This window comes from Ictidomys tridecemlineatus, chromosome 1, assembly GCF_052094955.1.
Source record: "Ictidomys tridecemlineatus isolate mIctTri1 chromosome 1, mIctTri1.hap1, whole genome shotgun sequence".
Classification (NCBI taxonomy): Eukaryota; Metazoa; Chordata; class Mammalia; order Rodentia; family Sciuridae; genus Ictidomys; species Ictidomys tridecemlineatus.
Window position 1 is genome coordinate 184,839,137 of NC_135477.1, and position 72,089 is coordinate 184,911,225.

The window sequence follows — 72,089 nt, forward strand, 5'->3', positions numbered from 1 at the left end:
ACAGACCCTTGGTGAAGAGGGACTCATCTGTAATTTCAGCTTAGTTAGAGACTGAGGCAGGCTGATGTCAGGTTCCCAGTAAGCCAGGAGATATTCAGACACTCTGTCTTCAAAAATAAATACATAAATAAATAAAAATAATGGCCTTCTATTTGAAGTAAGTACTTGCGTTCTTGCCAAGGATACACTTGGTGGCTCTGGGTACAGCCACCAAGCTCACACAAGAATCCAAAAATTTCCAACAGCATAAGCATTCAACTAAAATTAAACGTAACTAAAACGTATCATTGTGAAAAGCAAATTGTATGATTATTACAATTATGTTTTTAGTTGGCTAGATTTTCACTCAGTCTAACTCTATTAAGTAGTTTAAGTACATCTATGCATTTATCTCCAGATTCACAATGCCATATGTCATCAGAGGAATCGAAGAAGAGTGTTGATGGCATGGAAAAAAGCCATGGACAGGTAAGTAAATGTGTCAATTTAAATTCATGGTCTATTTCTCTTCTTTGATGGCAAGGAAAATTATGCCAAACAAAATGACATCACACAATACATACTTAGAAATCAAGATCATAATTGAATATTTAAGTCTAAAAATGTAACACAACATGAACATGAAAATAGTTTTAGAAATCATGTAAGCAGAAGCTTAAAAGTAAACTTCATCTTACTAATGTGGGGAGATTTTTTGAGTATTGTTTCAATTTTCTTCTGTGTGACCTCCTCACATAATGAGGATTAAGTCTAAGACTCAGAGAGATCCAGTTGAAAGTTGGAGAGTACATAAATGAAATGGCCAGTGAACACATTCTTGTTAAAGATCATCATTCCCTAAGGCTCAAAATTTTAGTTTCCCATTACCAGTAATCCATGCTGGTATTAAAGACTCCAATCTCCCTACACACTCCAGTATGTAGGCTGAGACAGGAAATAGACTTAAAGGAGAAACCAAACAGCCTATTGTAGAATCAGGACCTTTCAGGATGTATCCATCAATCTTGTTATAGAGTACAAACAAAAAGTTTTAGTTCCTTTACTTTTCATGGAAGGAATCAAGAAAATTACTTAACATTTTTATTCCACCTCTCAAGTGGACATTAGTAAAACGAACTTGGATGCAGTTACTGGGAACTTGCAAAATTTTTGTGGTGTCTCAATGCCCTATAATTTAGGAGGAGAATTTGCAAGGATTTTCTTTCAACTGTTATGTATGTGTCCTTTTAGTGTACAGGTTTTTCCTTGCGATGTGTTTGGGTCAGGCCATCGTGTTCCCAATCAAATTCCCAAAAGACCATATTTAACATACAATATCTACTCACCAGTATCTCATCGAGGAGAAAGATGACCCTCTAGGAACAATCATAGCTTAAAGCAAAACTTACATATAAATGAACTGTATATTTTATGTGGTTTCTATAATACTTAATAATTAATTGAAGTTCATAGGAAATAATAATACTCATAAGACTAGAAAAAAGTCATTAGTGACAATAAAATTTTCATGATAAATTTTAAAAAGAGCAGAAAATGAAAGTGGTTATAGTAAGCAGAGATTCAAGAGGAAATGAGGGTGAAATTCAATATTAATGAGAATAGGACAGAATATAAAATAAAAATAAAAATGTAATAAAGGAAATAAAATGAAAACTGAAAAAAATATCTTAGAAAATCATATATGTTTTGGAAAAAAAGGCACAAACAAAATCATGAAAATCTTCACAATTCCCTTAAACTAATATAACTGAAATGGAGACACTTCTGTCCAGGATTTCTAATTTTGGAAAGCTAAAGCTCTTTATGGTTTGGAGGAAGCAAATATTGTCCATCAGTTTCTTTATCTGCTCTAGTTCAAAAAGGCCTTCCCTGACACTGGTGTGCTCAAGTGGATCTCCTCTGCTCCTTGCTCCCCAACACCTCCCAGATGATGCTGAGGAAATTTTGAAAGTTACAAAAGAAATTACTCTCAGTATTGGATTTTGTACTCAGACACATGGGTCTATGGATGTAGAAATTGCCTGATGAACACAGTGGTCCATGAAGGCTGGGGACTAATCTGTAATGCAGACACCAATTATGGAATTCCTTACTCAGTGGTCTTTTTTTAAAAGAGATGAGAGAGAGAGAGAGAGAGAGAGAGAGAGAGAGAGAGAGAGAGAGAGAGAGAGAAAGAATGAGAATTTTTTAATATTTACTTGTTAGTTTTCGGTAGACACAACATCTTTGTTTGTATGCGGTGCTGAGGATGGAACAGGTGTCACACTCATTCTAGGCGAGCGCACACCTCTTGAACCACATCCCCAGCCCAACTCAGTGGTCTTGTACTGTGCATGATTCCAAGTCACTGAAGCCTTTTCCTATAATCTCTTGGAGCATGGAAGACCAGGTCTGGTTTCAGAATCTGTGACTTCTTCTGAGACCCCAGTGAAAATACCATTCTACCTTATCGGGCCCCAGCACTGTCCCTTGAATTCTCAACGAGCAGTTGAGAATTCTGTCCCTTGAGTTCACAACTAGCAGTTCTTGCTCACGTTCATTATTCCCAAAGCACCAGTTTGAAAGAGACAGTACCTCTGTGAACATCTACTCTACAGAACGTTCACAGCAGCAACACACCTCTTCCTGATGAGAGCTTTCAGCACATGCCTGTTACTCACTATCCTGAGCCCATATGATGAGTAACCATCTAAAATTGTGGGAGGATACCTGGCTACTGAATCATGGAGTTGTAAGGGATGCAGTGTTTCCTGCTGAGACACCACTGAGAGCCCATGTACTCAGGACAATATTGAAATTCTTAAGAGGGTGCCTTTGACTGCCTGTGTAATGTTAATAGGGGTATAGGTATTCTAAATTATTCTCAGTAGACTGGGTTGACCATGCCTAGTATTCATTTCATGTTTATGGTACTGCAGGCTGCCCTTTGTCTATCAGATTTAGCCTTGGCCCGTGCTGTCACAGAGCTGCGAGCACCATGATGCATGACGGTGCCATGAACTACTATTTTAACATAGACTACAGGCCCATGCTCTAAGTGCCCAGCTCTCTCAGCAGCTCAATGTCTGGGTTTCTCTCCTGCTCCCACCTTGATTCTGGTTATAGGTACCTCCAAACCACATTTTTATAAAGTTCACTCTCTCAAATGTTAGGAAGAAACTGGGTAATATTTTCTGGATATCCCAGGAAGAAAGCCACGATAATGTAACAGGAGTGGAGAGGCTCCTAAACACAAGCTCTGATTCTGCCTGGAAGGTTTGGATTACATCAAATATTCCTTGACATTGCAGGGAAAATGAAGTCTTTCCTTTGCTGAAAAGGTTCTATTTGGCCTTAGAATAATAAGTTTCCTACTTGTTTGTTTTAAAATATCATCCTTGTATAAAATTAAGGCATTTTGATATTCCAGGTTTTATATTTTAGAAATTTTTAGGGCAGTGTTTTTATATGCTATATGAGGACTCATTTTGACATGATGGTGTATCATGAAAAACTAGTTTGCTCAAATTCAGGGCCAAGTTTCTAGGTGTTGATTGATCCTTTTTTGTGTTAAGGTGCATCTGGGCTCATTTCATATCTTTCTAATTATGATAGAAACCACTGTAAACATTGAAGATTCAGTGTCTCATGTGTACACAGAATCATTGTAAATTGGGTATAAGAACAAGGATTGGGAACCCTGGGCACAGGATGTTCATATTCCTTTTCTTCTGGTGACTCTCCATACTGCTTTTCAGATGGGAAGTCCTGATTTTCAGTCCCACAGTATACAGTTGTACATTTTTACCCACATCCTCTCCAGCACTTACTATTTAAAGTCTTGATGAATGCCTCTCTGGATGGCATGAGCTGAAATATCAATGGAGTTTGGGATGGTATTTTCCTGAATGCTAGATGTATTTTATGTATTTATAAAGAAGTTGTGTTTGTGGTTTTGAGAACATCTATCTCTTGCTTTTCCCCATTTCCTAATTGGATGGGTGAGATTCTCCTCAGCTCACCAGTCAGCATATTCCTCTCTCATAGCCAGCTCCGGCTTTACTCTATTTCTTCCACGAATGCATTTCCTCTTTGAGTATCTCATATTTCTGGTATCATCTGGTCACTGGCTCTCCATTGTGCCACTCCTGTGATTTCCCACAGCCTGTCTTTTTCTTCAAACAACAATGCACCAGTTCAAATAACTCCCACCTCTGCAAATAGTCACCTTTTAAGAGATGGGAGTCACCTTTCTATTTGAAATACCTCTTAGTTTCTTCTCCAATTAAAGTGTTGCATACCTTACCCAAGTGTGTGTGCTGTTATGTTCATGTTACATAGAGACACACTTCCTCAGTATATTTCACTTTTTTAAAATAAGATTTGACTTAGGAAATATTTTGCTGAAATGCATTAAGTTTTCAAAGTCTCTGATGAATAAATGAAGCAAGTACAACAGTTTATCATTCCTACACAAGGTGACAGATTTGAAACTCTCATCTTACCAAGTATCATTCTTTCAGAATAAAAAATTGGCCATTCCAATTTAAAATGCTATGGAACACCAAGTGCCATTCTTAAAAGTGTTTCAAAGCATTGTTAGAACTGCTGGGCAGTGCAAAGTTGACTGATTATATACTGATGCTAGTTGTTTGGGGGCTATATGCTTGTCAGTGTGTATATTCTGATTGAACGCAGTTCCTATGTCCCGCATTTTGGCTTTATCCAATCATTAGCCAGAATGATATATGAGCTCAGTTAATCTGAACTGCCTAGGCCAGTGAAACTTGTACAATATATTCTTGTTCAAAATGCACTCATCTAATTTCTACTGCTGATGATTTCACAAATATATATATGGTGATAAGTGATATGTGATGATGAAAACTTTACGCAACTTATTATTAGTATTACTTTCCCCAGAGTGTCTCTAAGAAATCTACAGAAGTTTGTGCTTCCAGTGTATCTAGTGGATCCTATACACAAGCAAACAATGGAACAAAGGAACATGGAGAAGGTAAGAATGACAAAAAATGCAAAAGACATTGGTGAGCATATTGCTTTAAAGCAAGAACACTAAAATATTGTAATTGTTCCAAGAGTGTATATATTATCTAGTAAGAATAAAAAAATATAATGAGTCATAATGTATTAGGTTTCTGTCACAGGTAAAACTGGGGATATTGTTAAAACCATCTGAACTATGAATTGCATTTTGAGACATGCTTCAATCAAAGTAAAGTAGAAATGAAAGAGAAGAAGAGGATATGAACACTGAGACAGGCATTAATTGCAGGGAGTCAATGAAGGAAGAAATAGCAGTAGTACTCAGTGGAAGGAAGGACCCTCAGTTACATAAGAGGTGGGAAAAGAGCAGCATTTTCAAAATATGGGAAGTATTTTTGAGTTTCCAGGTCCAAAGCGGAATGAAGTGTACAGTAAAAATTTTCCAACATTCCTGACTTAGTCACAGTTGGAATGGAAAAAATTGAGGAGTGAAGAAGGAATTCCCACGTTGTCATGTTTGTTTATCACAAAAGATTCTTCATGTATAAACTCTAAGGACATCAAATGTGTTGCTACTCTGTATAAAAAAAAATGTATAGGGTAGAAACACCAATTAGGAAAGTGGAAAGAAATAGAAATGGTTACAGAGTGGTCCCCAAATTCACAGATATCTAAAACTAAATTTGGAAAGATAATAGCTTGACTGAACTTTCATTTGAGGGTAACATCCTAGGGAGAAACCCAGAGGTCCATTCAAGTTAAGATACAAGCTATGGATTGCAACAAAATTCCTACTAGATCTCTCAAACTGTAATGAATCATCTGTTGGGGCCATGATCAGAAGCTCATTGTGACTCAGAAGTTCTTTCCTTCTACATATCTTTTCATTCTAAGGTGATTCCGATGATCCTCGTATGCGCACAGCATTTTTTGTAGCCAGGCAAAGAATGTCCCTGTTGGACAAAAAACAAACAAACAAACAAAAAAAACAAATCAAAACAAAACAAAACAAAACAAAAACAAAAACAAAACGACACGAGTAGACCCTACAATCCAAGATAGGAGAGGATCAAGTGCCAGAATAAATATTGCAAAAATTATGTGCATATCTCTTAGGTAGTGGGGATAACACAAAAGACAAAAATTTAAAAATTACATTTCTAAGATAAATTTGCTACATTGCCAGGCAGGAAAAAGTTCAAACAACCCATACAAAAAAGATAGAAAATAGAAAGAAAAAAGTCTCCTGCTCTAGAGGGTTTTATGAAAAACTAGGTGAGAGGCAAAATGAGGAAGAAAATAAAGAAGTTAGGAAGGAAATTTTGGAGGGGAAAATGAGAAAATGCAATTCATCATTTTTCACAGTTTGCCTGCGTTCAAACCAAAAGTGGAATGATTCCTGGTCCCCAGATGATTGAAACAAGGAGGGACTGGAAGAATCAGGGCAACCTGTACAAATCTGTCCTGTATACCCACCAGGCCCCACCATGTGCATGGCATCCTAAGAGTGATTTAGATCTGTGACCACGTGTTTTTGAAAATTAGTTTTTTTCAAAGTTTGTTTTATTGTTGATGATTATTGTACTATTATTACTATTATTATCATTATCATTATTATTGTTATTTTCGTTCTTTGGATTGAAACCATGTCCCTTTGTGCTACAAAAAATGCGTTCCACTCCTGTGCTAAATTCTGATAACTAATTTTCTGATCAGCCAGCACATTCAAAAAAATATGTGAAATCATGACTGTATGTGTTATGGCAGACTCGTTTTTAAACTAGAATTTCTTATGGAATTTATTCCTCAAATATTAAGACTGTTACTAGTGTGTTTATATGACAGTCTTTTGAGTCCTGTCAATTCTTCCTGCTCTCGGATCACAGATTGCTGTGGATGACCATATCTAAATTCTTTATGCTTTCTCATATTTTTTTAGATGCAGAACCTGTATCTTTGTACAATGGTGAAAAGGGAAAGGTAATATCCACTAAAACAGAGGAAGCAGGATTAGAAGATGTGCCACAGTCCCAGATGGGTATGAAAAAACAATCATGTTCATATTACCTGTTATTCTAAATGCATACATCTGATCCAATTAGTTCAGAAGAAAAAAATACTGATAAGGAATAAAGTACACCTTGTCCTGGATCTTGAGGTACAGGATACTTAGTTATAATAAAATGGATTAAACAATTCATAGGTCACTTGACATATGTGCTGCCATCTGACTACTTCAGCTTTGACATTGAAATTCTCCGGATACCTCCTTCCTTCTCTGAATACAGATCTCTGTGGTCTCCAGCATTCTGCGTCTTCACATTTGTATATGTACCCTTGCCGAATTATTTATAATGATCACAAAGGTGTTCTTACCATTTGAAACTTAACTGCAAGACTTATTTACTAAAGAGATATTGTCAATATTCATTTTGGACCTTTCAGTCTTGTTATCTACAAAAATCCCAAAACTTAAAACTGCAAAGATAATGTAATCTTTATCAATGCTAACAAAAATAGTTATCACTTGGACTGAGCTGTATACTCACTTAGTAGGAATATGAGTGTGTTTTTTTATATATTCAGGTTTTATTGATTATGTATTTCATTTGCTTTTCAGTATCTAAAGATGTACATGCTTCATACAAGGTAAATCATCTTCTATGTTTATGTTATATTATTAAATGCATGCTGTATGCACTGTAAAATATTTACGTGTTATCTTGTCTCCAAGCACATCAAGCCTACCGTTAAAAGCAAAGATACAGCTCTCAAAAAACAAAAATGGTGGAAGCCAGAAATGAAACGGAAATCAGGTAACTTTTGCAGTACAACTTCTATAAAACTACCTTTGATTAAACCTTGGAAATGATAGCAAATTTTCACTCCTGATATATTCATTTGTGCCATGTGTTGGGAGGATTTGCCCCATCGGGTCTGTGTTGATGATGCATCCACATTTCAAAATATTTCTGTTAATCTATGAGGAAAAGATGTTTTAAAATTACCTATATCCTAGATGTTTCTACAATTAAACATCCCAAATCGGAGTCATGACACCTGTCAGTTGGATTGTGAGGCTGATTTTTCTTCCCACCCCGATTTTAAAAATAGGTCCAGGGGAGCAGGACTGAAATCCAGAATCCTGAGATTATAAGGACTTGTATTTTTCTTGAAGCCAAGATGTCAAGGCCGGCCTGTGAAATACAGGAAAATCTAATTTAAAAGACAATGTGCACTCTACCCTGACATCTAGTGTATCAACCAAATGCATCCAACTTGTTTTTATGCTACTTAGGTACTGACTTTGACAACTCTTGGGGTCAGTTTGAGGCAAGAAATAATAAAATGTATGATCATATATACTTTAGTTTATCCCTTGCTTCTAAAGTGAACATTTGCTGGTGAACACTCTTTCCTGAAATTTTATCTCAGAGTAATCAATCCATAAATTCTTCCACATACCAAAGGAGTCTTTGCTCATTATTCTTTGACTTGTTGTTTGTCTGTCACCTCTGTATGGTAAAAACACAACCCAGATCCTTTGGAAGACATTCCTTCATTCAGGCCTGCATCAACCTCATAGTACACTTTTGCATTCTCTTTATTCATCTCCATTCATGATCATGCCCCTCAAGCTCATGTGCCCACAGATTTGAGATAGTTCCAGCTATATATGGATCCATGGCCTAGATGAAAGTATTTGCTATGTGTATGTTCAACCATCTCAACATTTTGAGGCATCTTTCACAATGCAAATTCTTCCTAACTGTATGTTTAGCCCGTTTCTACCGGCATGCTCTTCTGGCAGTTTTCACCAATCCCTGTATCATCAGACATATACCGTCCCCCTTAACCCTTGTCTCTATGTCATGGTATAACCTTCCACATTTTCACCATTCTCTGCCTCTGGCTGGTGGCCTCATTCCTCAAGTCTCCGTTCATCCCTACCTCTACAAAAGACACCATCCACGCCAAGTGTTATTGCCTCCGACACTTACCGGACACTCAATTATGGGGTGTTCAAACCAGTGTGTTGTCAAGGCATCTCCTGAAGTCCAGGACCTAGTGAACTAGACAGAGAATGAATAACTTACAGGCCAACTGACTATTACTCAGTACAATAGCGGGACAGGGTCTGAGGTAGCTAAAGCCAGAGAAGCAAAAACAGTTTATTTCAGGAATCATAGGCACCATGAGTAATGCTTCCAGAAACAGAGTGAATCCTAACAGAAGAAATGCAGGAAAAGGAAAGGAAAGGAATATGTGGTTCACTGTCAAAGGTATCACAGTGATCATATATACACATACGTTTTTGTTGACACCAAAGTTACATGCAGTGGTTCATTAAAAATTACTATTAGGAAAAAGACATAGTAAACAGTTTGAAGTTTCTTCTTTCCATTGTAATTTTAGCAATTTTTTTCTGCAAAATATCATTTTTCTTTGAGTGGTTGAATCTTTTGAGATATCATGTGTGCATCGAATATGGTAAACTCTTGTTTTGTTCAAGCATTAGATTAGTAAAAATCCCTGCTAAATCACTCAACAGACCCTTGGTGAAGAGGGACTCATCTGTAATTTCAGCTTAGTTAGAGACTGAGGCAGGCTGATGTCAGGTTCCCAGTAAGCCAGGAGATATTCAGACACTCTGTCTTCAAAAATAAATACATAAATAAATAAAAATAATGGCCTTCTATTTGAAGTAAGTACTTGCGTTCTTGCCAAGGATACACTTGGTGGCTCTGGGTACAGCCACCAAGCTCACACAAGAATCCAAAAATTTCCAACAGCATAAGCATTCAACTAAAATTAAACTTAACTAAAACGTATCATTGTGAAAAGCAAATTGTATGATTATAACAATTATATTTTTAGTTGGCTAGATTTTCACTCAGTCTAACTCTATTAAGTAGTTTAAGTACATCTATGCATTTATCTCCAGATTCACAATGCCATATGTCATCAGAGGAATCGAAGAAGAGTGTTGATGGCATGGAAAAAAGCCATGGACAGGTAAGTAAATGTGTCAATTTAAATTCATGGTCTATTTCTCTTCTTTGATGGCAAGGAAAATTATGCCAAACAAAATGACATCACACAATACATACTTAGAAATCAAGATCATAATTGAATATTTAAGTCTAAAAATGTAACACAACATGAACATGAAAATAGTTTTAGAAATCATGTAAGCAGAAGCTTAAAAGTAAACTTCATCTTACTAATGTGGGGAGATTTTTTGAGTATTGTTTCAATTTTCTTCTGTGTGACCTCCTCACATAATGAGGATTAAGTCTAAGACTCAGAGAGATCCAGTTGAAAGTTGGAGAGTACATAAATGAAATGGCCAGTGAACACATTCTTGTTAAAGATCATCATTCCCTAAGGCTCAAAATTTTAGTTTCCCATTACCAGTAATCCATGCTGGTATTAAAGACTCCAATCTCCCTACACACTCCAGTATGTAGGCTGAGACAGGAAATAGACTTAAAGGAGAAACCAAACAGCCTATTGTAGAATCAGGACCTTTCAGGATGTATCCATCAATCTTGTTATAGAGTACAAACAAAAAGTTTTAGTTCCTTTACTTTTCATGGAAGGAATCAAGAAAATTACTTAACATTTTTATTCCACCTCTCAAGTGGACATTAGTAAAACGAACTTGGATGCAGTTACTGGGAACTTGCAAAATTTTCGTGGTGTCTCAATGCCCTATAATTTAGGAGGAGAATTTGCAAGGATTTTCTTTCAACTGTTATGTATGTGTCCTTTTAGTGTACAGGTTTTTCCTTGCGATGTGTTTGGGTCAGGCCATCGTGTTCCCAATCAAATTCCCAAAAGACCATATTTAACATACAATATCTACTCACCAGTATCTCATCGAGGAGAAAGATGACCCTCTAGGAACAATCATAGCTTAAAGCAAAACATACATATAAATGAACTGTATATTTTATGTGGTTTCTATAATACTTAATAATTAATTGAAGTTCATAGGAAATAATAATACTCATAAGACTAGAAAAAAGTCATTAGTGACAATAAAATTTTCATGATAAATTTTAAAAAGAGCAGAAAATGAAAGTGGTTATAGTAAGCAGAGATTCAAGAGGAAATGAGGGTGAAATTCAATATTAATGAGAATAGGACAGAATATAAAATAAAAATAAAAATGTAATAAAGGAAATAAAATGAAAACTGAAAAAAATATCTTAGAAAATCATATATGTTTTGGAAAAAAAGGCACAAACAAAATCATGAAAATCTTCACAATTCCCTTAAACTAATATAACTGAAATGGAGACACTTCTGTCCAGGATTTCTAATTTTGGAAAGCTAAAGCTCTTTATGGTTTGGAGGAAGCAAATATTGTCCATCAGTTTCTTTATCTGCTCTAGTTCAAAAAGGCCTTCCCTGACACTGGTGTGCTCAAGTGGATCTCCTCTGCTCCTTGCTCCCCAACACCTCCCAGATGATGCTGAGGAAATTTTGAAAGTTACAAAAGAAATTACTCTCAGTATTGGATTTTGTACTCAGACACATGGGTCTATGGATGTAGAAATTGCCTGATGAACACAGTGGTCCATGAAGGCTGGGGACTAATCTGTAATGCAGACACCAATTATGGAATTCCTTACTCAGTGGTCTTTTTTTAAAAGAGATGAGAGAGAGAGAGAGAGAGAGAGAGAGAGAGAGAGAGAGAGAGAGAGAGAGAGAATGAGAATTTTTTAATATTTACTTGTTAGTTTTCGGTAGACACAACATCTTTGTTTGTATGTGGTGCTGAGGATGGAACAGGTGTCACACTCATTCTAGGCGAGCGCACACCTCTTGAACCACATCCCCAGCCCAACTCAGTGGTCTTGTACTGTGCATGATTCCAAGTCACTGAAGCCTTTTCCTATAATCTCTTGGAGCATGGAAGACCAGGTCTGGTTTCAGAATCTGTGACTTCTTCTGAGACCCCAGTGAAAATACCATTCTACCTTATCGGGCCCCAGCACTGTCCCTTGAATTCTCAACGAGCAGTTGAGAATTCTGTCCCTTGAGTTCACAACTAGCAGTTCTTGCTCACGTTCATTATTCCCAAAGCACCAGTTTGAAAGAGACAGTACCTCTGTGAACATCTACTCTACAGAACGTTCACAGCAGCAACACACCTCTTCCTGATGAGAGCTTTCAGCACATGCCTGTTACTCACTATCCTGAGCCCATATGATGAGTAACCATCTAAAATTGTGGGAGGATACCTGGCTACTGAATCATGGAGTTGTAAGGGATGCAGTGTTTCCTGCTGAGACACCACTGAGAGCCCATGTACTCAGGACAATATTGAAATTCTTAAGAGGGTGCCTTTGACTGCCTGTGTAATGTTAATAGGGGTATAGGTATTCTAAATTATTCTCAGTAGACTGGGTTGACCATGCCTAGTATTCATTTCATGTTTATGGTACTGCAGGCTGCCCTTTGTCTATCAGATTTAGCCTTGGCCCGTGCTGTCACAGAGCTGCGAGCACCATGATGCATGACGGTGCCATGAACTACTATTTTAACATAGACTACAGGCCCATGCTCTAAGTGCCCAGCTCTCTCAGCAGCTCAATGTCTGGGTTTCTCTCCTGCTCCCACCTTGATTCTGGTTATAGGTACCTCCAAACCACATTTTTATAAAGTTCACTCTCTCAAATGTTAGGAAGAAACTGGGTAATATTTTCTGGATATCCCAGGAAGAAAGCCACGATAATGTAACAGGAGTGGAGAGGCTCCTAAACACAAGCTCTGATTCTGCCTGGAAGGTTTGGATTACATCAAATATTCCTTGACATTGCAGGGAAAATGAAGTCTTTCCTTTGCTGAAAAGGTTCTATTTGGCCTTAGAATAATAAGTTTCCTACTTGTTTGTTTTAAAATATCATCCTTGTATAAAATTAAGGCATTTTGATATTCCAGGTTTTATATTTTAGAAATTTTTAGGGCAGTGTTTTTATATGTTATATGAGGACTCATTTTGACATGATGGTGTATCATGAAAAACTAGTTTGCTCAAATTCAGTGCCAAGTTTCTAGGTGTTGATTGATCCTTTTTTGTGTTAAGGTGCATCTGGGCTCATTTCATATCTTTCTAATTATGATAGAAACCACTGTAAACATTGAAGATTCAGTGTCTCATGTGTACACAGAATCATTGTAAATTGGGTATAAGAACAAGGATTGGGAACCCTGGGCACAGGATGTTCATATTCCTTATCTTCTGGTGACTCTCCATACTGCTTTTCAGATGGGAAGTCCTGATTTTCAGTCCCACAGTATACAGTTGTACATTTTTACCCACATCCTCTCCAGCACTTACTATTTAAAGTCTTGATGAATGCCTCTCTGGATGGCATGAGCTGAAATATCAATGGAGTTTGGGATGGTATTTTCCTGAATGCTAGATGTATTTTATGTATTTATAAAGAAGTTGTGTTTGTGGTTTTGAGAACATCTATCTCTTGCTTTTCCCCATTTCCTAATTGGATGGGTGAGATTCTCCTCAGCTCACCAGTCAGCATATTCCTCTCTCATAGCCAGCTCCGGCTTTACTCTATTTCTTCCACGAATGCATTTCCTCTTTGAGTATCTCATATTTCTGGTATCATCTGGTCACTGGCTCTCCATTGTGCCACTCCTGTGATTTCCCACAGCCTGTCTTTTTCTTCAAACAACAATGCACCAGTTCAAATAACTCCCACCTCTGCAAATAGTCACCTTTTAAGAGATGGGAGTCACCTTTCTATTTGAAATACCTCTTAGTTTCTTCTCCAATTAAAGTGTTGCATACCTTACCCAAGTGTGTGTGCTGTTATGTTCATGTTACATAGAGACACACTTCCTCAGTATATTTCACTTTTTTAAAATAAGATTTGACTTGGGAAATATTTTGCTGAAATGCATTAAGTTTTCAAAGTCTCTGATGAATAAATGAAGCAAGTACAACAGTTTATCATTCCTACACAAGGTGACAGATTTGAAACTCTCATCTTACCAAGTATCATTCTTTCAGAATAAAAAATTGGCCATTCCAATTTAAAATGCTATGGAACACCAAGTGCCATTCTTAAAAGTGTTTCAAAGCATTGTTAGAACTGCTGGGCAGTGCAAAGTTGACTGATTATATACTGATGCTAGTTGTTTGGGGGCTATATGCTTGTCAGTGTGTATATTCTGATTGAATGCAGTTCCTATGTCCCGCATTTTGGCTTTATCCAATCATTAGCCAGAATGATATATGAGCTCAGTTAATCTGAACTGCCTAGGCCAGTGAAACTTGTACAATATATTCTTGTTCAAAATGCACTCATCTAATTTCTACTGCTGATGATTTCACAAATATATATATGGTGATAAGTGATATGTGATGATGAAAACTTTACGCAACTTATTATTAGTATTACTTTCCCCAGAGTGTCTCTAAGAAATCTACAGAAGTTTGTGCTTCCAGTGTATCTAGTGGATCCTATACACAAGCAAACAATGGAACAAAGGAACATGGAGAAGGTAAGAATGACAAAAAATGCAAAAGACATTGGTGAGCATATTGCTTTAAAGCAAGAACACTAAAATATTGTAATTGTTCCAAGAGTGTATATATTATCTAGTAAGAATAAAAAAATATAATGAGTCATAATGTATTAGGTTTCTGTCACAGGTAAAACTGGGGATATTGTTAAAACCATCTGAACTATGAATTGCATTTTGAGACATGCTTCAATCAAAGTAAAGTAGAAATGAAAGAGAAGAAGAGGATATGAACACTGAGACAGGCATTAATTGCAGGGAGTCAATGAAGGAAGAAATAGCAGTAGTACTCAGTGGAAGGAAGGACCCTCAGTTACATAAGAGGTGGGAAAAGAGCAGCATTTTCAAAATATGGGAAGTATTTTTGAGTTTCCAGGTCCAAAGCGGAATGAAGTGTACAGTAAAAATTTTCCAACATTCCTGACTTAGTCACAGTTGGAATGGAAAAAATTGAGGAGTGAAGAAGGAATTCCCACGTTGTCATGTTTGTTTATCACAAAAGATTCTTCATGTATAAACTCTAAGGACATCAAATGTGTTGCTACTCTGTATAAAAAAAAATGTATAGGGTAGAAACACCAATTAGGAAAGTGGAAAGAAATAGAAATGGTTACAGAGTGGTCCCCAAATTCACAGATATCTAAAACTAAATTTGGAAAGATAATAGCTTGACTGAACTTTCATTTGAGGGTAACATCCTAGGGAGAAACCCAGAGGTCCATTCAAGTTAAGATACAAGCTATGGATTGCAACAAAATTCCTACTAGATCTCTCAAACTGTAATGAATCATCTGTTGGGGCCATGATCAGAAGCTCATTGTGACTCAGAAGTTCTTTCCTTCTACATATCTTTTCATTCTAAGGTGATTCCGATGATCCTCGTATGCGCACAGCATTTTTTGTAGCCAGGCAAAGAATGTCCCTGTTGGACAAAAAACAAACAAACAAACAAAAAAAACAAATCAAAACAAAACAAAACAAAACAAAAACAAAAACAAAACGACACGAGTAGACCCTACAATCCAAGATAGGAGAGGATCAAGTGCCAGAATAAATATTGCAAAAATTATGTGCATATCTCTTAGGTAGTGGGGATAACACAAAAGACAAAAATTTAAAAATTACATTTCTAAGATAAATTTGCTACATTGCCAGGCAGGAAAAAGTTCAAACAACCCATACAAAAAAGATAGAAAATAGAAAGAAAAAAGTCTCCTGCTCTAGAGGGTTTTATGAAAAACTAGGTGAGAGGCAAAATGAGGAAGAAAATAAAGAAGTTAGGAAGGAAATTTTGGACGGGAAAATGAGAAAATGCAATTCATCATTTTTCACAGTTTGCCTGCGTTCAAACCAAAAGTGGAATGATTCCTGGTCCCCAGATGATTGAAACAAGGAGGGACTGGAAGAATCAGGGCAACCTGTACAAATCTGTCCTGTATACCCACCAGGCCCCACCATGTGCATGGCATCCTAAGAGTGATTTAGATCTGTGACCACGTGTTTTTGAAAATTAGTTTTTTTCAAAGTTTGTTTTATTTTTGATGATTATTGTACTATTATTACTATTATTATCATTATCATTATTATTGTTATTTTCGTTCTTTGGATTGAAACCATGTCCCTTTGTGCTACAAAAAATGCGTTCCACTCCTGTGCTAAATTCTGATAACTAATTTTCTGATCAGCCAGCACATTCAAAAAAATATGTGAAATCATGACTGTATGTGTTATGGCAGACTCGTTTTTAAACTAGAATTTCTTATGGAATTTATTCCTCAAATATTAAGACTGTTACTAGTGTGTTTATATGACAGTCTTTTGAGTCCTGTCAATTCTTCCTGCTCTCGGATCACAGATTGCTGTGGATGACCATATCTAAATTCTTTATGCTTTCTCATATTTTTTTAGATGCAGAACCTGTATCTTTGTACAATGGTGAAAAGGGAAAGGTAATATCCACTAAAACAGAGGAAGCAGGATTAGAAGATGTGCCACAGTCCCAGATGGGTATGAAAAAACAATCATGTTCATATTACCTGTTATTCTAAATGCATACATCTGATCCAATTAGTTCAGAAGAAAAAAATACTGATAAGGAATAAAGTACACCTTGTCCTGGATCTTGAGGTACAGGATACTTAGTTATAATAAAATGGATTAAACAATTCATAGGTCACTTGACATATGTGCTGCCATCTGACTACTTCAGCTTTGACATTGAAATTCTCCGGATACCTCCTTCCTTCTCTGAATACAGATCTCTGTGGTCTCCAGCATTCTGCGTCTTCACATTTGTATATGTACCCTTGCCGAATTATTTATAATGATCACAAAGGTGTTCTTACCATTTGAAACTTAACTGCAAGACTTATTTACTAAAGAGATATTGTCAATATTCATTTTGGACCTTTCAGTCTTGTTATCTACAAAAATCCCAAAACTTAAAACTGCAAAGATAATGTAATCTTTATCAATGCTAACAAAAATAGTTATCACTTGGACTGAGCTGTATACTCACTTAGTAGGAATATGAGTGTGTTTTTTTATATATTCAGGTTTTATTGATTATGTATTTCATTTGCTTTTCAGTATCTAAAGATGTACATGCTTCATACAAGGTAAATCATCTTCTATGTTTATGTTATATTATTAAATGCATGCTGTATGCACTGTAAAATATTTACGTGTTATCTTGTCTCCAAGCACATCAAGCCTACCGTTAAAAGCAAAGATACAGCTCTCAAAAAACAAAAATGGTGGAAGCCAGAAATGAAACGGAAATCAGGTAACTTTTGCAGTACAACTTCTATAAAACTACCTTTGATTAAACCTTGGAAATGATAGCAAATTTTCACTCCTGATATATTCATTTGTGCCATGTGTTGGGAGGATTTGCCCCATCGGGTCTGTGTTGATGATGCATCCACATTTCAAAATATTTCTGTTAATCTATGAGGAAAAGATGTTTTAAAATTACCTATATCCTAGATGTTTCTACAATTAAACATCCCAAATCAGAGTCATGACACCTGTCAGTTGGATTGTGAGGCTGATTTTTCTTCCCACCCCGATTTTAAAAATAGGTCCAGGGGAGCAGGACTGAAATCCAGAATCCTGAGATTATAAGGACTTGTATTTTTCTTGAAGCCAAGATGTCAAGGCCGGCCTGTGAAATACAGGAAAATCTAATTTAAAAGACAATGTGCACTCTACCCTGACATCTAGTGTATCAACCAAATGCATCCAACTTGTTTTTATGCTACTTAGGTACTGACTTTGACAACTCTTGGGGTCAGTTTGAGGCAAGAAATAATAAAATGTATGATCATATATACTTTAGTTTATCCCTTGCTTCTAAAGTGAACATTTGCTGGTGAACACTCTTTCCTGAAATTTTATCTCAGAGTAATCAATCCATAAATTCTTCCACATACCAAAGGAGTCTTTGCTCATTATTCTTTGACTTGTTGTTTGTCTGTCACCTCTGTATGGTAAAAACACAACCCAGATCCTTTGGAAGACATTCCTTCATTCAGGCCTGCATCAACCTCATAGTGCACTTTTGCATTCTCTTTATATTCATCTCCATTCATGATCATGCCCCTCAAGCTCATGTGCCCACAGATTTGAGATAGTTCCAGCTATATATGGATCCATGGCCTAGATGAAAGTATTTGCTATGTGTATGTTCAACCATCTCAACATTTTGAGGCATCTTTCACAATGCAAATTCTTCCTAACTGTATGTTTAGCCCGTTTCTACCGGCATGCTCTTCTGGCAGTTTTCACCAATCCCTGTATCATCAGACATATACCGTCCCCCTTAACCCTTGTCTCTATGTCATGGTATAACCTTCCACATTTTCACCATTCTCTGCCTCTGGCTGGTGGCCTCATTCCTCAAGTCTCCGTTCATCCCTACCTCTACAAAAGACACCATCCACGCCAAGTGTTATTGCCTCCGACACTTACCAGACACTCAATTATGGGGTGTTCAAACCAGTGTGTTGTCAAGGCATCTCCTGAAGTCCAGGACCTAGTGAACTAGACAGAGAACAAATAACTTACAGGCCAACTGACTATTACTCAGTACAATAGCGGGACAGGGTCTGAGGTAGCTAAAGCCAGAGAAGCAAAAACAGTTTATGTCAGGAATCATAGGCACCATGAGTGATGCTTCCAGAAACAGAGTGAATCCTAACAGAAGAAATGCAGGAAAAGGAAAGGAAAGGAATATGTGGTTCACTGTCAAAGGTATCACAGTGATCATATATACACATACGTTTTTGTTGACACCAAAGTTACATGCAGTGGTTCATTAAAAATTACTATTAGGAAAAAGACATAGTAAACAGTTTGAAGTTTCTTCTTTCCATTGTAATTTTAGCAATTTTTTTCTGCAAAATATCATTTTTCTTTGAGTGGTTGAATCTTTTGAGATATCATGTGTGCATCGAATATGGTAAACTCTTGTTTTGTTCAAGCATTAGATTAGTAAAAATCCCTGCTAAATCACTCAACAGACCCTTGGTGAAGAGGGACTCATCTGTAATTTCAGCTTAGTTAGAGACTGAGGCAGGCTGATGTCAGGTTCCCAGTAAGCCAGGAGATATTCAGACACTCTGTCTTCAAAAATAAATACATAAATAAATAAAAATAATGGCCTTCTATTTGAAGTAAGTACTTGCGTTCTTGCCAAGGATACACTTGGTGGCTCTGGGTACAGCCACCAAGCTCACACAAGAATCCAAAAATTTCCAACAGCATAAGCATTCAACTAAAATTAAACTTAACTAAAACGTATCATTGTGAAAATCAAATTGTATGATTATAACAATTATGTTTTTAGTTGGCTAGATTTTCACTCAGTCTAACTCTATTAAGTAGTTTAAGTACATCTATGCATTTATCTCCAGATTCACAATGCCATATGTCATCAGAGGAATCGAAGAAGAGTGTTGATGGCATGGAAAAAAGCCATGGACAGGTAAGTAAATGTGTCAATTTAAATTCATGGTCTATTTCTCTTCTTTGATGGCAAGGAAAATTATGCCAAACAAAATGACATCACACAATACATACTTAGAAATCAAGATCATAATTGAATATTTAAGTCTAAAAATGTAACACAACATGAACATGAAAATAGTTTTAGAAATCATGTAAGCAGAAGCTTAAAAGTAAACTTCATCTTACTAATGTGGGGAGATTTTTTGAGTATTGTTTCAATTTTCTTCTGTGTGACCTCCTCACATAATGAGGATTAAGTCTAAGACTCAGAGAGATCCAGTTGAAAGTTGGAGAGTACATAAATGAAATGGCCAGTGAACACATTCTTGTTAAAGATCATCATTCCCTAAGGCTCAAAATTTTAGTTTCCCATTACCAGTAATCCATGCTGGTATTAAAGACTCCAATCTCCCTACACACTCCAGTATGTAGGCTGAGACAGGAAATAGACTTAAAGGAGAAACCAAACAGCCTATTGTAGAATCAGGACCTTTCAGGATGTATCCATCAATCTTGTTATAGAGTACAAACAAAAAGTTTTAGTTCCTTTACTTTTCATGGAAGGAATCAAGAAAATTACTTAACATTTTTATTCCACCTCTCAAGTGGACATTAGTAAAACGAACTTGGATGCAGTTACTGGGAACTTGCAAAATTTTCGTGGTGTCTCAATGCCCTATAATTTAGGAGGAGAATTTGCAAGGATTTTCTTTCAACTGTTATGTATGTGTCCTTTTAGTGTACAGGTTTTTCCTTGCGATGTGTTTGGGTCAGGCCATCGTGTTCCCAATCAAATTCCCAAAAGACCATATTTAACATACAATATCTACTCACCAGTATCTCATCGAGGAGAAAGATGACCCTCTAGGAACAATCATAGCTTAAAGCAAAACATACATATAAATGAACTGTATATTTTATGTGGTTTCTATAATACTTAATAATTAATTGAAGTTCATAGGAAATAATAATACTCATAAGACTAGAAAAAAGTCATTAGTGACAATAAAATTTTCATGATAAATTTTAAAAAGAGCAGAAAATGAAAGTGGTTATAGTAAGCAGAGATTCAAGAGGAAATGAGGGTGAAATTCAATATTAATGAGAATAGGACAGAATATAAAATAAAAATAAAAATGTAATAAAGGAAATAAAATGAAAACTGAAAAAAATATCTTAGAAAATCATATATGTTTTGGAAAAAAAGGCACAAACAAAATCATGAAAATCTTCACAATTCCCTTAAACTAATATAACTGAAATGGAGACACTTCTGTCCAGGATTTCTAATTTTGGAAAGCTAAAGCTCTTTATGGTTTGGAGGAAGCAAATATTGTCCATCAGTTTCTTTATCTGCTCTAGTTCAAAAAGGCCTTCCCTGACATTGGTGTGCTCAAGTGGATCTCCTCTGCTCCTTGCTCCCCAACACCTCCCAGATGATGCTGAGGAAATTTTGAAAGTTACAAAAGAAATTACTCTCAGTATTGGATTTTGTACTCAGACACATGGGTCTATGGATGTAGAAATTGCCTGATGAACACAGTGGTCCATGAAGGCTGGGGACTAATCTGTAATGCAGACACCAATTATGGAATTCCTTACTCAGTGGTCTTTTTTTAAAAGAGATGAGAGAGAGAGAGAGAGAGAGAGAGAGAGAGAGAGAGAGAGAGAGAGAGAGAAAGAATGAGAATTTTTTAATATTTACTTGTTAGTTTTCGGTAGACACAACATCTTTGTTTGTATGTGGTGCTGAGGATGGAACAGGTGTCACACTCATTCTAGGCGAGCGCACACCTCTTGAACCACATCCCCAGCCCAACTCAGTGGTCTTGTACTGTGCATGATTCCAAGTCACTGAAGCCTTTTCCTATAATCTCTTGGAGCATGGAAGACCAGGTCTGGTTTCAGAATCTGTGACTTCTTCTGAGACCCCAGTGAAAATACCATTCTACCTTATCGGGCCCCAGCACTGTCCCTTGAATTCTCAACGAGCAGTTGAGAATTCTGTCCCTTGAGTTCACAACTAGCAGTTCTTGCTCACGTTCATTATTCCCAAAGCACCAGTTTGAAAGAGACAGTACCTCTGTGAACATCTACTCTACAGAACGTTCACAGCAGCAACACACCTCTTCCTGATGAGAGCTTTCAGCACATGCCTGTTACTCACTATCCTGAGCCCATATGATGAGTAACCATCTAAAATTGTGGGAGGATACCTGGCTACTGAATCATGGAGTTGTAAGGGATGCAGTGTTTCCTGCTGAGACACCACTGAGAGCCCATGTACTCAGGACAATATTGAAATTCTTAAGAGGGTGCCTTTGACTGCCTGTGTAATGTTAATAGGGGTATAGGTATTCTAAATTATTCTCAGTAGACTGGGTTGACCATGCCTAGTATTCATTTCATGTTTATGGTACTGCAGGCTGCCCTTTGTCTATCAGATTTAGCCTTGGCCCGTGCTGTCACAGAGCTGCGAGCACCATGATGCATGACGGTGCCATGAACTACTATTTTAACATAGACTACAGGCCCATGCTCTAAGTGCCCAGCTCTCTCAGCAGCTCAATGTCTGGGTTTCTCTCCTGCTCCCACCTTGATTCTGGTTATAGGTACCTCCAAACCACATTTTTATAAAGTTCACTCTCTCAAATGTTAGGAAGAAACTGGGTAATATTTTCTGGATATCCCAGGAAGAAAGCCACGATAATGTAACAGGAGTGGAGAGGCTCCTAAACACAAGCTCTGATTCTGCCTGGAAGGTTTGGATTACATCAAATATTCCTTGACATTGCAGGGAAAATGAAGTCTTTCCTTTGCTGAAAAGGTTCTATTTGGCCTTAGAATAATAAGTTTCCTACTTGTTTGTTTTAAAATATCATCCTTGTATAAAATTAAGGCATTTTGATATTCCAGGTTTTATATTTTAGAAATTTTTAGGGCAGTGTTTTTATATGCTATATGAGGACTCATTTTGACATGATGGTGTATCATGAAAAACTAGTTTGCTCAAATTCAGTGCCAAGTTTCTAGGTGTTGATTGATCCTTTTTTGTGTTAAGGTGCATCTGGGCTCATTTCATATCTTTCTAATTATGATAGAAACCACTGTAAACATTGAAGATTCAGTGTCTCATGTGTACACAGAATCATTGTAAATTGGGTATAAGAACAAGGATTGGGAACCCTGGGCACAGGATGTTCATATTCCTTTTCTTCTGGTGACTCTCCATACTGCTTTTCAGATGGGAAGTCCTGATTTTCAGTCCCACAGTATACAGTTGTACATTTTTACCCACATCCTCTCCAGCACTTACTATTTAAAGTCTTGATGAATGCCTCTCTGGATGGCATGAGCTGAAATATCAATGGAGTTTGGGATGGTATTTTCCTGAATGCTAGATGTATTTTATGTATTTATAAAGAAGTTGTGTTTGTGGTTTTGAGAACATCTATCTCTTGCTTTTCCCCATTTCCTAATTGGATGGGTGAGATTCTCCTCAGCTCACCAGTCAGCATATTCCTCTCTCATAGCCAGCTCCGGCTTTACTCTATTTCTTCCACGAATGCATTTCCTCTTTGAGTATCTCATATTTCTGGTATCATCTGGTCACTGGCTCTCCATTGTGCCACTCCTGTGATTTCCCACAGCCTGTCTTTTTCTTCAAACAACAATGCACCAGTTCAAATAACTCCCACCTCTGCAAATAGTCACCTTTTAAGAGATGGGAGTCACCTTTCTATTTGAAATACCTCTTAGTTTCTTCTCCAATTAAAGTGTTGCATACCTTACCCAAGTGTGTGTGCTGTTATGTTCATGTTACATAGAGACACACTTCCTCAGTATATTTCACTTTTTTAAAATAAGATTTGACTTGGGAAATATTTTGCTGAAATGCATTAAGTTTTCAAAGTCTCTGATGAATAAATGAAGCAAGTACAACAGTTTATCATTCCTACACAAGGTGACAGATTTGAAACTCTCATCTTACCAAGTATCATTCTTTCAGAATAAAAAATTGGCCATTCCAATTTAAAATGCTATGGAACACCAAGTGCCATTCTTAAAAGTGTTTCAAAGCATTGTTAGAACTGCTGGGCAGTGCAAAGTTGACTGATTATATACTGATGCTAGTTGTTTGGGGGCTATATGCTTGTCAGTGTGTATATTCTGATTGAACGCAGTTCCTATGTCCCGCATTTTGGCTTTATCCAATCATTAGCCAGAATGATATATGAGCTCAGTTAATCTGAACTGCCTAGGCCAGTGAAACTTGTACAATATATTCTTGTTCAAAATGCACTCATCTAATTTCTACTGCTGATGATTTCACAAATATATATATGGTGATAAGTGATATGTGATGATGAAAACTTTACGCAACTTATTATTAGTATTACTTTCCCCAGAGTGTCTCTAAGAAATCTACAGAAGTTTGTGCTTCCAGTGTATCTAGTGGATCCTATACACAAGCAAACAATGGAACAAAGGAACATGGAGAAGGTAAGAATGACAAAAAATGCAAAAGACATTGGTGAGCATATTGCTTTAAAGCAAGAACACTAAAATATTGTAATTGTTCCAAGAGTGTATATATTATCTAGTAAGAATAAAAAAATATAATGAGTCATAATGTATTAGGTTTCTGTCACAGGTAAAACTGGGGATATTGTTAAAACCATCTGAACTATGAATTGCATTTTGAGACATGCTTCAATCAAAGTAAAGTAGAAATGAAAGAGAAGAAGAGGATATGAACACTGAGACAGGCATTAATTGCAGGGAGTCAATGAAGGAAGAAATAGCAGTAGTACTCAGTGGAAGGAAGGACCCTCAGTTACATAAGAGGTGGGAAAAGAGCAGCATTTTCAAAATATGGGAAGTATTTTTGAGTTTCCAGGTCCAAAGCGGAATGAAGTGTACAGTAAAAATTTTCCAACATTCCTGACTTAGTCACAGTTGGAATGGAAAAAATTGAGGAGTGAAGAAGGAATTCCCACGTTGTCATGTTTGTTTATCACAAAAGATTCTTCATGTATAAACTCTAAGGACATCAAATGTGTTGCTACTCTGTATAAAAAAAAATGTATAGGGTAGAAACACCAATTAGGAAAGTGGAAAGAAATAGAAATGGTTACAGAGTGGTCCCCAAATTCACAGATATCTAAAACTAAATTTGGAAAGATAATAGCTTGACTGAACTTTCATTTGAGGGTAACATCCTAGGGAGAAACCCAGAGGTCCATTCAAGTTAAGATACAAGCTATGGATTGCAACAAAATTCCTACTAGATCTCTCAAACTGTAATGAATCATCTGTTGGGGCCATGATCAGAAGCTCATTGTGACTCAGAAGTTCTTTCCTTCTACATATCTTTTCATTCTAAGGTGATTCCGATGATCCTCGTATGCGCACAGCATTTTTTGTAGCCAGGCAAAGAATGTCCCTGTTGGACAAAAAACAAACAAACAAACAAAAAAAACAAATCAAAACAAAACAAAACAAAACAAAAACAAAAACAAAACGACACGAGTAGACCCTACAATCCAAGATAGGAGAGGATCAAGTGCCAGAATAAATATTGCAAAAATTATGTGCATATCTCTTAGGTAGTGGGGATAACACAAAAGACAAAAATTTAAAAATTACATTTCTAAGATAAATTTGCTACATTGCCAGGCAGGAAAAAGTTCAAACAACCCATACAAAAAAGATAGAAAATAGAAAGAAAAAAGTCTCCTGCTCTAGAGGGTTTTATGAAAAACTAGGTGAGAGGCAAAATGAGGAAGAAAATAAAGAAGTTAGGAAGGAAATTTTGGAGGGGAAAATGAGAAAATGCAATTCATCATTTTTCACAGTTTGCCTGCGTTCAAACCAAAAGTGGAATGATTCCTGGTCCCCAGATGATTGAAACAAGGAGGGACTGGAAGAATCAGGGCAACCTGTACAAATCTGTCCTGTATACCCACCAGGCCCCACCATGTGCATGGCATCCTAAGAGTGATTTAGATCTGTGACCACGTGTTTTTGAAAATTAGTTTTTTTCAAAGTTTGTTTTATTGTTGATGATTATTGTACTATTATTACTATTATTATCATTATCATTATTATTGTTATTTTCGTTCTTTGGATTGAAACCATGTCCCTTTGTGCTACAAAAAATGCGTTCCACTCCTGTGCTAAATTCTGATAACTAATTTTCTGATCAGCCAGCACATTCAAAAAAATATGTGAAATCATGACTGTATGTGTTATGACAGACTCGTTTTTAAACTAGAATTTCTTATGGAATTTATTCCTCAAATATTAAGACTGTTACTAGTGTGTTTATATGACAGTCTTTTGAGTCCTGTCAATTCTTCCTGCTCTCGGATCACAGATTGCTGTGGATGACCATATCTAAATTCTTTATGCTTTCTCATATTTTTTTAGATGCAGAACCTGTATCTTTGTACAATGGTGAAAAGGGAAAGGTAATATCCACTAAAACAGAGGAAGCAGGATTAGAAGATGTGCCACAGTCCCAGATGGGTATGAAAAAACAATCATGTTCATATTACCTGTTATTCTAAATGCATACATCTGATCCAATTAGTTCAGAAGAAAAAAATACTGATAAGGAATAAAGTACACCTTGTCCTGGATCTTGAGGTACAGGATACTTAGTTATAATAAAATGGATTAAACAATTCATAGGTCACTTGACATATGTGCTGCCATCTGACTACTTCAGCTTTGACATTGAAATTCTCCGGATACCTCCTTCCTTCTCTGAATACAGATCTCTGTGGTCTCCAGCATTCTGCGTCTTCACATTTGTATATGTACCCTTGCCGAATTATTTATAATGATCACAAAGGTGTTCTTACCATTTGAAACTTAACTGCAAGACTTATTTACTAAAGAGATATTGTCAATATTCATTTTGGACCTTTCAGTCTTGTTATCTACAAAAATCCCAAAACTTAAAACTGCAAAGATAATGTAATCTTTATCAATGCTAACAAAAATAGTTATCACTTGGACTGAGCTGTATACTCACTTAGTAGGAATATGAGTGTGTTTTTTTATATATTCAGGTTTTATTGATTATGTATTTCATTTGCTTTTCAGTATCTAAAGATGTACATGCTTCATACAAGGTAAATCATCTTCTATGTTTATGTTATATTATTAAATGCATGCTGTATGCACTGTAAAATATTTACGTGTTATCTTGTCTCCAAGCACATCAAGCCTACCGTTAAAAGCAAAGATACAGCTCTCAAAAAACAAAAATGGTGGAAGCCAGAAATGAAACGGAAATCAGGTAACTTTTGCAGTACAACTTCTATAAAACTACCTTTGATTAAACCTTGGAAATGATAGCAAATTTTCACTCCTGATATATTCATTTGTGCCATGTGTTGGGAGGATTTGCCCCATCGGGTCTGTGTTGATGATGCATCCACATTTCAAAATATTTCTGTTAATCTATGAGGAAAAGATGTTTTAAAATTACCTATATCCTAGATGTTTCTACAATTAAACATCCCAAATCGGAGTCATGACACCTGTCAGTTGGATTGTGAGGCTGATTTTTCTTCCCACCCCGATTTTAAAAATAGGTCCAGGGGAGCAGGACTGAAATCCAGAATCCTGAGATTATAAGGACTTGTATTTTTCTTGAAGCCAAGATGTCAAGGCCGGCCTGTGAAATACAGGAAAATCTAATTTAAAAGACAATGTGCACTCTACCCTGACATCTAGTGTATCAACCAAATGCATCCAACTTGTTTTTATGCTACTTAGGTACTGACTTTGACAACTCTTGGGGTCAGTTTGAGGCAAGAAATAATAAAATGTATCATCATATATACTTTAGTTTATCCCTTGCTTCTAAAGTGAACATTTGCTGGTGAACACTCTTTCCTGAAATTTTATCTCAGAGTAATCAATCCATAAATTCTTCCACATACCAAAGGAGTCTTTGCTCATTATTCTTTGACTTGTTGTTTGTCTGTCACCTCTGTATGGTAAAAACACAACCCAGATCCTTTGGAAGACATTCCTTCATTCAGGCCTGCATCAACCTCATAGTGCACTTTTGCATTCTCTTTATATTCATCTCCATTCATGATCATGCCCCTCAAGCTCATGTGCCCACAGATTTGAGATAGTTCCAGCTATATATGGATCCATGGCCTAGATGAAAGTATTTGCTATGTGTATGTTCAACCATCTCAACATTTTGAGGCATCTTTCACAATGCAAATTCTTCCTAACTGTATGTTTAGCCCGTTTCTACCGGCATGCTCTTCTGGCAGTTTTCACCAATCCCTGTATCATCAGACATATACTGTCCCCCTTAACCCTTGTCTCTATGTCATGGTATAACCTTCCACATTTTCACCATTCTCTGCCTCTGGCTGGTGGCCTCATTCCTCAAGTCTCCGTTCATCCCTACCTCTACAAAAGACACCATCCACGCCAAGTGTTATTGCCTCCGACACTTACCGGACACTCAATTATGGGGTGTTCAAACCAGTGTGTTGTCAAGGCATCTCCTGAAGTCCAGGACCTAGTGAACTAGACAGAGAACGAATAACTTACAGGCCAACTGACTATTACTCAGTACAATAGCGGGACAGGGTCTGAGGTAGCTAAAGCCAGAGAAGCAAAAACAGTTTATGTCAGGAATCATAGGCACCATGAGTGATGCTTCCAGAAACAGAGTGAATCCTAACAGAAGAAATGCAGGAAAAGGAAAGGAAAGGAATATGTGGTTCACTGTCAAAGGTATCACAGTGATCATATATACACATACGTTTTTGTTGACACCAAAGTTACATGCAGTGGTTCATTAAAAATTACTATTAGGAAAAAGACATAGTAAACAGTTTGAAGTTTCTTCTTTCCATTGTAATTTTAGCAATTTTTTTCTGCAAAATATCATTTTTCTTTGAGTGGTTGAATCTTTTGAGATATCATGTGTGCATCGAATATGGTAAACTCTTGTTTTGTTCAAGCATTAGATTAGTAAAAATCCCTGCTAAATCACTCAACAGACCCTTGGTGAAGAGGGACTCATCTGTAATTTCAGCTTAGTTAGAGACTGAGGCAGGCTGATGTCAGGTTCCCAGTAAGCCAGGAGATATTCAGACACTCTGTCTTCAAAAATAAATACATAAATAAATAAAAATAATGGCCTTCTATTTGAAGTAAGTACTTGCGTTCTTGCCAAGGATACACTTGGTGGCTCTGGGTACAGCCACCAAGCTCACACAAGAATCCAAAAATTTCCAACAGCATAAGCATTCAACTAAAATTAAACTTAACTAAAACGTATCATTGTGAAAATCAAATTGTATGATTATTACAATTATGTTTTTAGTTGGCTAGATTTTCACTCAGTCTAACTCTATTAAGTAGAGTTAGACTGAGTGAAAATCTTTGCATTTATCTCCAGATTCACAATGCCATATGTCATCAGAGGAATTGAAGGAGAGTGTTGATGGCATGGAAAAAAGCCATGGACAGGTAAGTAAATGTGTCAATTTAAATTCATGGTCTATTTCTCTTCTTTGATGGCAAGGAATATTATGCCAAAGAAAATGACATCACACAATACATACTTAGAAATCAAGATCATAATTGAATATTTAAGTCTAAAAATGTAATACAACATAAATATGAAAATAGTTTTAGAAATCATGTAAGCAGAAGCTTAAAAGTAAACTTCATCTTACTAATGTGGGGAGATTTTTTGAGTATTGTTTCAATTTTCTTCTGTGTGACCTCCTCACATAATGAGGATTAAGTCTAAGACTCAGAGAGATCCAGTTAAAAGTTGGAGAGTACAAAAATGAAATGGCCAGTGAACACATTCTTATTAAAGATCATCATTCCCTAAGGGTAAAAATTTTAGTTTCCCAATACCAGTAATCCATGCTGGTATTAAAGACTCCAATCTCCCTACACACTCCAGTATGTAGGCTGAGACAGGAAATAGACTTAAAGGAGAAACCAAACAGCCTATTATAATATCAGGACCTTTCAGGATGTATCCATCAATCCTGTTATAGAGTACAAACAAAAAGTTTTATTTCCTTTTCTTTTAATGGAAGAAATCAAGAGAATAATACTTAACATTTTTATTTCACCTCTCAAGTGGACATTAGTAAAACGAACTTGGATGCAGTTACTGGGAACTTGCAAAATTTTTGTGGTATCTTAATGCCCTATATTTTAGGAGGAGAATTTGCAAGGATTTTCTTTCAACTGTTATGTATGTGTCTTTTTAGTTTAAAGGTTTTTCCTTGGGATGTGTTTGGTTCAGGCCATGGTGTTCCGAATCAAATTCCCAAATGAGCATATTTAACATACAATATTTACTCACCAGTATCTCATCAAGGAGAAAGATGACCCTCTAGGAACAATCATAGCTTAAAGCAAAACATACATATAAATGAACTGTATATTTTATGTGGTTTCTATAATACTTAACAGTTAATTGAAGTTTTTAGGAAATAATAATACTTATAAAACAAAAAAAATGTCATTAGTGACAATACAATTTTCATGATAAATTTTAAAAAGAGCAGAAAATGAAAGTGGTTATAGTAAGCAGAGATTCAAGAGGAAATGAGGGTGAAATTCAATATTAATGAGAATAGGACAGAATATAAAATAAAAATAAAAATGTAATAAAGGAAATAAAATGAAAACTGAAAAAAATATCTTAGAAAATCATATATGTTTTGGAAAAAAGGCACAAACAAAATCATGAAAATCTTCACAATTCCCTTAAACTAATATAACTGAAATGGAGACACTTCTGTCCAGGATTTCTAATTTTGGAAAGCTAAAGCTCTTTATGGTTTGGAGGAAGCAAATATTGTCCATCAGTTTCTTTATCTGCTCTAGTTCAAAAAGGCCTTCCCTGACATTGGTGTGCTCAAGTGGATCTCCTCTGCTCCTTGCTCCCCAACACCTCCCAGATAATCCTGAGGGAATTTTGAAAGTTACAAAGGAAATTACTCTCAGTATTGTATTTTGTACTCAGACACATGGGTCTATGGATGTAGAAATTGTCTGATGAACACAGTGGTCCATGAAGGCTGGGGACTAATCTGTAATGCAGACACCAATTATGGAATTCCTTACTCAGTGGTCTTTTTTTAAAAGAGATGAGAGAGAGAGAGAGAGAGAGAGAGAGAGAGAGAGAGAGAGAGAGAGAGAAGAATGAGAATTTTTTAATATTTATTTGTTAGTTTTCGGTAGACACAACATCTTTGTTTGTATGTGGTGCTGAGGATGGAACAGGTGCCACACTCATTCTAGGCGAGCGCCTACCTCTTGAACCACATCCCCAGCCCAACTCAGTGGTCTTGTACTGTGCATGATTCCAAGTCACTGAGGCCTTTTCCTATAATCTCTTGGAGCATGAGAGACATGGCTTGGTTTCAAAATCTGTGACTTCTTCAGATAATTTCCTGAAAATATCATTCCATCTGATCCTGCCCCAGCACTTCTGGAATCATCTGTGCCTTAAATTTTCCAACAGCACTTCTCCCTCACTATGATTATTTCTAAAGCACCTATTTGAATGAGGCAGTGCTCCTGTGGACCTTTATAGTTTGTTCAACAGGACCAACACTCGTCTTCCTGATGAGATCTTTGAAAACATTAAAATCAATCATTATCTTGAGGCTATAAGATTGAGGAACCCTCCAAAATTTTGTTAGGAGGTCTGGCTGCATATCTTGGAGGTGTATACCATGCATGGTTTGTGACCTTTCACTGAGTATTGCTAAAATTGTACCCTTGTTAAAAGAATTTTGTCCGAGTTGTATATTGAAATTTTCAGGATGCTGCCCCTCAACACTAGTATGGTATAATGGGAGCAATATCTCCAAATGACTCTCAGCATGGTTTGTTGACTTGGAATATCTGCTCATGTGTGTTTTTCTTCATGCAGCCAGTTTTCTACCATACTTATCTTTGGTGTTGTCACAGAAATGAAAACACCATGAATGTGTTTCATTGAATGTGCCATATGCTTTTATTATTTAGATATAACCTAAGACCATGCTCTAGCTCCACACCTCTATATCTGACTCTCTCTACTATACCCAAATTAGTGTATTTTTTATATCCTAGGAAGAAAGCTTACATAAATTTACATTAGTGAAGGTGCTCCTGCATAGACAATTTTTTTTTAGTACACTTAATTTTCCTTTTGGGAAAATCTAAGTCTTTACTTTGCATAAAATGTTGTATTTGAATTTAGAGGAATTTATATAAGTTTCATGTTTTTACTACAAAATATCATACTTTTATAAATTTAGGAAGATTTTGATGTTACAACTTTCATATTGTAGAAATTTTAGGGAACTGTTTTCATCCATGATATGGATTTTTTGACAAAATGTTGTATCATGAAAATCTAACTTGTTCAAGTTAAGTGCCAAGTATTACCCCAAATTTTTATCTTTTCTTCTATTGGAGAGTATCTGGGTTAGTTCCATAACTTTCTGGTTGTGACTTGTACCACTATAAACATTAACGTTCATAGGTCACATGTGCATAAATATTTAAGTACATTGGGGAAAAAAGCATGGACTGGGAAATCTGGGCATTATGGTATTATTTTTCTAGTATTCTGAGCAATATTCATACTGATTTGCAGAATAGAAATGCTAAATTTTAGTCTCATGGTATATTATTTACTTTTCCTTCACATGTTCACCAGCTCTTATTATTTGAATACTTGATGAATGTTATTTGACAGGGTCAGCTAAAATGTCAACAAAGTTTTGAATGGTATTTCCCTGAAAGCTGGAAATGTTAAAAAAAAACCTTTTTCATATGGTTGTAAGCAATTTGTATTTCTTATTTTTGAGAACACTCTATCTGCTCATTTCTCCATTTCCTAATTGTATTGGTGAACTTTTCCTCAGGTACCAAAGGGAAAATTCCACTTATCCACCCAGCTAGTTTTCCCCTGGCATTTCTGCAGCTTTTTTTCTTATATAAATGCATTTTTTTTACAAGACACTGTTTCTGATTTCATCTGGTCACAGGCTCTCCATAGTGGCTTTTCTGTGTTCTTCCATAGCCCATCATTTTCATCATGCAGTCACACACCAAATCATCTGACTTCTATCTACAATAATTTGCAGTCAGTAAGCAGCATATGATTCTGTGCTTCTACCATTGTCCCTTTGGAATCCTTTTTAGTTCTGTCTTCAATGAAAAGTGTTGCATACTCTATTCAAATTGAGTCTTTTTTTTAATTGCATGATCTTACTTATATGTGGAATATTTTAAAAATCCAATATACAAAAGTAGAGTGTAGAATGAAGGTTTCTATAGGTTAGGAATAGGAGAAAATGAGATGTTGATCAAGGAGTATAAAGTTTTGTTTTTCCAGCGTGGAAGTCTTAATTTTAAGAATGATACTGTAAGATTATAGTTTCCTGCCACATTCTGCACTGCACTTATTATTTAACTACTTGATAAATGTCATTCTGACTGGGGAAATCTGAAATGTTAATGCAGTTTTGAATGGTATTTCCTTGAGTGCTAGATGTTGATCAAATGTGGTATGTCTGTGGGCAATTTGTAATTCCTGATTTGAGAAGTATCTCTTGCTTTTTGTCATTTCCTAATTGGGTGGGTGAGATTCTCTGCTGCTCACCAGAGGCAAGATTCCTCTCTTCTCTCCAGTTAGTTTTCCCTGGCACAGCTGCAGCCTATTCCTTCTACAAATAAATTTTGATTTTTAAGAGCAATGATTCTGTGTTTGATCTGTTGACTGCCTCTGGGTCATGGCATTCCAGTGTTTCCCCACAGCCTGTCTTTTTTATTATGCAGCCATATAACCATTTTCCTGGATCCAATCTTTGAAAATATTCAGACAGTAAACACAGCATTATACTTTGCTAGTGTCTTCCTTTCATGGAATTCCTTTTAGTTATTCTTAAATGGAAAGTGTTGCATACTCTAACCAAATTGAGTGTGCCCATTTGTCTACATAAAATATAGACACATTTTCATTCTGAATTTCTCTCTTTTAAAATAATTTTTTGACTATATATATATTTTTTTTTCTAAATGACATTCATGTTTTCCAAGCTCTGGTGACTCAAACAAGTCCAAGTGTGTTTTATTTCCACACAAAGTGACAAATTTGAAAATCTCTTAACACATTAATTTTAACAGTAAATAATGGCTCTTTATTGTTTAAAATGTTGAATCTGTATAATATTAAGTCCATTTCTCAAGAGAGTTTTAAATAAATTTTCTGTTGTGTTTGTAGTATTGCTGAGTATGTTTGCTAGTTAAGCACTTATTTAAATTGTTTTAGATATATGCATATCAGTGTTTGTTATCAGGGAAAACATTCTCTCTTAATTTTTCCTGGTATTACCCCAACAGAATCCAGATGAATAAAGCATCTCAGCTTTATCTGGAATGCATAAGATAGTGTCTCATTTGGAAAGTACTGTTGCACAAAGTAATGGTCTTATCTCCAATTGCAATGACTTAATATCTATAAACATGGTGGTGTCTAAAGAGTGATATGAAATCTATGTGTAACTCATTACTGCCATTATTTTTAACAGAATAATTCTAAGCAAGATAATGAGGAGTGTACTTGTACTTATTGTCTATTTGGTGCATTCCATTCAACGACAAAAAATAGAATAAAAGGATATGTAAAAGGTAAGATACACATAGGATACAAAATATAATAGAGTATTCCCAAAAAAATATGAGCACTAGCATAGAGTAACTGTTCAAAGAATATGTCTATTAAATAGCTAGCAAGGAAAAAGAAAGATAAGAAGTGGCATCGTGTTAGGTTTCATTCACGGGTCAAATTGGGAGTATTGCTAAATGAATACAAATGTGAGTTGCATTTAAGACATGCTTCTATCACAGGTAAATCTGAAATAAGAAAAAATAAAGGATAAGATGTAATGAAGACTAAGAAAGACAGTGAGTACATGCAGTCAAAAAGAAAAATAAGGGAATAAGTTTTACCAAGGAGAGGGTGGGAAATTCAAGCCACATATGAGAAGGATAAAGAGCAGGGTTTTCAAAATGTGGGAAGAATTTGTGAGTTTCAAATTACAAAGATGAATTAAGGGGAGAGTACATCTTTCTGAACCTTCATGACTTATTCACAATTGGAAATGAATTGAGGAGTAAACACTTGATGCCACAAAGTTAAGTTTATTTACCATAAATAATTAGGCATGTACAAAATTTAGTGACAACATTTTGCTGCATCCTAGGACAAAAACACAGGGAAGAAACAGCAAATGGAAAAGGCAAAAATAGTACAAATAGTTGTGGAGCATTCCCCAAACCCACAGGTATCTAAAATTAATGTTTGAGAAAGATTACAGATTCTTTTAAACATGACTTGGAAGGAACATCCTAAGGTAAAATCCAGAGATATATTCAAATTAACTCAGAGGAATTGGAAGCTGACAAATTTTACACTGGAACTCTAAAAATGTAAGAAATCATCTCTTGGGGATCATGTCCAAAATCTCATTCAGACTGAGCAAGTCTTTCCTTCTCCATGTCCATTACATTCTATAGTGATTCCAAAGATCTTGGTCCTCAGGCAACATCTTTTTCAGACAGGGAATGCATGTCCTTTTGAGAAATATACAAGAACAGCTATGGAATCCTGCAGTTTAGGACACAAGCAGATCAATTGCAAGGATAAATATTGAGTTAATTCTAAACATGTATCTTGAGAACTGAGAGGGACTCAAAAGACTAAGATGAAGAAATTATATTTCTATGATAAATTTGTTACATTGCAAGGAAAGAAAGTGGCAAAATCCATTCAAAGAATGTAAAATGGAAAGAAACAAGCCTCCACTCTAGGGTTCTTTTTGAAAAGCTAAAGGTAAGGGAAAATGAAGGTGGAATCATACAATTTCGCTAGGAAATATGAGTAAATGGAGAGATTACTCTTCAGGTCTTTACAGTTTGTCTCATTTCATATCAAAATCTGATGGAGAGATGATTTGAACTAGTGGGGCCTGGCAGAATAAGGGCAACCTACAGCTGCCAATTTCTCTCCGCCATATGTAGCAGGCCCCACAACGTGTGAGGCATCCATATGTGTCATTCAGAAGAGCAACATTGCATTTTTGAAGAATTAATTGTTTTAAAGAAAGCTAATATTTTCATTCATACTATTTTAATCATTAATATATTTTGTTTAAGCCATTATTTTATTGGTGTTTTGTTGGGAAACCATGTTGCTTACATGCCAGGAATCCACAGTACTGTTGAGATACCTTCTGAACTCTAGAGGACAAATGTTGTTCTGAACTGGGACTTTTTTGAAAATACTTTAAAAGCCTTGTAGATATGCCACATCAGACTCAAACTGGAACCAGAAATCTTTATGCAGTTTACTCCTCAAAAACCAACACCATTACTCTTATTTACCAATTTCTTCAAAACATAATAGTTTATTGATATCTGCAATTTCTGCAAGATTTCATAACAATTTTTTGATGGACTAGTCTGAATCCTTTGTGCTTTATCATATATCTTTTTTTCATTGTTGTTAGATCAATTTCTTCATACCACAAAGTAAAAAAAAATGGTATTGTTTGAGCCACATGATACAGGAAAAGAAGACATACCAGTTTCCCACATGGGTATGGATAAACACCCAGATGGTGTTAGCTGACTTTCTCTAAACACATACATTAGAAAACTCTCCATGATGAGAAAACAATTATATATTCCCCAGGGTTAAATCACTACTTTAGATTTGTCAATTCTAAGGCAAATAAGGGATTGGAAAAGTACTTATAATAAAATGGATTAATAGATTCTGCTAAGATTCACTAAAGATGTGTACTGCCACATTTTAACAGCTTTGACATTGAATTTTTCAGGGGTCTTCTTTCCTCCTCTAAATACAGTTTATTCTACATCTAGAAATAATTGTATACTTGATCATTTCAAAAATGATTTTTCCTTTGGAACTTAACTGCAAATATTACTGAACCCACATTCCTGGTTTTGTTTTAATACTTTGAGTCTTGTGACTTTACTCAACACACATGTAATTCACTTTACTGCTTTTATATAAAATGAATGTGTTATTAATTGGCAGTTCTCTACAAATTTTGACTGAGTTGTAAATCAAGAATATGCTTGCACATACCAATGAAGTGTTTGCTAATCATTCTATAACATGTTTTATTTCTTCATTTTACCTCAATTTGGGGCACTAAAAGAGATCTTTTTGCATGCTAAGCAGTTGCTGTCTCACTGAACCTCTCCCACAGACCTCTCTAATTCTCTAGTGGGTTTTCTAAATCCAGGTTTCAGAAAATTGTGCACCAAGCACCTAAACGAGTTCCTTCAACACAAGAAGATATTTTTACAGAATAAACTACATGGTACAGGAAAATAACATTCACAGTTCCTACATTTTATTACACATCTCATTTGAAACATTGTATTACAGTCAGGATCTCAAAGCATACTGAGCCACTTTCTTTCTTTGTTCACTAATTAAAAGGGGTTCCATAAATCTCACTGAAAATTTTATACCCTCTGTATTTTTGGAAAAATTTCATCCAGTCAGTCCTGCATCAATTTTCTAGTGCACTACTGCCTTCTCATTATTCATCTCCATTCATGCACATGCCACCCATGGTCACATGTTTATCACATTGAGGTTGGTTTTGCTATTTATGCATATAGTGCATATATGACCATAATAACTCTCTAAAACATGGATTTCCAAGCATCTTAAATTTCTTAAGAATCTTTCTTAATATAAATTTTTCCTCACTATGTATTTTGATCCCTCTCTCTGCCTGAGATGTCCTCTGGCAGTTCTCCTTGCCAATCCCTATAGTCAGTCAGGTATGTTCCATTTAAGCCCTGTGTGTATGTACAGTCTCACATGCCCTCAGCATTTCCTCCCTCTGGCAGATAACCTCACTTTTGAAGTCTCCATTAATCTCTATCTCTAGAAAAGACATCATCCCTGGCCCCTATTTTCTCCTCTAGTTCTTACCACAAATTCAATTACAGGTGGAAATAAATAAAGCTTTTGACAGTATTATTATATAAAAGCAGCCCTCTCAAGTCCGGTAACTGATGAACTGGGTAGGAAAATGAATACTTTACAGCTCATATGTTTATTACTCAGCACAAAAGTTGTAATCTGTCTGAGGTAGTCCCAAGGAAAGAAAACCATTTTATGTCAGAAATAACAGGCATAATCATGAATGTTTTGCAAGAAAGAGGCAATTTTGATTGAAAAAAATATATGAGAAGAAATGGAACCTAAAAAGAAAAATAATATGGAATTCATTCTATTAAGGTGTAAATGCAATCATTTATTTGGAACACAATGAAATACAATGGATTTTTAAAATTTAATAATTGAGGAAGAGATAGTAAAAGTGTGATGATTATAGTGTACATAGAAACTTAAATTTTTACTGTGAAATTGTCATTCAACTTAAATGGATGAAGTTGTGAGTTATTATAGGCATCATACATGGTGGATACTTAGTGTCTCCCCACGTGTTTTTCTGAAGTATTAGACCAGTAAAATCACTCTTCAATGATGTCAGTATACATGGGGTTCAGAGATAACACATCCATAATTGCAGGTACTTGAGAGGCTGAGGCAGCCTCTCAGGTTTCCAGAAAACCCTGGAACTGAAAAACACCCTGTCTCCTAGTATAAAGACTTGGGATCTGAAGTAAGCATTATAGTATTTTCCAAGGATACACATGTTTTGGGGTAAAATACATAGGCCCACACACAAACAGCAATACAAATTTTACACATGATATATATTCTTCTAAAGTAAAACTTCAATAAAAATATAACTGGACAAATAAAATTATATGATTATTATTACTCTTTATTTTTATAATTTGGATAATTTGTCTTTTGCATGATTTTTTAAAGTACTTTATCTGTGTATTTGTCAGCAGAGTCAAATTTGTATAGATCATCTGAGGCAGAACAGAAGAGGCTTCATGATATGAATGATACTGCACATCACCAGCAAAAGGTAGACATATGTGTCAATTTAAATTACTGGTCATTTTTTTTTCTTGCTTCCAGATGCCAATTGAAATGACCTACTACAATACTCTTTGAAAATCCAAACATAGTATTTAAATATTTAAGTACAGATAAGTTAACTGGTCATTAATATCAAAATAGATTTAGCAAACAAGGTGAATGCTAGGTAAACTTTATGCAAGCAATTGCACTAATATTTTCCAATAATGTTTGCATTTTCATCTGTGTGACAGCCTTAAATGGTGAATGATAAATTGGAGACTTATAAATATCACATATCAGGTGAAACTAGGAACATGCATAAATGCAATGACCACTGAACACATTCATGTAAAAATAGCTTTATTCCCAAAGGCTCAGTGTTTAATTTCACATTAGCTGTCACCCATGCCAAGGTTAAAGATGTCATTCTCCATGGATTCCTGTGTCTTTACTGAGGAAGATACCAGACTCAAATGAGACACAAAACTGCCTGTTAATGGAATTAGAATGATTCAGGATGGATACTTTTCTGTTAATATACATACAATTTCTATTGATTTTATGTCCTTTCCCTTCAAGAAATCAATTCACTTATTAAACATATTTTTTCTTAGTATCTAGTTGTTGTTAGATCTAATATATTTAGGATATAATTATTGAGAAATTATGAAATTTTGGAGGTGTATTTTTCCTCTGTTCTCATGTTATCTGTGTTAATAGATGGTGGATTTCCATGCATTGGAATGGATTTCTGTTCCATAATGTTTCGTGGGTACTTGTAGTGTGCAAGTTTCTCTTTGGGATGTTTTATGGACAGGGTTTATAGATGAGGATCACATCTGAAAAATGAGCATGTTTAACATGTTACTTTCACTCACAAGTATCTCTGTAAGGGGAGAATATCACAGAGCCGCAATCACCCTGCCAGGGTAGTTTCCTGCTCAAAAGGTGTAAGCCACCTGGGAAAAAGAAAGTCTCAAATAATTAGTAAAGAAATAAGAGCCAGAGCCAGAAATTAAGTTTGAAAAGGAAAGCAGAGCTCCTGAAATGCTCCCCAATCCAAGTAAAAGCTAGAACCGAACAACTAGAAAAAGGATCAAGTTGTTTCTTTAAGGGAGAGTAGATCAAAGGCAGAGATAAGTTTTTAGCAGGAGAAATATTGCTTTTTGGTGTGTTAGGATTCTTGCAGCAATGAAGTTGATTTGGCATCTTAACAGGCTACACTCAACTCTGAAAGGCTGTGTAGCTGTGTGGCTCCAGCGGGTCCACCCATCTCCAGTGCAATGCTGAAACTGACACAGCTTTGTAGGTCAATTTGCTTCACACCAAGTTGACATTGGCTCCTGTCAGGAGAGAATAAACTCCAATAATAATCACAGCATAAACCAAAATATGTATCCACTGTACATAAAATATTACGTTTTAAATGATCTTCAGAACAGCACAAAATGAAGAGATGGAGTAGGAAATAAAAAGGTTTACCTGCAAAAAAAATTATATCCTTGTTATAATCTAATTATTGGAGCATATTTCAAAAAAGTAAGTAGAGGGAAAGTGGTGAGAATAAGCAGAGTCAGAATAGGAGAAAAGGAAAAAATGCAATAAAAATGAGAAATGAAAATATTTAAAATGAGAATTAAAATTGTCTCTGGCTAACAACAAAAATAATAAATGAATGGAATAAAACTCTCAAATAAATAAAAAGAGAAAAATAAATAACATGGAAAACTCATAAAAATTATCAAACAAAAATATCAAAAAATAATAGCAAAAGCTTGATATTCTCTAATATTAACATAGTAGAAAAGAAGATATTTCTGTCCAGGATTTTTAAGTTTACTCACACATAACTTTGGGGGTTTTGGGGAAACAAATATTATTTAACACTTTATTTGTTCTATCCGCCAAAGTCCTAACCTGTTATTTGCATAAATAAGCTGAGCTTTTCTGCTCTTTTGACTCTCACCACATACAGAGAATGCTGAGGGAACTTAGCAATTTCAAGGAGAATCTCACCGTTATTACTTGTTAATCTACTCAGACATGTGGGTCTATCTAATGTGAAAATTTCCTGACACACACTCTGCTTCATGGAGCCTAGGGACCAGTATGTAATGCAGACCACCTGATGGACTCCTGTAGTCAGTGGTCTAGACATGAGCAAGATTCCATGTCTCTGAGGGGTTTTCTGGCAACTTATTGGAGCACGGCAGTCATAGCCTGCTTGCAGAATATTTTGGGAACTGCAGAAACATACCATTGCACCTGACAATGCCCCAGCACTGCTGGATTCTTCTGTCACTTGAATTCTCAAAAAGCACTCTCCTTCAAAATCATTATTCTAAACCACCTATTTAAAGAGGCAGTGCTCTATGAAATGCTATTCAACTAACTGTCCAACAGACACAACACATGTATTCCTGATGAGAATTTTCAGCCCATTCCTATCACTATCCTGAGAACATATGAAGAGGGTGAACCTCCACCATTCTGTGTGGAGAGTTGGCTATGCATCTGGGAAGTTCAAACATGCAGTGGTTTTAGATCTTTCCCACAAAGTTACTACAGTGGAACACTTCTTAAAGGAGTCTGCCCTCAGGATTTTATTGTAATTCCCTGGATATGTCTACAATATCAGTATGGCAATAATATGGACAAGAACTTGAAATACCTCTCAGCTGAGTGGCTTGACCTTACATTGTGTGTATGCACATGTATGTTGTTTTACCTTGGCACTTGCTGTCACAGAAAATCAAACAACATGTTTCAGTGAAAGTGCCAGGAACTGTTAATCTTTAGGCGGACCACAGAACAAAAATGTAGCCACCCAGAGCTATCAACAGATCTATGTCTCAGTTTCAGTTTTATACTACCCTAATACTTGTTGTGAGTATCTCCATTAACCACTGTCTGTGACAGAGGTCCATCTTATTAAAAAATAGGAATGAAATTTTTTTCTGAAATCTGAGAAAAAAGTATGGATAATGTGCATTGGGCGAAGAGGCTCTTGAATATTGCTTAGAATATATGGTAGTATTTTGAATACTTGTTGATTCACCTTAAAAAATTCACCTCCCTCCTTTGCTGAGAATGTTGTATTTGAACTGAGAGGAATCTAAATTAATTTCCTATTTTTACTAAAATATTTTTCTTTATATACTTAAGGAGATTTTGTCGTTGTGCCTTTTGTATATTAGAATATTTTAGGGTGCTGAATTCATATAAAGAGTTGGAATTCATTTTGACATCGTGGGGTACAATGAATAAGTATATTGCTACTTATTCATTGCTACTTATTCAGTGCTAAGTATCTTTTTGTTTTTTTAATATATTTTACTCTTGGTGGGTATCAGAGTTAGTTCCATAACTTTATAATCTTGACTTGCAGTGCTAAAACAGCAACATTCATAAATCACATGTGCATTCTGGTTTTGGTACACTGGGGTTCTGATCAAGGAGTAGAAAAGTTGGGTCATATGGCAGTCGTATTCTTAGAATCCTGAGAAATCTCCAAAATGCTTTCTAGTGTGGAAGTCTTAATTTTCAGTTTGGCAGTATAGGATCGGACTTACCTGCTACATCCTGCACTGCATGTATTTTTTGACTACTTGGTAAATGTCATTCTTACTGGGGACATCTGAAATATCAATTCAGATTTAAATGATATTTCTTTTTCATTGATTAAAAAATAAATTACAGTGGGATGCATTAAAACTGTTAATACACATGTACAGCACAATTTTTCATATTTCTGGTTGTATATAATGTATGTTGACACCAATTCATACATATCTTCATACATGTACTTTGGATAATGATGTGTATCACTGTCCACCATCCTTACTAACTCCTTGCACCCTTCTTTTCCCTCCCATCCCTCTGCCTTATCTAGAGTTCATCTATTCCTCCCTTACCCCCCTCCTATATCAGCACAATTCACAATAGCTAAATTGTGAAGCCAACCTAGATGACCTTAGTAGATGAATGGAAAAAAATGTGGCATATATACACAATGGAATTTTACTCAGCAATGAAAGAGAATAAAGTCATGGCATGATATTGACCAAATGTGATATATCTGTGAACAATTTGTAATTCCTGACGTGAGAACTTCCTATTTCTTGCTTTTTGCCATTGCCTAATTGGGTTTGTGAGACTCTCCTCAACCCTTTAGAGGAGGAATTCATTGCTTGCACATCACTAGTTTTCCCTGGCACTGTTGCCATCTATTTCTTCTATGAATGCACTTCTTGTTTTAAAAGCCATGATTTCTGTGTTGCCAACAGAGGTACTACAATGGAACACTTCTCAAAGGTGTTTGCACTCAGGATTTTATTGTAATTTCCAGGATGGTGTCTACAATATCAGTGTGGTGATAATATTGTCAAGAACTGGAAATGCCTGTCAGCTGAGTGGCTTGACCCTACATGGTGTGTAGGCACATGTGTGTTCATCTGGTCACTGATTCCTGTTGAGAGTCCCCAGTATTTCCACACAGGCTATCTTATTCATTATGCAGATTCATCAGTTTTTCTGGTTCCAAACTTTGAAAGTAGTCAGTCAAGAAACTCAGTGTGATGCTATGCTACTGCCTTACTGTTTTGAAATTCCTTTTAGTTTCTTCTTCAATGAAAATTATTGCATACTCTAACCAAATTGAGTGTGTTTCTTTGTTCACATAAAATATGCACTATATATACAACCAGAGATATGAAAAATTGTGCTCTTTATGTGTAATATGAATTGTAATCATTCTGCTGTCATATCTAACAAGTTAGAATACAAAATAGATACATTCTCTTATTGACTCTTCTTTTAGTACTCAATGAGGTAAAAATTTGGAAATCTCTGGAGACTCAAATGAAACAAGTCCAAGAGTATTTTCTTCCTACTGGAGGTGACCCATTAGAAGGGTCTTATCATAACAAGTATCATATAAATCAATAAAACAATTGGCCCTTCATTGTTAAAAATATTGAATCTGTATAACATGAAATCTAATTCACAAAAGCATTTTAAATAAATTTTCACTTCTGTTTTTAGATTTGAGTAAGAATGCAGAGCTTACTAATTAAACACTGATGTTAGTTGTTTTGGATATATGCATATCAGTGAGTTTGGTGTAAGAGAATACATTTCCTTTTTCATTCTTCCTGATGTTTTCCATCAGTATCCAGATGAAGAGAGGAGCTCAGCTTCATCAGGACAGCATGTGAAATTGTGTCTCATATGGAAATATTGTTGCAGAAAATGTAATGGTGTAATCTGCAATTTCAATGTCTTCCTAACTATAAATATAAGGATGGTCAGAGAGGGATGCAGAAAGCTATATGAAACTTATTATTGTCATTATTTTTACCAGAGTGATTCTGAGAAACATCAAAAGGTGTGTGCTGCTTGTGGGCTCAGGATGTTTGAACCAAGCACAAAGACAATAAATGAACACGGACAAGGTAAGAACCATATAGAATACAAAATACATTGTAAAGAGCATTGTCAAAGAATATGAGCACTGGTATACAGTATTTGTTCAAGAAATATGTCTATTAAAATAAATAGTAGGGTTAAATAAATATAAAAAATGGTGTATTTCATTACTTTTCAGCCACAGGTTGAATTGAATGTATTGCTTAAGGAATTGCATTGTGAATTGCATTTGACACATGCTTCTCTCACAGGTAAATGTGAAATAAGGAAAACAACAGAAGAAGGGGGAGTGAAGACTGAGAAAGGCAGTAAGTCCATATAGTAAAAAAAATAGAAAGAATAAATGGTAGTCAGGATAGGGTAGGAAATTTCAACAACATTTGAAAAGGGAAAAGAACAGGGTTTTCAAAATGTGGGAAGAATTTGCATGTTTCCATTCCCAAAGTTGAGTGAAGGGGAAAGTAAAACTTTCCCACCCTTTTTGACTTATTCACAGTTGGGAATAAATTGAGGAGTGAAGATCTGTTGCCACAGAACTAAGTTCAGTTACCCCAAATGATTTAATGACATACAATATGTTGATGCAGCTTAGGGCAAAATGATAGTGCAGAAACACCGAATGTAAAAGTAGAAAGAAGTATGAATGGTAATTAAGCATGTCCAAAATCCACAGATATCTAGAGTTAATCTAAAATTAATAATGAAAAATTATCAATGAAGATATTACACATCTTTATGTATTTTAATTTGTGGGGACATTTTAGGGAGGAATCCACAGATACATTGAAATTAACTTAGACGAATTTGAAGATGACAAATTTTACACTGGAACTCTGCAACTATAAGGAATCATCCTTTGGGCACCATCTTAAAACTCTTGTTTCTAATTGTCCATTAGAATCTAAGGTGATTCCAATGATTCTGATGTATAAACAACATGATTTGGATCTCTGCATTGTATCTCCTTTTAGGAAATATGCAGGAACTGCTATTGATTCCTACTGTTTGAGGACATGAGCAGATCAAGTGCAATCATAAATCTTGCTTTCATTCTGAGCATGTCTCTTGAGATGTGCAAAGGACATAGGACTAAGATGAAGAAATGATAATTCTAATATAAATCTGTTACTTTGGCAGGCAACAAATAGTGGCAAAAATCCATATAAAGGATGGAAAATGGAAAAAGGGAAGCTCCCACTTTATGGATTTTTTGGAAAAACTAAAGGGAAAGTGAAGGAGGAAATAGCATTTAGGTAGAAAATACAAGTAAATGGAGAGAATTCTAGTCAGCTCTCTTCAGTTTGTCTGCTTTCAAGTCAAAATCTGGTGCTAAGATGATAAGAACAAGTAGCAGCTGGAAGAATCAGGGTACCCTACAGCTACCAATTTCTCCCCTTCTTATTTAGTAGGCACCACATTGTATGAGGTATTTGTATGTGTCATTCAGATTAGCAACATTGCATTTTTTAAGGATTCTTTACTTTAAAGAAGTCTAATATTTTCATCTATACATTTCTTATTAACATCCTTAATATTTTGCTTTTATCATTATTTTATTGATTTTTGTGAGAAACCATGTCCCTGGACATGCCAGGAATGCACCGTACTACTGAGAAAAATTCTGAACTCTAGAAAGCAGATAGATGTTGGGATGATCTGGGACTTGTGTGCAATTCCTTAAAAAGCTGCCTATATATGTCACACCAGACTCAAATTTTAACCAGAAACTTTTATTCAGTTTATTCCTCAAACACTAACACTATTACTTTTAATGTATTTACCAATTTCTTTAAAACACAATGGTTTATTGATATCTGATAACTCTTCAAGTTTTCAAAACAATTTTTCTTTGGGTTGGCCTTGTCTGAATCCTTTGAGCCTTATCATACATCTTTTTTTTCCATAGATGTTATATTACTTTCTTCATACAAGAGAGGAAATGTAAAACTGATGGTGGTTAAACGACTGGATAAAGGAAAAGATGACACACCAGTTTCTTATATGGGTATGAACAAACATTGAGATGGTGTTAGCTGATGCTCTCAGCACATATATCTGAGCTAATTAGCTCAGAAAACTTCCATGATGAACAAACAATTATATCTTCCCTGGGAATTTCATAACAATTTTGAAATTATTAATTATAATGCAAATGAGGATTAGGAAACACAATAAAATGTATTAAATGATTCTGATAAGATTCACTAAAGATTTGCACTGCCACATTTTTCACTCAACTTTGACACTGAATTTCTCAGGCTTCTTCTTTCCTCCTCTGATCATTCTGCATCTTGACACTGGTATATATACCTATGTCTTTCTATAATTGGTCATTCCAAAAATGATTTTTCCTTTAAAACTTAACTGTGTAAATATTACTGAGCCCATATTCCTGATTTTGTTTTAGTACTTTAAGGCTTGTGGCTTTACTCAACACACATATTTAATTCATTTTACTGCTTTTATTGGCCCTTTTTTGCACATAGGTGTCCATTTGTTGGAGTACAGTTTTCCAGAAATTTTGAGTAAGAGTTGTAAATCAAATATATACTTGCATATACCAAAAAAAATTTGCTCATATTTCTTTGACATAGTTTGTTTGTTCCTATTCTTCTCAATGCTGGGCACTGAACAGTATCCTTTTACATGCTAAGCAGTGATCTCCCACTGAAGCTCTCCCACAGACCTCTCTCATTTTCTGGTGTGTTTCATATATCCAAGATTCAGAAAATTGCCCACCTTCTTCCTAAAGGAGTTTTCTGAACATAGAAAGATGTTGCCATAAGAAAAACTACTTGGTAAAGAAGAGCAACATTCACATTAGCTGTACTTTACTGCACTTCTTATTTGAAATCTTTGTAACAGTGAGGTACAAAACCATACATTCCTGTGGCCTACCTTTTTTCTTTGTTCATGTCATTAGTCTTCATTCTAAAAAGGTCACTGACAATTTTCTATCCTCTGTATTTCTGGAAATATTCCCTCCATTCAGGCTGGCATCAACTTGCTAATGCACTTATTGCCTTCTCATTATTCATCTCCATTCATGCACAGGTCCTTCTTCATCATCAACTGCTCATAGCACTGAGGATGGTCCTGTTATTTATGCATATACTTCACATATGACCATCGTCCTTCTTTAGAACATGAATGTCCAAGCATCTTAACTTTCCTAGGAATCTTTTATAATTTAAATTTTGCCACAGTCTCTATCTTGTTCCCTCTATCTGCTTGCACTGTCCTCTTGCTCTTCTCTCACCAATCCCTAAATCATCATAAAACATGTTCCTATTTAAACCCTGTCTCTATGTACAGCCTTTCAGCTCTGAGTATTTCTAGCCTCTGGTGGGTAATCTCACTTCTGAAGTCTCCACTATCTCCATCTCTAGAATATAAATCATCACTAGCACCTGTTTTCTAAGGCTCTTATCACAAACTCAACTGTGGTGGAAATTAATAAAAATGTTGACTGCTACATAATATAAAAATAGTCCACTCAAGTCCAGGAAATGAGGAAGTAGACAGGAAAATGAAAACTTTACATGTCACATGTTTATTACCCAGTTTGGAAGCTATAAAATATCTGTTGAAATCCCAGCAAAAGAAAAAAGACTTTACATCAGGAATAACAGCAATAATCATAGATGCTTCACAAGTCAGACTGATTCCTAATAGCAAAAAAGAAAAGAAACAAAACAAATTTTTAAAAAGTATGATATTTGTTGATAAAGATGTAAATGTGATCACTTTTGCAAGATATCACAAATGATGTACAATGGACATCTTTAAATATAATATGTAAAAGAAGAGATAGTAAAAATTTTGATGCCTCCTATTTCCATAGAAATATATATTTTTTTCTCTGTGAAATTCACTTTCACCTAAAGTAGATCAACCTGTGAGTTATTTTAGCATTTTACATAGTGACACAGGATATCACCCTAATTGGTGCTCTGATGCATTAGTCACTAAAATTACTACTAATTGATATCAATATGTACTAGCTTCAGAGGGACACGTCTATAATTGCAGGTACTTAAAAGGCTGAGGACAGATCCCTGTCAGGTTTCAAGCCAACTTTGGTACTTACAGACACCCTGTCTCCAAAGATTAAGACAGGGAATTTGATATAAATGCAATAGTTCTTGCCAAGAACATACATGTTCCTGGATAAAAAACCCAGACCTACATGCAAACAAAATAAAAATTTCAAACATGAGATATGTGCACCTAAAATTAAGCTTGATTGAAACTGTATTTTGAGGAAAGTAAAATGATAGGATTATTACTACTGTTCCTTTTTACTTGGATTAATTGCCATTTACATTATTTTCTAAGTAGTTTAATAAATCTGTGCATTTGTCAGCAGAGTCTCATTTGAGCAAGTCATCTCAATTAGAGCAACAGAGACTTGAAGGCCCTGGGCACAGCAAAACACAGGTATGCACACTTGTCAAATTCCCAATTACTTCTATTCTTCTCATTCTCAGAAGCTCAATTAGGCCAAGTGAATTGAACTCATAGAACACTCTTTGGGGATACAAACATCACAATTTAATATTTAAGTGTAAAGATGTTAACAGATCATTAATATAAAAATAGCTTTAGAAATCAAGGTGATTACAGGTAAGCTTTATATTAGCATTGTTTCTATATTTTTGAAGAATGTTTGTGTTTGCATCTGTGCACCATCTATAAGTGGAGAGTGATAACTTGGAGACTTAGAAATAACCAGTTGAAACTAGGAACATATGAAAGGCAATGACTCACTGAATTCATTCATGGAAAAAAACATTTTCATTCCCAAAGGGTTAACATTTAATTTCACATTACCTGTCATCTAGGCCAAGGTTTCCAGTGTCTCCATTGAGGAAGGGAACAGGCTCCAATCAGAAACAAAACTCTCTCCTTATGGGATGAGAACACCTCAGGATGGGTATTGTTCTGCTAATGTACAAACAATACTTGTTTCCTATCCATTGTCTGCAAGAAATCAATAAAATTATGAAAATGTTTACTTTACCTTTTTATGTGAGGTTAGACCAAAGATTTTGGATGCTATTTTTGGGAAATTATGAAATTCTGAAGGGTTGTTTGCCTCCTGTTCTCATATGATCTGTGTTACTATGTAAAGGACTTACATGCATTTGCATGGGTTCTCATCCACATTTACACGTGGGTCCTTGTAGTGTTCAAGATTCTCTTTGGGATGTGTCCTTAGCAGGAATTATATCTGAGTATCAGGTTTGAAAACCAGCATTTTCCACATGCCAGTTTCACTCACAAGTATTTCTGTGAGACTAGACAATAAACTCCCAACAATGATCACAGTTTATAGAAAAACACAACTGTAAATATAATGTATTTTTAAAATCATCTCTAGAACACCACAAAAGGAAGAGATGAAGTAGGAAATAACAATTTTTACCTGGCAAATCAAAAGGGCCTTGGCTATAATACAATTGTTAGGACTTCTGTTAAAAATGAAGGAAAGTTGGGCTGGGGATGTGGCTCAAGTGGTAGCATGCTTGCCTGGAATGCGTGTGGCCTGGATTCGATCCTCAGGATCACATACAAACAAAGATTTTGTGTCCACCAAAAACTTAAAAATAAATATTAAAACTATCTCTCTCTCTCTCTCTCTCTCTCCCTCTCTCTCTCTCTCTCTCTCTCTCTCTCTCTCTCTCTCTCTCTCTCTCTCTCTCTCTCTCTCTCTCTCTCTCTCTCTCTCTCTCTCTCTCTCAAGAAAAATTAAAATGAGAACTAAACTGGCCACTTCATAGTGAATGCACAGCTCCCCACCCACCCAAACACACACACACACACACACACACACACACACACACACACAGTAATTGAGTGAAATTTTAAGAAAAAAAATAAGATTGAAGGTGAAAAACAAAATAATGTGAAAATTCTATACCAATAGCAGACAAAAATATATCAAGAACAACAACAGCAAAAGCTTCAGATATCTCTTATACTAACATTACAGTAGATAGTTTGTCCAGGATTTCTAATTTTAGAAACCTATTTGGCAGCTTTCTGGGAAACAAAAATAATCCAGTTCTTTCATTATTTGCTCTAGCCCCAAGAGGCCTAACCTGCTATTGGCATGAATAAGCTGAGCTCATAGGCTTGTTGGTTCCCCACTTCACCCAGAGAAATGAGAGAACTCTACAATTTGAAGAAAATCCTCACCCTTAGTACTTGTTTATATACACAGGGCTGTGGACCCATCTAACAGGGAAACTGAGAAACACTCTTGTCCTTGAACCCTGGAAACTACTCAGTAATGCAGACTCCAAGGATGGACTCCTATAGTCAGTGATGTAGAGGTGGGCAAGAGTCCATATATCTGAGGGCTTTTCTTACAACCTATTGCAGCACAGTAATCATGACCTGCTTGCAGAATCTGTGATTTCTTTGAGGAACTGAAGGATAAAACCATTACACCTTATAATGCCCCAGCACTGCTGCGTTCTTCTGTCACTTGAATTTTCAAAAAGCACTTCTCCTTCACTGTCATTATTCTATACAGCCATTTCAGGAGATAGTGTTCTGTGGACCTCTACTCAAAATAACTATCCAACAGGCACAACACATGTATTCCTCATGAGAGATTCCATCCCACTCTAATTATCACTATCCTGACACCATTTGATCAAGGTAAACTTCCACCATTCTGTAAGGAGACTAGATTCTGTGTTTTAAAGTTGCAAGACCTGCAGTGGTTTCTGAATCAGCACACAGGGTCACTACAATGGGACTCTTCTCCAAGGTGTGTGCCCTGAGAATTTTTTTGTAATCCCCAGGAGACTTTCTGTAAGCACCTGTGTGTTGGAAATATGAACAAATCTCTAAATGCCTCTCAGCTAAGACTGTTTACAATCCCTGGTGTGGCTGCTGATTTGTGCTTTTAGAATTCAGCATTCTTAGAGCTTCAAACAACGCATTTCAATGAAAGTACCATGACTTTTTAATCTTTGTCAGACCACAGGTCCAAGCTGCAGGTATGCAGAACTCTCAGCAGATCTGGTTTCAGATTCTTTTTAAAACCCATTTTAATTCTTCTTTTGGGTGCCTCCTAACCATTGTTTTGTGCCATGGTTTCATCTGATAGAAGTTGAAATAGGAATGTGTGTTTTTTTCTTTTATCCCAGGAAAAAAACCTCTGTGAGGTAACCAGAGTGATAAAGATCCTGCACTCACCATCTAATTCTGCCTAAGATTTTGGGCAGTATTTTTTAACTTTGTTTGAAAATCATGCAGAAATCCAAGTGTCTCCTTTGTTGAAAATGTTTTATTTGAGTTGAAAGGAATCTATATTAGCTTCCTATTTTCTCTCTAAAATAATTTTTATACATTTAAGATCTTGCTGCTATAAATTTTATATGTTTGAAAGATTTAAGGCAGTATTTTAATCCATTATATGAGGAATCATTTTGCCATAATGATTTATCAAGAATAACTAAATTGCTAAAAATCAGTGCTGAAGAGGCTGGGGTTATGGCTCAGTGGTAGAGGTTATGGCTCAGTGGTAGAGCACTCACCTCGCAAGTGCAAGGCCCTGGGTTCAATCCTCAACACCAGATATAAATAAATAAATAAATAAATAGATAGATAGATAGATAGATAAATAAATAAATAAATAATAAATAAGTGTTATTGTGTATGACTATCAAAAATTTAAAAAATCAGTGCTGAATATTCTGTGTGTTTTCTTTAATCCATTCTTTGTTGGTGGGTATCAATTAGTTCTATAACTCTATAAATGTGACTTGCAGTGCTAAAATTGAAGTTCATATATCACGTGTGCATTCTGATTCATACGTTGGGATTAATTGGAAGGAGTGAGAAAGCTGGATAGTATTCTTAGAATCTAGAGGAATCTTCATAATGCTTTCCAATGTGGAGGTCTTGATTTTCAGTCTGGCAGTCTAGGATTGGACTTTCCTGCCACATCCTGAACTGCACTTATTATTTGCATACTTGAAAAATGTCATTCTGACTGGGGGCATCTGAAATGCCATGAAGTTTGGAATGGAATTTCCTTGAATTCTAGTGGGCATTTTGTAATTCCCAATTTAAGAACTGTGTATCTCTTGATTTTCCCATTTTTTAATTGGGTTAGTGAGATTCTCCTCAGCCTTCAAAAGGAAAGAATCATTACTTGTGCTCTGCTACTTTTTCCTGGCAATTCTGCAGTGTATTTCTTCAATTAATTTTCTTTTTTTAAAAAATCCATGGATTCTGTATTTCATCTCATTACTGGTTCTTTCTTGTGGCTTTCCAGCATTTTCACACAGCGTGACTTATTCATTATGCAGCCATACACCAGTTTTTCTGGCTCAAATCTCTGAAAAATACTCAGTCATTAAATAGTTCATTTTATCCATGGAATTCCAAGACTTTCTTCAATGAAGATGTTTGCATACTCTACCCAAATGTAGTGTTTTCTTTTGTCCACATTAATTGTAGACATATTTTTATTCCAAATTTCTCGTCCTTGAAAATTAAATTTTCATGAAGTAAATACTTTGCTGAAACATATTAACTTTTGGAAGATTCTATGACTCAAATTAAACAATTCCAAGCATAGTGTTCTTCCTACTTGATGTGACACATTTAAAGTCTCTATCATATGAAATATCACGTTTTGACATTAAGTATTTAACCCTCCCAGGCTGCAGTTGTGGCTTAGTGATAAGACAGTTTGCCTTGCATGTGTGAAACCCAGGATTTGATTCAGCATCACATAAAAATCAATCAATCAAATAAATGAATCATGCCCAACCACAAGCAAAATTTTAAAAATTAAATTTAACCTTCCTATGTCTAAAATTTTAAACCTCTATAACATCAAATTCCAGTCTCAAAAGAGTTTTGATTGTTTTCTACTGTGTTCTTAGTTTTGTTGAGATAATGCACACATTGCTAGTTAAGCACTGATGTGAGATGTTTTGAATATATGTGTGTCAGTGATTGTTGTCAGAGAACACATTTTCTCTTTCATTTTTCCTAGTTTTATCCTATGGGTAGCTAGATGAAGACAAGAGCTCAGCTTCATTGGGGCTGCATAAGATCATGCCTCATAAGGAAATATTGTTTTACTAAGTGTAATGGTTTAATCTCCAATTCAAAGACTGCACAAATGTAAATATGGGGATGTGCAAAGAGTGATGATATTATCTATATGTAACTCATTTTTGTCATTATTATTACCAGAGTGATTCTGAGCAACATCAGGAGATGTGTGCTGCATCTGAATCTGTTGAGATCAGTGCAAGCAGAAACAAGGGAATAAGTGAACTTGGAAAAGGTAAGAACCACATAGAAGACTAAATACATTGGAAAGAATATGGCCAAGATATATGAGCACTGGTAAATACTAATTGTGCAAGACATGTGCATATTAAATAAGTAGTAAAGTTTAAGAAAAAAAATGTAAGAAGTGGAGTATCTCATTAGGTTTCAGCCACAGGTTAAATTGGATGTATAGATAAAGGTACTAAACTGTGAGTTGCATTGAGACATGCTTTTATCACAGGGAAATTTAAATAAGGAAATGGTCATGAAAAAGAAGGAATTAAGATTGATGAAGGTAGTGAGTACACATCATCAAAACGAATAAAAGTAAAAAAGAACCGGTGGTACTCAGGAGAGGGTAGGAAATCCCAACAACATGTGAGAAGGGAAAAGAACAGGGTTTTCAAAATGTGGAAAGAATTTATATATTTCCAGTTCCAAAGCTGAATGATGGAGAGGATTTAACTTTTCCACTCTTCTGACTTACTCACAGTTGGGAATGAATTGAGAAGTGAAAACCTGTTTCCACAGAGCAAAGTTCACTTACCCTAATGATTAGGCAGGTGTACAGTTAATGACATGCAACATGTTGCTACTCACTAGGGCAAAATTTTAGGGCAGAAACAGCAAATGGATTAGTTGAAAAAATTAGGAATTGTTATTGGGCATTTTCCAAATCCACAGGTATCTAAAATTAACTTTGGATAGCTAACAGATTCTTCTAAACTTTATTTTGGGGGAGGAATCCAGAGCTACATTCAAATTAACCTAGAGGAATTAGAAGAGGACAAATTTCACACTGTCACTCTGCAACTTTTAGGAATCATCTATTAGTGACCATGTTCAAAATCTTGTTCTGACTCAGCAGGTCGTAGCTTCTATATATTCATTATAGTCTATAGTGATTCAAATGATCCTGGTGTGTAGAAAAAAATGATTTGGAGCTGTGCATTGGATATCCTTTTGGGCACTATGCAAGAAACACTATCAGTTCCTACATTTCAGGACAACACCAGGTCAAGTGCAAGCACAAATCTTGCTTTTCATTCTGAGCATGTCTCTTGAGATGTGGGAGGGACCCAAAGACTAAGGTGAAGAGAAGATATTTCTAAAATAAATCTGTCACATTGACAGGCAGCAAGGTGTGGCAAAGAGCCACACATAAAATGTAAAATGTAAAGAGACAAGCTCCCACTTCCATGGGTTTCTTTGGAAAAGCTAAAGGAATGGGAATGTGAGGAAGGTAACATAGAATTTAGCAAGGAAATACGAGGAGCAGGAGAGAATTCTCATCAGTTCTTTTCAGTTTGTCTGTTTCAACTAAAAATCCCAAGCAGTCATGATAGGAATCAGTTACAACTAGAAGAATCAGAGTAACCTGCAGCTACTCATTTCCCCCGTCTACATCCAGAGGCATCACAGTGTGTGAGGCATCCATGTGTCATTCAGATGAGCACAGTTGCATTTTTGAAGCATTCATTGCTTTAAATGATGCTAATATTTCCATACTTACTATTCTCATTATCATCCTTAATATTGTTGATTTCATTATTTTATTGGTGCTTTGTGAGAAACCATGTCCTGGACATTCCAGGAACGTACCATATTGCTGAGGTAAATTCTGAACTCTAGAAAGCAAATGTTGTGATAATCTGGAACTTATGTGTAATTACTTGAAAAGCTGTCAAGATAAGCCACACCAGACTCATTTTTTAACCAGAAAACTTTTATGAAGATGTGGGAGGGACATAAAACTTTTATGAAGTTTTCTCCTCCAACACCAATACAATACTCTTTTTGTATCAACAAATTTCTTTGAAACACACTAGTCTATTGATATCTGATAATTCTGAAAACTTTCAGAACACTTTTCTTTTTGGAAAAATGCCTAGTATTTCCTAATCTGCACACTTTAGCTTTACTGTATATTTTTTTCAATGGATGAGGAACCACTGTCTTCCCAAGAGAGTGCAAAAGGAAAGTAATTATTGATTAAACAAGGGATTCTGGGAAAAGAATCAATTTTTCACATAAGTTTGAGCAATATGTGTATTACCTTTTATTCTAAAAACACATATCTGGGCTAATTAGCTCAGAAAACTCTCTCTGATGTGCACATAAGTATACCTTCTCCTGAAAACTCATCGCAAAAATGGATTTGTTAATTATGAGGCAAATGAGGGACAGGAAGCATACTTATAATAAAATGGATTAGATGATTCTGATAGGGTTCACTCGAGATATGTCCTGCCACATTTTAAACTCAGTTTCCTTATTGCACTTCTCAGGGTCTTTTTTTCCTCTTCTGAAAACAGATCATTGTGCTCTTCAGCATTCTGCATCTTTAGCATTCTATTAAAGACCATTGCAAAAGTGATTTTACTACTGGAAACTTAACTGCAAGTTTTCTGAAACCTATATTCCTGATTCTGATTTAGTACATTTGAGTCTTCTGTCATTGCTCAACATAAAGCCCCCAAATGAAAGAGGATTCCTAAAGCTAAAATAGTCTTCACCAATGCTAACTACCAGGACTAGGGTCCATTTTCATTTAGTGTGAAATGAGGGTAGTTTTGTTATATTCAGATTTTTTGAAAGTAATTAATTTTAATTAGGTATATACATGACAGCAGAATGCATTTTGATGCATTCTCCGCATTTGCAGCACAGCTTCACATTTCTATGTTTGTACACAGTGTAGTGTCACCATATATATACAGTACCTAGGGTAATGATGTCCATCTATTCCACCATCTTTCCTGCCCCCACATACCCTCCCCCCCCTTTGCATATTCAGATTTATTTGAGCATCATCTCAATCTCTTTTCAGTTCGTCGGGATTTATGTGATTCCTTCAAGGTAAAATTCATCTTCTATGTTTATTTTACATTATTAAGTGCATGCTGGATGGGATCAAATCTAAAATATATATTTTATCTTTTATCCAAGAACATCAAGCCTATGAACAAAATCGAAGAAAAAGGGGTAAAATTGACGATGAAAACATGGAACTTTAATATAGGTAACTTTTGTGGTACAATTTTTCTAGAAACCATATAATGAAACCTTTTAAAAGATAACAAACTATTCACAAATGATATATATATTCCACAATGGGTTGTGATTATTGCCACAACATGTGGATGTTGATGCTTGATCCATTGTTCAAAATATTTTTGTAAATTCATGAAGAAAATATATTAAAAAGTGCTTATATCATACTAATTTTTAAAATTATGTTTCCCAGACCAGAGTCATTTTAGTGCTTAGTTGAAAGTTGAAATGCGAGGCTGATTTTCTTTTTTCCCTAAATTTAAAAAAAAACTTAAAGGGGCAGAGTTAGAACTGAGATGCCTGAGAGAATGAAGATATGGTTTTTGCTTGAATCAAGGAGGTCAGTATCAGCCTGTGACATAGGATAAACCCATTGAAAAGAGAATGTCAACTCTACTATGACAACTTGTGTATGGACTAATTCCATGACCTTGTGTTTTGTTTCATGCTTTACTTTGTTCATGCCCTTCACCATTGATATGATCAGTTTATAACAAGAAAGGATGCAATGTATGATCATATGTAATTTATTTTACTCCTTTCCTATAAAATGAATCCATTATTACTGGAGAAACTTCTTTCCAGGAATTTGGACTAGATGATCTAAATCAAAAATAAACTTACACATAGCAATAAGAGATTGCTCATATTCCTACGACATGGTTTGTTTATGTTGTTCTCAATGCTTGGCATTGAACTAGATTATTTTGCATGCTGGGCAGTTGATCTCTCATTGATCCTCTCCCACAGGCTTTTCTGATAGTTCTGTGGGATTTGTAAATCCAATTTCAGAAAATTTCACACCAAGCTTTTAAATGAGTTCTCTCAACACAGGAAGATTTTGCTACAGGAGAAACTACATGCTAAATGAAAGCAACATTCACAGTTCCTGCACTGTATTAAGCATCTCATTTGTGAACATGAATAACAGAATTTCAATTTCTCAGACCCACCTTCTATCTTTGTTCATTTAATTAAAATTGATTCTATACATCTCACTGAAATTTTTCTACTCTCTATATTTTGAGAAAAAAATGCCATCCAATCAGGATGCATCAATTTTCTTGTGCACTGTTGACTTCTCATTATTCATCTCCGTTTCATGCACATGCCACTCAAGGTCACCTGCATATTGTATTGAAGTTGGTTCTGCTATTTATGCATATACCACATATATGACCATCGGGCCGGCCCACTTTAATACAAGGATGTCCAAGCATCTTAACTTCCCCAGGAATCTTTCATAATACCAATTTTTCCTCACTGCATATTTTATCCCTCTCTCTGCCTGCAATTTCCTATGGCCATTCTCCTTGCCAATCCCTATATAGTCAGACAAGCATGTCCCATTTAAACTTTGTGTCTATGTATAGCCTTCCATTCTTTCAGCATTTCCTCCATCTAGCGAATATCCTCACTTTTGAAGTCTCCTTTCATCTTTATCTCTAAAAAAGTATTTACCCCTAGTCCCTAGTTTCACCTCCAGCTCTTATCACAAATTCAACTATAGGTAGAAATAAATAAACCTGTTAACAGTAACATGATATAAAATCAGTTCCCTCAAGTTCAGTAACTGATAAACTGGCTAGGAAACTGAATACTTTACAGATCATGTGTTTATAACCCATACAAAAGTTGTAATATGTCTAAAGTAGTCCCAAGGAAAAGCAAAAACAGTTTATGTCAGGAATAAGAGGTATAATCATGGATGTTTTGCATGACAGAGGCAATTTTAATAGAAAAATATATGAAAAGAAAGGGAAATTAAAAAAATAATATGGAATTCATTTTATTAAGGTGTAAATGTGATCATTTATCTGGGACACAATTAAGTACAAAGGATTTTTAAAATTTAAAAATTGAGCAAAGAGTAAACAGTGTGATGATTTTTGTTTACATGGAAATTTAATTTTTTTCCTATAAAATTTTTATTCAAGTTGAATGGATCAAGTTGTGAATTATTACAGGCATCATACATGGTGAATACCTAATGTCTTCCCCAGTGGTTTTCTGAGTTATTGTACCAGTAAAATTACTCTTCAATGATATCAGTATAAATGGCATTCAGAGGCACACATCCATAATTGCAGGTACTTGAGAGACTGAGGCAGGCCCATGCAGGGTTTCCAGTAAACTTTGGACTTTACAGACACTCTGTCTCCCAATATAAAGACTTGAGATATGAAGTAAGCATTATAGTATTTGCCAAGGATACACATGTTTTGGGGTAAAATACACAGGCCCACACACAAACAGCAATAAAAATTTCACACATGACATACATTCTCCTAAAGTAAAACTTCAATAAAAATATAACTGGGCAAATAAAATTATATGATTATTAGTATTCTTCCTTTATATTTGGATAATTTGTCTTTCACATAAATTTTTAAGTAGTTTATCTGTGCATTTGTCAACAGAGCCATATTTGGACAGATCATCCAATGCAGAACAGAAGAGTTTTCATGATATCAATGATACTGTACATCACCAGCAAAAGGTAGGCACATGTGTCCATTTAAATTAATGGACATTTCTTCTTTTTTTGTCTTTTCTTTTGTTTTTTTTTTTTGCTTCCAGACATTAAACTAGGCCAGTTGAAATGACCTACTACAATACTCTTTGGGAATCCAAACATTGTAATTAAATATTTAAGTACAGAGAAGTTAACTGGTCAGCTACAATTAAAAAAAATTAAAGAAATAAATGGAACTATTAATTATATTTACCTTATCTATTTAGTTGTGGTTAGACCTAATTCTTTGGATGCAATTTTGGGGAAATCATAAAATTTTGGAGGTCTTTTTTCTCTGATTTCCTGTTGTCTGTGTTAGTAGGTGGTTCATTTCCATGTACTTGAATGGATTTCTATTCCACAGACTCATGTGGGTACTTGTAGTATGCAAGTTTCTCTTTGGGATGTTTCCTGGGCAATATTTATTTCTGAGTATCACAGCTGAAAATGAGCATATTTTATGTGCTACTTTCACTCACAAGTATCACTGTAAGGGGAGAGTATCATGAGGCCACCACCACCCTGCTCATAAGGTGTAAGCCATCTGAGAAAAAGAAGGTCTGAAATAAATAGTAAAGAAATAAGAGCCAGAGCTAGAAATTAAGTTTGAAAGGAGAAGCAGGGCTCTTAAATGGATCCCCAATGTCAGTGGAGCTGCAGCTGAGCAACTAGAAAATGTCTCCAGTTCTTCATTTAAGGGAGAGTGTATCAAAGGCAGGGATAAGCTTTCAGAAAAAGGAAACGTGTGTGTGTGTGTGTGTGTGTGTGTGTGTGTGTGTGTGTGTGTGTGTGTGTGTACACTAGGAATTAAACTCAGGGCCACAAGACCACTAAGCCACATCCCCCACCCTATTTTGTATTTGATTTAGAGACAGGGACTCACTGAGTTGCTTAGCACCTCACTCTTTGCTGAGACTGGCTTTGCACTCATGATCCTCCTGCTCAGCCTCCTGTGCTACTGGAATTACAGGCATGCACCACTGCACCTGAAAACAGGAGGAATGTTGTTTTTGGTGTGGTAGGTGTCTTGCAGCAAAGAGGTTGATTAGCATAGTGGCCACACCCAACTCTGGCTGTGTGGCTGTGTGGCTTCACCTGGTCAACCCATCTCCAGTGCAGTGCTGCACCTGATGGAGCTCTGTAAGAAGTCACACATAGGGGCCAGTCTCTCAAACCAGCAAGATTGCTGATGGAATTCCCAGATACCAGACTTTTTCTACCCAATGGCTTGTATGTCTATTTGATTCTCTTAAAGTCTAAAGAGAGTAAACTCCAACAACCATCACAGCATAAAGAAAAACATGTATTCACTGTACACAAAATGTATGTTTTAAATTATCTCTAGAACAGCAATAAATGAAGAAATGGAGTAGGAAATAACAAGTTTGACCTCCAAAAACACCTGCCTTGGTTCTAATACAATTATTGGAATATATTTTTAATATGAAGTAGAGTGAAAATGATGGGACTAAAGAGAGACAGAATAGGAGAAGAAGAGAAAATGCAATAAAAAATTTAGAAATGAAAGGATTTTGAGAAGAAGGAATATGGCAGCGAAGGGAGTGCATCACCCCAGTGTGCCGCGTCACTGAGCGGGAGAAAGAGGAAGTGAAACGGCGGAAGGCTATCTTGTTGGGAATTTCCAGTGAAATTGAGGTGCTCCAGAATCTAGTGGACAGATTTCCATCGCGCGAGGTTCAGCTGCGGGAGCTAGGTTGCGGGCGATTTCTCCGCACAGAGGGTCGCATTGTCTGATCGGCAGAACGCCCCACAGCTAAAGTCTGCAGCGCACGCTGGGAATTGGCGAGGTGCCGGAGCGGGGGTGCAGCGATGCGGATTCTGGGGGCTCCGGCCAGTGGTACAATAGCCGCGCTTAGTGCTGAGTTCCGGCTTTGAAACAGAGGAGAGAAGCGGTCCAGTTCGGTTCCCAACATCAATCGGACCGCAGAGGAGGACAGGAGCCGCCATCATGGAGAGATGATATAATCATCCCTGTTTTTTACTGATCTCAGATCATTCAGCTACAGAACAGGTGATTTCAGGCTGGTATTTGCCTGCATCTCACAGACAGATTGCTCAGGCTGGGGACTGGAGAACCTGTGGAGAATACTCCAGAAGGATCGTTCCTGGCAAGGCGTGCAACGGGCTCTGAGCAGCCGGATTCTGGTCCCTGGGTCTGCCTTGGCCCAGGGCTAAAGAACCTATGGAGACTGAGTGTGGAGGCCAGCTCAAAGTGGAGCGTGCGCTGAGCTCGTGGTGGCTGGGTTCTGACTCCTGGAACAGTTTTGGCCCGGGGCTGGGGAGCCCGCAGGGACTGCGTCTTTGAGCCTTCGCCCAGCAGAGCATGCACCTAGTTCGGAGAGCTTACAGTGGCCGGGCTCTGGCTCCCGGAGCTGCTTTGGCCTGGGGCTGGGGAACCTGCGGGGGTCGCTCCTTGGAGCCAGCTCCCAGCGGAGCATACGTCGGGATTGGAGACGCCAGGTTCTGGCTCCCGAAGTTTCTTTGGCCCAGGGCTGGGGAACCTGCTGTGACTGCTTCTGGGTCCGTGTCCTGCTGGGTGCTGTGGGGGCCAGGGGGGGAAAGAGTGAAGCTGCTGTCTGCGTCCAGAGCAGGCCAAGTAACCCGCCGGCATGGTATCACAACACCCCACCTGCAGCTGGGGCCGAAGAGAGTAGCCGCCCACGCCTAGAATAGGACCAGTGACCAAATGGCGCGGTAGCCAAGTAACTCCATTTGGAGTAGGGGCTGTGCAGAGCCGCTGTCTGAGCCTGCAAGGTAGGCAGACCTGCGACCCACTGGCAGGACAGGCCCGGAAGCCTGCCAGCGTGGTGGACACGTAGCACCGAGGCAGTCACGTCACACTGGTTGGAGTGGGGGTGGAGCAGAACCACCGTCCGTGTCCAGAGGGGGCTCAGCGACCCGTGGGTGAGGCAGTCAAGTACCCCCATTGGGAGTGGGGGCTGTGCAAAACTGCTGCCCAAGCCCGCAGGATGGGCAGACCAGTGACCCACCGGCGGAACAGGCCCAGAGGCCTGCCAGTGTGGTAGACACATCACACCAATTGGAGTGGAGACCGAGCAGAGCCGCTGCCCACATCTGGATCAGGACCAAGGACCTGAGGGTGTAGTAGTTACGTCACCAAAATTGGAGTGGGGTCAGAGCAGAGCCGCCACCCGTGCCCGCAGGGGAGGCAGACCTGCGAACGACCAGCATGGTAGACAGACCACCCTAATTAGAGGAGGAGCACAGCCACTACCCGCCCTGCAAGGGAGACTTCCCAACTATACAAGAGCAATATAAATAAATAGGGGGTAAATTTCAGAAACAAAACAGTTTCACCAAGCAGAAAGAAACGTGAGCAGTATGAAAAGATAAGGAATAAAAGGACCACAAGCAATGCAGGTCAACTCAAATTTAGAAGAGGTAATAGCTGCAACAGATGGAATGCAGATAAAGAGTTCAGGATATACATGCTTCAGATGATCTGGATTCTCAAGGAAGACATGAGACAGCAAAATCAGACAATGAAAGATCACATTGACAAGGAACTACATAAACAAATCCAGGAAGTAAACATCAATTTCACAGGGAGATAGAGGTAAAAAAAAAACAAACAAATAGAAATCCTAGATATGCAGGAAGCAATAAATCAACATAAAAACTCAATTGAGAATACTACCAGCAGAGTAGATCACTTAGAAGATAGAACATCAGACAATGAAGACAAAGTATTTCAACTTGAAAAGAACATAGACAGCTCAGCAAGTCTGCTAAGAAACCATGAGCAGAATATCCAAGAATTATGGGATAATATTAAAAGACCAAACTTAAGAGTCATTGGGATACAGGAAGGCACAGAGCTCCAAACCAAAGGAATAAATAATCTATTCACTGAAATAACCCTAGAAGCCTACAGGACGCCGAATGTGCAAAATCATAAGAGATCCACACCTAGACACATTATAATGAAGATGTCCAACATACAGAATAAGGAGAGAATTTTAAAAGCTACAAGAGAAAGGAAGCAGATTACATTTAGGGGTAAGCCAATCAGGATAACAGCTGATCTCTCAACACAGACTCTGAAAGCTAGAAGATCCTGGAATAACATGTTTCAAACACTGAAAGAAAATGGGTTCCAACCAAGAATCATGTATCTGGCGAAATTAAGCTTCAGGATGGAATATGAAATTAAAACCTTCCATGATAAACAAAAGTTAAAAGAATTTGCAGCTAGAAAACCATCTCTTCAAAAAATCCTTGGCAAAACATTACAGGAAGAGGAAATGGAAAATAACATTGAAAACCAACAGTGGAAGGTAGGACAGTAAAGGGGGGAAAGTAATCAAAGAGGAAAACAAATCAGGTTTAGTAACATTAATAAACAAATATGGCTGGAAGAACAAACCATATCTCAATAATAACCCTAAATGTTAATGGCTTAAACTCACCAATTAAGAGACACAGACTAGTTGAATGGATCACAAAACAAGACCCAACAATATGCTGCCTACAGGAGACGCATCTGATAGGAAAAGATATACATAGACTGAAGGTGAAAGGTTGGGAAAAATTATACCACTCATATGAACTGCGGAAACAAGCAGGAGTGTCCATACTCATATCTAATAAAATAGATTCCAAGCCAAAGTTAATCAAAAGAGATAAAGAAGGACACTTCATACTGCTCAAGGGAACCACACACCAACAAGACATAACAATCATAAATATATATGCCCCAAATAATGGTGCAACTATGTTCATCAAGTAAACTCTTCTAAGTTCAAGAGTCTAATAGACCACCATACAATAATCATGGGAGACTTCAATACACCTCTCTCACCACTGGACAGATCTTCCAAACAAAAGTTAAATAAGGAAACTTTAGAACTCAATAACACAATTAACAACCTAGACTTTATTGACATATATAGACTATACCACCCAACATCAAGTAGTTACACTTTTTTCTCAGCAGCACATGGAACCTTCTCAAAAAATAGATCATATATTATGTCACAGGGCAACTCTTAGACAATATAAAGGAGTAGAGATAATACCATGCATCTTATCTGATCATAATGGAATGAAACTGAAAATCAATGATAAAAGTAGCAAGGAAAAATCATACATCACTTGGAGAATGATCAATGGGTTTTAGAAGACATGGAGGAGGAAATTAAAAACTTCTTATAGTTAAATGAAAACACAGACACAACATATCAAAATCTATGGGACACATTGAAAGCAGTTCTAAGAGGAAAATTCATTGCTTGGAGTTCATTCCTTAAAAAAAGAAAAAACAACAAATAAATAATCTTATACTTCATCTCAAAATCCTAGAAAAAGAAGAGCAAAACAACAGCAAAAGAAGTAGAAGGCAAGAAATAATTAAAATCAGAGCTGAAATTAAAGAAATCGAAACAAAAGAAACAATTGAAAAAATTGACAAAACTAAAAGTTGGTTCTTTGAAAAAATAAATAAAATCGACAGACCCTTAGCCATGCTAACGAAGAGAAGAAGAGAGAGAACCCAAATTACTAGCATATGGGATGAAAAACGCAATATTACAACAGACACTTATACAGAAGATAATCAGAAATTATTTTGAATCCTTGTACTCCAATAAAATAGAAGATAGTGAAGGCGTAGATAAATTTCTTAAGTCTTATGATCTGCCCAGATTGAGTCAGGAGGATATAGACAACCTAAACAGACCAATAACAATAGAGGAAATAGAAGAAACCATCAAAAGACTACCAACTAAGAAAAGCCCAGGACCAGATGGGTATAGAGCAGAGTTTTACAAAACCTTTAAAGAGGAACTAACCAATACTTTTCAAGCTATTTCAGGAAATAGAAAAAGAGGAAAAACTTCCAAATACATTCTACAAGGCCAACATAATCCTGATGCCTAAACCAGACAAAGACACTTCAAAGAAAGAAAACTACAGACCAATATCTCTAATGAACCTAGATGCAAAAATCCTCAATAAAATTCTGGCGTATCAGATTCAAAAACATATAAAAAAAATTATACACCATGATCAAGTAGAATTCATCCCTGGGATGCAAGGCTGGTTCAATATACGGAAATCAATAAATGTTATTCACCACATCAATAGACTTATAAATAATAACCATATGATCATCTCGATAGATGCAGAAAAAGCATTTGACAAAGTACAGCATCCTTTTATGTTCAAAACTCTAGAAAAATTAGGGATAACAGGATCATACCTAAACATTGTAAAAGCAATCTATGATAAGCCACAGGCCAGCATCATTCTGAATGGAGAAAAATTGAAGGCATTCCCTCTAAGATCTGGTACAAGACAGGGATGCCTTCTCTCACCACTTCTGTTCAACATAGTCCTTGAAACACTGGCCAGAGCAGTTAGACGAAAGAAATTAAAAATAGGAAAAGAAGAACTTAAATTATCATTATTTGCAGGTGACATGATTCTATATCTATCAAACCCAAAAGGGTCTACAAAGAAACTATTAGAGCTAATAAATGAATTCAGCAAAGTGGCAGGATATAAGATCAACACGCATAAATCAAATGCATTCCTGTATATCAGCAACAAATCCTCTGAAACGGAAATGAGGACAACTACTCCATTCACAATATCCCCCCAAAAAATAAAATACTTGGGAATCAACCTAACAAAAGAGGTGAAAGACTTATACAATGAAAACTACAGAACCCTAAAGAGAGATATAGAAGAAGACCTAAGAAGATGAAAAAATATACCCTGTTCATGGATAGGCAGAACTAACATCATCAAAATGGCGATATTACCAAAAGTTCTCTATAAGTTCATTGCAATGCCAATCAAAATCCCAAAAGCATTTCTTGTAGAAATAGATAAAACAATCATGAAATTCATATAGAATAATAAAAGACCCAGAATAGCAAAAACAATGATAAGCAGGAAGTGTGAATCAGGCGGTATAGTGATACCAGACTTCAAACTGTACTACAGAGCAATAGTAACAAAAACAGCATGGTACTGGTACCAAAACAGGCGGGTGGACCAATGGTACAGAATAGAGGACACAGTAACCAATCCACAAAACTACAACTATCTTATATTTGATAAAGGGGCTAAAAGCATGCAATGGAGGAAGGATAGCATCTTCAACAAATGGTGCTGGGAAAACTGGAAATCCATTTGCATCAAAATGAATCTGAATCCCTTTCTCTCGCCATGCACAAAAGTTAACTCAAAATGGATCAAGGAGCTTGATTTTAAATCAGAGACACAGCATCTGATAGAAGAAAAAGTTGGCTATGATCTACATACTGTGGGGTCGGGCTCCAAATTCCTCAATAGGACACCCATAGCACAAGAGTTAATAGCTAGAATCAACAAATAGGACTTACTCAAATTAAAAAGTTTTTTCTCAGCAAAAGAAACAATAAGAGAGATAAACAGGGAGCCTATATCCTGGGAACAAATCTTTACTCCACACATTTCAGATAGAGCCCTAATATCCAGAGTATATAAAGAACTCAAAAAATTAGACAATAAGATAACAAATAACCCAATCAATAAATGGGCCAAGGACCTGAACAGACACTTCTCAGAGGAGGACATACAATCAATCAATAAGTACATAAAAAAATGCTCACCATCGCTAGCAGTCAGAGAAATGAAAATCAAAACCACCCTAAGATACCATCTCACTCCAGTAAGATTGGCAGCCATCATGAAGTCCAACAACAACAAGTGCTGGAGAGGATGCGGGGAAAAGGGTACACTTGTCCATTGTTGGTGGGACTGCAAATTGGTGCAGCCAATTTGGAAAGCAGTATGGAGATTTCTGGGAAAGCTGGGAATGGAACCACCATTTGACCCAGCTATTCCCCTTCTGGGTCTATTCCCTAAAGACCTAATAAGACCATGCTACAGGGACACTGCTACATCAATGTTCATAGCAGCACAATTCACGATAGCAAAATTGTGGAACCAACCTAGATGCCCTTCAATAGATGAATGGATAAAAAAAAAATGTGGCATTTATACACAATAGAGTATTACTCTGCATTAAAAAATGACAAAATCATAGAATTTGGAGGGAAATGGATGGCATTAGAACAGATTATGCTAAGTGAAGCTAGCCAATCTTTAAAAAACAAATGCCAAATGACTCCTTTGATATAAGGGGAGTAACCAAGGACAGGGTCGGGATGAAGAGCTTGAGAAGAAGATTAACATTAAACAGGGATGAGAGGTGGGAGGGAAACGGAATGAGAAGGGAAATCACATGGAAATGGAAGGTGATCCTCAGGGTTATACAAAATTACATATAAGAGGAAAGGAGGGGTAAGACAAGATAATACAAGTGGAAGAAATGATTTACAGAGAAAAAAGGGGAGGGGAGAGGAGGGGAGGGGAGGGGGGATAGTAGAGAATAGGATTGACAGCAGAATACATCAGACACTAGAATGGCAATATGTAAATCAATGGAAGGGTAACTGATGTGATACAGCAATCTGTATACGGGGTAAAATTGGTAGTTCATTACCCACTTGAATCAAACTGTGAAATATGATATATTAAGAACTATGTAATGTTTTGAACGATGAACAATGAAAAAAAGAAATGAAAGGATTTATAGTGAGAATAAAAATTGTCTCTGGGTACCAACCCCCGAGAAATAGAATGAAATTCTCTTTAAAAAAAAAGAGAGAGAGAGAAATGAAATAACATGGAAAACCAATACAAATATCAGACCAAAAAATAATGAACAATAACAGCAAGAGTTTGAAACTCCCTAATGTTAACACAGTAGAAAAGAAGATATATCTGTCCAGGATTTCTAAATCTAGCCACAAATAACTTTGGGGGTTTCTGGGAAACAAATATTATCCAACACTATCTTTATTTGCTCTAGCTGCAAAAGGCCTAACCTGATATTTGTTTGAATAAGCTTAGCCCCTCTGCTCCTTTGTCTCTCACCACACCCAGAGAATACTGAGGAAATTTATCAGTTTCAAGAAAACCCTTACCCTCAGTACTCGTTTATGACTCAGACAAGTGGGTCTATCTAATTTGGGAACTTCTTGACAAACACTCTGGTTCATGGAGCCTAGGGACTAGTATGTAATGCAGACCGCCTGATGGATTACTGTAGCCAGTGGTCTAGAGGTGGGCAAGATTCCATGTCTCTGAGTAGTTTCCTGGCAAACTATTAAAGCATGGCAGTCATGGTTTGCTTGCAGAATCTTTTGGAAACTGAAGGAAAATATCATTGCACCTAACAATGCCCCAGCACTGCTGGATTCTTCTGTCACTTGAATTCTCAAAAAGCACTCTCCTTCACTATTATTATTCTAAATACTTATTTAAAGAGGCAGTGCTCTGTGGACTTCTACTGAAGTAACTGTCCAACAAGCATTACACATGTATTGCTAATGAGAATTTTCAGCCCATTTCTGACTATCACTATCCTGAGAACATATGATGAGGGTGAACCTCCACCATTTTGTATGGAGAGTTGGCTATGCATCTGGGAAGTTCAATCCAGCAGTGGTTTCTGATCTCACTCACAGAATTGCTACAAGGGTACCCTTGTCAAAGGTGTCTGCTCTCAGTATTTTATTGTAATACTCAGCAGGGTGTCTACAAATATAAGCATGGTGGTAACAGACAAGAACTTGAAATGCCTCTCAAGCCAGCTGACTGGCTTGACCCTATCTGCATGTGTGTCTGCACATGTGTGTTGTTCTGTAGGGGGACAATTTTTCTACCAGAAATAACCTTGGCAATTGCTTTCACAAATCTTCAAACAACATCATTCAATGAAAATGCCAAGAACTCTTCATCCTTAGGCAGACCACAGGACCAAAGTCTAGCTGCCCAGAGCCATCAGCAGATCTGTCTCAGTTCTCTTTTACACCTACCTTAATATTTGTTGTGGGTGCCTCAATAATCACAGTTTATGAAAGAGTTTCATCTTATAAAAGTTAAAATAAGAATGAAGGTTTTTTCTAAAATTTGCAGTGCCATTCTGCTTATGCAATTTGGCAGTATTTTGAATTCTGGTTGATATCTCTGAGAAAATTCAAATACCTTCTTTGCTTAAAATGTTGCATTTGAATTGAGAGGATTATACATTAGTTTTCTTTTTTCACTAAAGTATTTTCCTTTGTATAATTAAGGAGATTTTGCTGTTGCAACTTTTATGTTAGAACATTTAGGGCACTGGATTCATATAAAATATTGGGATTTATAAAAAACTAATCTGCTCAAAATCAGTAACAAGTATCTTTTTTATATACATTTTCTCCTTGATGGATATTATAGTTCCATAACTTTATAATTGTGATTACAGTGCTAAAACATTGACATTAAAAAGTCACATGTACATGCTGGTTTTGGTACATTGACATTCAAATCAAGAAGTGGAAAAACTGGGTCATATGGCAGTTGTATTCCTAGAATCAAGAGGATTCTACATATTGCTTTTCAGTGTGGAAATCTTAATTTTCAATCTGGATGTGTAAGATTATACTTTTCTCCCACTCCCTGTTTGTCACTTATTATTTGACAACTTGATAAATGTCATTCTGACTGGGGACATCTGAAATGTCAATGCTGTTTTGAATGCTATTTCCTTGGGTGCTAGTGATGGTGACTAATGTTTATATGGCTATGGGAAAGTTGTAGTTCCTGATTTAAAATATGTCTATCTCTTGCTTTTTGCCATTTTTTAAATTGGATTGGTGAGATTCTCCTCCGCCCTCCAGAGGGAAGATTTGTTGCTTGCCATATGCTAGTTTTGATGGCACAGCTGCAGTCTATTTCTTCTAGGAATGCATATTTTGTTTTAAAAGCCATGATTTCTGTGTTTCATGTGGTCACTAGTTCTCTGTTGTGGCTTCCCATTTATTCCACACAGCCTGATTTATTCATTATTATGCAGCTGTACACCAGTTTCTCTGGGTTCAAACTCTGAAAGTAGTTAGGAAACACAGCATGATGTTGTGCTACTGTCTTACTTCTTTGAAATTCCTTTTAGTTCTTTCTGCAATGAATAGTTTTCATTCTCTAAACAAATAGAGTGTGCTCATTGGTGTGCATAAAATACAAACACATCTTCGTACTGAATTGCTGTTTTTTAAAATGAAATTTTGACTATGTGAATATTTTGCTCAATGAGATGCATATTTGAAAGGCTCTGGAGACTCAAAAGAAACAAGTGCAAGAATATTTTCTTCCTATTCAAGATGACCCATTTGAAAGTCTCTTATCATATCAAGTATCATATGTGACCAATCAAAAAAATTTGACCTTTCATTGTTCAAAATGTTGTATCTCTATAACATCAAATCTAATTTAAAAAAACCATTTTAAACAAATTTTCTACTCTTTATTTTGTGGGAGAATGCAGAGTTTACTAATTAAGCACTGGTATTAGTTGTTTTGGATATATGCATATCAGTGAGTTTCTTCCTGATTTTCCCTATCAGTAGCCAGATAAAGAGCAGAACTCAGTTTCACCTGGACTACATGTGTCTCATATGGAAATATCATTGCAGAAAATGTAATGGTCTAATCTGCAATTACAATGACTTCATAACAATTGAAGTGACTTACTACAATACTCTTTGGGAATCCAAACATAGTAATTGAATATTTAAGTACAGAGAAGTTAACTGGTCATCAATATCAAAATAGTTTTAGCAATTAAGGTGGATGCCAGATAAACTTTATGCAAGCAATTGCATTAGTATTTTCCAATAACATTTTCATTTTCATCTGTGTGACATCCTTAACTGGTGATTAATAAATTGGAGAATTTTGAATAATCAGTTGAATCTAGAAACATGCATAAATGGAATGACCACTGAAACCATTCATGTAAAAACAACTTCATTCCCATTTAATGTGAAAATATTTAATTTCACATTAGCTGTCATCCATACCAAGGTTAGAGATGTCATTCTCCATGGATTCCAGTGTCTTTACTGAGACAGATAGCAGACTCAAATGAGACACAAAACTACCTGTTAATGGAATCAGAATAATTCAGGATGGGAACTTTTCTGTTTATACAAACAATTTCTATCTATTTCATGTCCTTATCCTTCAAGAAATCAATGCAACTATTAATCATATTTACCTTATCTATCTAGTTGTTAGACCTAATTCATTGTATGCAATTTGGGGGAAATCATGAAAGTTTGGAGGTTACTTGTTGTCTGTGTTAGTAGGTGGTTAATTTCCATGTGTTTGAATGGGTTTCTATTCCACAGTCTCATGTGGGTACTTTTAGTGAGCAAGTTTCTCTTTGGGATGTTTCCTGGGCCAGATTTATATCTAAGTATTACATCTGAAAAATGAGCATATTTTACATGCTACTTACACTTACAAGTATCACTGTAAGGGGAGAGTATCACAGTGCCTCCATCTCACTGCCAGGGTAGTTTCTTCTCAGGGGGTAAAAGCCATCTGAGTAATAGAAGGTCTGAAATAAATAGTAAAGAAATAAGAGTTGGAGCCAGAAATTAAGTTTGAAAGGTGAAGCAGGCTCTTAAATGGATCCCCAATTTCAGTGGAGCTGAAGCTGAGCAACTAGAAAATGTCACCAGTTCTCCAATTAAGGAGAGAGAGAGAGAGAGAGAGAGAGAGAGAGAGAGAGAGAGAGAGAGAGAGAGAGAACTAACGAACTAGGGATTGAACTCAGGGCCACAAGACCACATCCCCCACCCTATTTTGTATTTGATTTAGAGACAGGGTCTCACTGAGTTGCTTAGCACCTCACTCTTTGCTGAGACTGGCTTTGCACTCATGATCCCCCTGCTCAGCCTCCTGTTCCACTGGAATTACAGGCATGCACATGGAAACAGGAGGAATGTTGTTTTTGGTGTGGTAGGTGTCTTGCAGCAAAGAGGTTGATTAGCATAGTGGCCACACCCAACTCTGGCTATGTGGCTGTGTGGCTTCACCTTGTCAACCCAAGTCCAGTGCAGTGCTGAACCTGATGGAGCTGTGTAAGAGTCACACATAGGGGGAAGTCTCAAACCAGCAAGATTACTGATGGAAATTCCCAGATACCAGATTTTTCTACCCAGTGGCTTCTATGTCTATTTGATTCTCGTAAAGTTTATGGTTTGTTCCTGTCAGGAGAGAGTAAATTCCAAC